Source organism: Balearica regulorum, chromosome 3, assembly GCF_011004875.1.
Source record: "Balearica regulorum gibbericeps isolate bBalReg1 chromosome 3, bBalReg1.pri, whole genome shotgun sequence".
Lineage (NCBI taxonomy): Eukaryota > Metazoa > Chordata > Aves > Gruiformes > Gruidae > Balearica > Balearica regulorum.
The window spans coordinates 91,835,198-91,905,679 of NC_046186.1; the positions used below are offsets into that span (position 1 = coordinate 91,835,198).

Here is a 70,482-nt window from a genome sequence, read left to right on the forward strand (position 1 = left end):
AATCGGTGCTGAATTCCTTACCAGATAGGCCAGAGATATACTAAAAATTTAGCTTATCACTAGTGGGGCTGTGCTGTCCCTGTTACAGCAAGGTCTGTGCTCCCTTATTGCTTTATTCAAAGTGTTTTGGTGGCGGTGTGCAGCCCACAGACCAGTCCACACGCTGGTCGTCTGTTGTGTTGGTAGGCATATCAGAATCCTTTTGTACGAAAGCCTGGATTGTATTTTCCCCAATGATCCAACTTTTTCTGAAAGAGGGAGTTGGTTGGATTGGAGGGGGAGCTTCAGCAGGAGATGACAGGGTTATTTTGGCAGAAAGATATTGCCAGAGAGATGGAGGTATCCCACAGGCTTCTTGAGCCTCAGCTGTCTCCAACAGGAGTATAATCCTGGTTTTCTTCTTTGGGGTTTAGCAGCCTTGCCCCTAAGTCCTCTCCACACAAAGAAAATGCTCAGAGTAGCTGCAGCATGCTCAGGGCCAGGTCTTCTAATGGCCTGATGGGATCTGGGGAGCACAAGAAATATGAGGTGCAAGGCCATTTGCATTTCACTCTGGAATTTTTCCATCTTCTCGCAGCTAGAATACATTCCCTGGAAAGCCCAACTAACATGCCCCTCCATTAGCCGCATGTTAATTATTACCAGCTATCTCAGAAACGGAAATCTTCACTCATTTTTCTTCTTAATCCCTATCTTCAGCAGAAAAGTCCTGTCTTCAGAGGGTGGCTGGCAGGAGGGGACAGGCCATTCCTTTGAGTTAGTACTCCCATATTTGGCTTCTTAGTAATACCATATCTGGCTTCTTAGTAATAACAACAACAACAACAACAATACCAATAAGTTAATTTTTAGCAATCTGTTTCTGCTGGGGTTATGACCATACTGTCAGAGGGTGCAGGTAATGGGATTGCGTTTCCACTGCCAGCTATATGAGTCATGCAAAGCGTGAGGTAACATTCAAGTTAATGACATTCCTGTTCGCACACCTGCCCAATGGCCTTCTGTAGCTCTTTGATGCTGCTGAGTTTTTCCTACAGTGGCGTTTGCAGGCAGAGGCTTCCTTGGGTTACTCTGTTTACATGGGCTTTATTTTCTTGCTGGCATCAGCTGCAAGAAGAGGCAGTCCTCATTGCTCCCCTCATCCAGGCTGAAATTTGTGCCCTGCTGAAATACATGGGTGAGGGATATTTAATCCTGTGTACCTTCGGGCACGGGACCAGGTGCCATCATGATCTTTTTCTGTATTTCACCTCCAGAATTTGAAGCAGCCAGAAAACTGTAACAGTCAGAAATGGGCCAGCTTGCAGCGAGGGCCAGCGTGACCAGCAGGGGGGAGTGTGGGCAACATGAAAATTTAGTAGCTTTGCTCTTCAGGGAAAAACCAACCAACAGACCAAACATGGTCCAAGGGTTTGAATGCTGGTGCGGAAGATGGGAGTCTGCTCTGGGTCCCTTCTCCACTCTGCCACAAACCTCGAGTATAACATGGGCAACTTGTTTGTCATGGGAGTTGCCTCACCTGCTCAAAAGTTGCCTTTAGCTGCCCAAAAATTTGCCTCTGACTCAAATCTGAGGCAATTGTATAGCTGTTCTCTATAGCTGAAGAGAGAGACATGGGCATCTTTCAGGGCATCTGTAGGATCTTTCTCCAGAGACATCTCTTGGGATTTAACAGTAGGAGCAGGACTGGAGGAGCGTGGAGACTTGGGTATCCTGGGACAGGAACGGAGCTGTGGGGTGCCAGGAGTGGCCTGTGAGAGTTTGAACCTTGTGGAAAGCTTGTGGAGGGAAGAAAATTACCTTGTGGAGGGAAGGTAATGAAGCAGACTGCTGCTTCTGGCTATAGAGATGAAGAAGGAAAAGAGGCTGTCAGGAAGGGAATCACTACTGGATGAGGAGAAACAGCACTGACTGACCAGCAGGAAGGCACAAATCCCTATTGCAACAAGAGCAAGCAATAACTATACACACAGAATCCATTGACTTTTATAACAGATTCAGAAACATAGGGCAGAAGGGATTACAGTGACCGTCTCATCTGATCTGTATAACACCTGACAAAGAATCTTCCTGAGTTCATCCGTGTTTGAATAAGGAGAAACATTAAAGCTCTTTTCTAGAAAATAACTGACTGAAAGATTTCCAGTTTTCAAAAAATCCACCAGAGCTTCTCATAATTTTCCTCCATTGTATTTTTGCCTCATTTCTAATCTCTAAGACTGCCTTGCATCATTTCCCCTCATTGGCTCTTTTAATATTTGTAACTGCTAAACCAGAGAAAACCGTTTGTTATTGCATTGCTATCTCCAGTGTAAGACTCTTGCATGCCATGACCAAATCACCCATGACCTTCTCTTTCATCCAACGAACATGCTGCGTCCTGGCAGCTCTACTCCATGGCATCTTTTCCAGTGCTGCAGTCATCCTTTGGCTCTTCTCAGCACCCTCCCAACCCCTCCCTGCCCATGCAGTGATCCCAGCAGCAGTTGTCTTCGTGCTAAAGGCTGGGATAATGCAACCTCCCTTTTCCTGTTTAATATTTCCTGTTTTGCAGCCCAGGATCTTGTTACCCTTGACACCGTATTTCACCCTGGCAGATACATCCATGACCTCCAAGTCCTCTCTGGATTTCTGGCTTGCTTGGGTAGAAATGCGCTTTTGGTAGAAGGTCTCCTGCTTTCTTCCACAGCTGTCAGTCACACAATTCTGCATTAAAGTGCATTGCGTTTGCATGAGCCCAGGCAATCTGTATTGTTCTACACCAAAGACATACCCTCTTCATTACTTAATAGTTCTATCTTTGTGCCATCTCCAGACTTCAATAGGAATAATTTAGTATATCTTTCTGAGTTGGATTTGAAGGAGCTGGGACAAAAGCATCACCTGCCAAATGGTGGCTCTTCATTTCCAGTATCACTCCCCTAGACCTACTAGTTAGCCACTTCTTAATCCATTTAATAAGATCCATGGTTATTTTGTATCATCCTGTGGCATGAACTAAAATGGCCCACAGAAGTCCAAGTAAATTATATCAACCCTGTTGCATCTCTCAAGCAAACTTGTAATCTCACCGATAAAAGCTGTCTTTATTCTAACTAGATCCATTTTCTACGTATCCGGGCTCACTGATTTGAATTACGCTATCCCCTTTAATTCATTCTTCCTAATTGAAAAGCTCAGGAATGGAGGCTCCACCAGCTCTCTGGGTATCTTGCTGGAGTGCCGCACAACCTTCTTTATTTACTCATTGTAATACTGGTACAATGCCACCTTGTTTCTAGGCCTATCAAACCTGTTTCCCAAAACTGATTGAAGCCCCTCAGAGTCTTTTTCTGCCAGCTCTTTTTAATGCTTTGCAGGGCTTTTTGGTGTGTTCAGTCTAAGGTGCTGCCTTCGGGTTTCTTACACTTCCGTTAAATTTTTAAAAAACTCTGTAGTCCCTCTTGGGAAGAGTATGTGTCATCACTGCCCAAAGACTACAACAGTCATATTTGTTGGCTGTCACTGTTCTCTGTATCATTATTGGATAATTATTTCACCACTATATCCATGTAGAAAAGGACTAGAATTGTTTAATCATATCCTTTGTTTTTACTCTGCTTAAAAAAGCTGTCTTACTGCCCTTAAATCTCCTGTCCACAAATATCTTCCTGTCCTTTTGCTCCCCCTATCAATTTGCTACATTAATTATTGCTACCAGCTTCTCTCTTCCTCCTCTCACATCTACGTACATACAAATTCATACAGAGAGACCAACATCTACATATTTAATTATTGCAACTGCTTTATTTTCCCTCCAAACCAGCCTTCTTTCTCAATTGCAATATGTCAGCACCAATAAAAATATTCAGTTTCCCAACTATTCCCTTTCTTCTGTTTGCATTTCCCTCCCAGCTCGTTTAGCTCAAAGCTGAATTGTTTTCAGCTCTGCAGACTGGCCCTTTTAAAACTCCAGGTTTGTACATTAGCAGTTTGGACTTTATTCTGTTTGCCCATAACAAATCACATTGAGTCATGCTCATTTGACTCTTAACTAATCAATAATTCATTTTTAGTTCTGTAGTTAGTAGTCTTACTCTAGTGCACAATACCAATAGGGAATGAGTTTCCACCAAAGGAAAGTGTTTTGGAAGGTCCACCCTGACCCCGCCTACCACACTCTGCCTCTGTTCTGCCTCCAGATGTGTTCTAGCTGGCCGTGGGATCACCTTCCACGTTAGCCGAGGCGCTACTAGAGCTGGGTCAGTGTAAAATATACACTAGGCACAAGTCTCCTGGGATGCAAGTGGCTGTTTTGCTCTTAATCATGCAGTGCTTTGGAGTCGGACATGCTTTGGTGCCTTCAGGACAGGAGCAGCCAGCAATAAACTGCCCTGGATAATTTTTTCCTGTTTGCCAGCAGGTGACTGTCCCCAAGGTGTCTGCAATGACAGAGCACAGGCATCTTCTGTAAGATTGGCCAGAGTTGCTGTGTTGGCTGGCTGTGTGCTTGGGTGCCCCCAGCTAACTGTTGTCCATCAGTGTGCAGAGACCTCCATGTGGCCCACGTCCTGATTCTCGTCTGGTTTCTCCTCCAGTGAGGAGATTGCTCGTAGATTGGGGACCTGCCTTAGTGGTGACCCCATGGGATACCTTCATTCTCCCACGTAACCAGATGATACCTACAGGTGGGATGCCAGGAGAGAAGTGCCAGCATGATCCTGCCAGTCCTTCCCCTGCCAGGATGAGCCACAGACCTGGGAGAGCAGGTAACTGACCCAATAGCCGCTCTCTGAAGCACACGTGCACATTGTTGGAGAAAAACGCAGCCGGCTCAGGCAACCTCAGCAGCTGCTTAATGAGTCTTGACTCATCCTAGTACACCAAACATTCGACCAGATGAAATCGGTGCTAGTGATGCAGCTCCTCCATTCCCACTGCTCAGTCCAGAACAAAATGAAAGGCAAGCGCTTTCAACCGAAACCTGGCATGAGCCCCCAGCCACTGACCTCAGCCCTCTGCAGCATAGGATCCTGTCCAGCAGTGAGGCCAGTCTGCACATGGTCTGCACCTGGGTCAAGGATGTATGTTAAGGAAGACAACTCCCTTGGCAACCACTTCATTCTCCGAGGTGGTAGCCCTTGGGCCTCTCAATGTCTCTAGTGCGTCAGGGGTGTGCTGTTATGTTGTGAACTGACGGGTTGTCCTCTTCCATGAAATCCTCCAGGCATGATCCCTCAGGTGAAGAGCTACAGACCTTCCACCAGCACCTCCTCTAGCAGCCTCTGCATCATCTCCTTGCCACACCGCCCGCTGCCTAGCCCAGCCTGGTGTGCCCAGATCCCTCCTCAGTCCTGGGCAGGGCAGGAACATGGGTACACGCACAGCAGATGTGTTCATCAGTGAAAGAACTGAAGTACAGAGCAAGGTATTTCTGTTCTGACAGTCACCACGTCAAAGACTGCAAAGCCACCTTCCTTTCAAACAGAAAAGACCAGCTAAATCACAGGCACACATGGTGCTTCAGCAGAGCTTTGCAGCTGGAGCCATTCGCCATCGCAGGGTCCATATGCTGAGTACCGCAAAGGATCAAAGCAAACTCCCCAAGTGAAATGCAGTGAAACATGCCAGTGTGCAAGGGGCAGAGTGAGCAGAAGTGTCAGAGACGGGACTGCTGGTCAGCAGAGCAGGGCTAGCTAGCCAGGCATGGCACTGCATGAAACACACTTATTCTTGCATTGAGTTTGCTGCCTGGCTTTGTTTGCTTAATTGTTTGTTTTCATAGATAGCACTGGGTTGTGCAATCATTTTCTTTGAAAATGGGATTCAGCTCATGTTATTTCACCTAACTGGGCTGATGTTGAGTGAAACAAAAGCTGATTTCCTGACAGCCCTGGTCCCCAGCCACTGACTTGTACTTGGGAAGTCGCTTCAGAGAGCAGTTGTCTTGTCCCAATGTCTGGTGTGTCCTGAGGCCCCAGCACAACACCGCGCATGGCAGCTGGGAGCCAACTCCCCAAAAACTAATGGCATGCAGGTCCAGCTATGGCATAAAGATACTTTGAATGGGCAGGAGGGGCTTTTTGCCATCTAAACTTCAGAGTTACAAGCATTAAAAGGTAAAGTGGCTTAAGCATTTAGTCCAGGTAGAGAAGGTGTTTTGGGGCTTTTGAAACTTTTAAGGGGTAAATGAAAAAGGAAGGTGGAAATAAATAGCATGCTGTTATTTCTAAAGGGTGAGGGAAGCTTTATTCCAACTCAGCCTGCTTCTCTTGTGTTTGCAAACTGGTTGGCTCTGGACATGGGCTATCCAGATATAAATGCATTGCTGTAAGAGTGGTTTATCGCTCACAATAACCTTTTTTCCTTTCACTCAGGGAAAACAAACTGCTAAGTACTTCATAGCAAGTTTTTTTGGACCTAGGATTGTGTATTTTCCTTTGCTAGGAAAGCATCTCGCTCTTTCTGAGTGCTGCTGCCTCACATTGTAATAGCAAGAGCATTGCCCTGTGCAGGTTTGGAGCACCAGCCTGATGGTCCTGTGCTGTCCTGCAACATAATACAGATGGATAAGATGTGAGTGGATAAGATGCTAGTCCACCCACAATGTAACTCTTGTGAAGTGTCCAGGAAGGGGATGGGGTAAACCTGCACTACATTTTTTGCTACCAGGATAGAGATAATATGTAAGATTCACTGATGATTTGCAAACTTGCATCCCTTCCTCTCTCCATCATCCTTTGGAAGAGTTAATATTACCCCTTGGGGAGAAAAATAACATATATGGGGAACACAGACAATATTGGAAAGCAACTTCTCTATCAAACTACAGATGTCAGAAGCTAAGCTCTTTGACCTATAGCTTAGTTCCAGAAAAACCACTTCTTTTTAGAGGAGCAGAAAAAATGCTGGAAATGATGAAACTCATCATATGTTTGAACTTTAATTTTGTTGATGGATGGCAATTGTATGAGTGGCTGCCCCTATGGTTTTTGTTTTAAATCATCTGAGCTTTTAATGTTGACCATTCTGTGAATTGGTGACATCAGAAAACCTATTACCCAATTCAGATTTTGCCAATCTTCTTCAAAAGTTTTATTTATGAATATCATATTTGTAAGAAAGGAGCATTTCTGGCATCTCAGGCATCTTAATCCTTGGCTATGTTTTGTCCTACTGGTGTAAATGAAGTTTTCTCAGAACTGACACTAGTGAAGTGTTGTCTCAAGCTGAAGCTGTTTGGACCAAAGTTCCTTCCTCCAAGATTTGCCCTGAGAACTTGGTTTCAAAATGCTGAGAGGAAAAAGGGATTTGGGAAATTATAATTAGCAAGGAGAAAGCTGATGAGCTTGGCCAAGGACGAGGAAGGCTCCCTCTCAAGAAATGCTGTACAGGCTGCATTTCAGTTCCAGAGCTGAGAAGTACTCCCCCAGGAGACTGAGCGCTGGAGAATTAAGGAACCTCCTAACAGCCTATTTGCCCTTGTTTTGATCTTTTATTAGTTGGAGTATTGCCCAGCCTTTTTTGAGGTGTGAAGGTGTGGCTCTGGGCAGACAGCCACCAAGGTATGTGGGCATCTGTGAAGTCCAGAGACAGAAGGAATTCAAGAAAAGTCCCCAGCTTTGAGCAACCCAATGTGCTCTTATGAAATTGCTCACTGAACTGTATTCAATATGTTCTGTGACAAAACTGAAATACTATCTTGTGTAAACTGTGATTCAAAAGAGTTATTGAATTTCCATTTATCCAAAACAATTTGTTGAAGTCTGTTATTTTTAAAAAATGCATGTTTTTGGAGTGGAGAGCCAGTGATTAATATACCTCTGAGATGGAAGCTTTACAATTGTAAAATGGTTTGTGGTTTACACATCAGATAATAATCTAGCATAAGTATGAAAATATTTAACTGGCATCCAGTTGTAGATTTGATTGGAGCATCCTTTGGTTGGAGTGGGTAGGATTTCCTGAAGGGATCAAGCCCCAGGTAATTCATGAGGGCGAGACTGGGATGATCACGAGTTACTTGTGGGAAAGGGGGTGGGAGGAGGAAATGGTGCCAAGAGATGTAGAGTCACCTGTGAGGAAGTGGTGTTTGGGGATGGGAAGGTTCCCTACCTCAGACCCTAATCGCTGGGGAAGAGGCACAGGGGTTGCTTTGGTGCATGTACATTTTGTGCCCCTCTAGTACCCTGGGATGGGGAACCACAAATGGCTGGCTGGTAGCTGCTCCCCAGCTTTTCACCCTAAGGAAGTTATAACTCCCAAATCTCCCCTTTTCATTGTAGAGGGGCTTTTGAGTCTCACCAAGCAGATCTGAGAGGCTGGCACCGAGCCTGTGCGGCAATAATCCCACGCTTTCTGAAGGGAGGCAGGAAGGGTTTCTCCCACCTTTGAAGGAGAAGGAGGTTTCTGGGTTTCTGCTGCAGCTTTTTCTTTCTAGGGGAGCACTGGTGAGTGAGTGGCCAGAGAAAAGACATGATTTGTGACAAGGTGTATCTGCGATCTTGCCCTGTGTCCCCAGCGTTCAATCTGATAGATCTGTGGGCAGGAGGGAGTTTTTCCTTGATCAGATAGACACCACCAGTTAGGGTTTGGTACCTTCTTCTTTGGCGTTGTCGACTTCTGATGGTCGTGTGGGGGCACGGGTGCAAACCACAGCCACTGCTGGGGCTTGGAGAGAGCCTTGCACTCTTCTCTCTTTCTGTGGCACATTATGTTTGTGCTATTTGGCCTTTGCTACAGCTCTGAAGTGCGGTGTGAGGTGCTGGGAGTGACTTTGCGGCCCATGGCACACGGAATAGATGCTTTGTGGGTTCCTCTGGACTGAAGTCCCATTTGCTTGTCTTTGCAGAGGACTGCACATGCTGACTGTCCAACTTCTGTGTCCCTCTGTTGCCGTACTCATTTGATGCATCATTGATGTGATTCTGATTTGACTGTTGTATAGGTTTATTTATTGTTTGAGTCAATATTGCTAACGGCTACTTGATTTGCAGGGGAGGGATAGGCATGCTTGAGTTTAGTTTTATTTTTGTTTGGTAGTTACCAAAATGCTGAAATCTGAGACCAAGTCATACTTCCTTCAGCAAGCAACATGTGTCCAGCACCTGGGACCAAATATCAAGTGATCAACCTCAAACAACAGAACAGCTTCTCTGAAATTAGCCTTCGGTTCTTAGACCCATAGCCATGAATAACACCCACTCCCTATGCTCAGATATGAGCTCCAGGACAAATGATAATAGATGAGCCCAAATTAATTCTCCCCTCCAGGAAATTATTTAATATGTAGGGCCACCCCATCAGATGCTTCTCTGGGGACTGTGATGTAAGTGTAAGGTGAAGTACTATCGCAATAACTGAGTGTGTATATTCCTACCAGCTCTATTAGCTGGGGACATATAAGTCAGGGTGAAGATGTCTGTACCCTCAGGCTGACATTAATGTGATTTCAGCAGGAAAAAAGCTGTTTCAGTCTCTTGATCTCTCTGTAGATATTAGAACAATCCTGCTGAGCGCTGGGGACCTGTCCCGTTACCTCCACTCACTTGTCACTGCCTCTGCTGCTTGCTGCAGAAGGATTATACAAAGATCCAGTGAGAGACAGGAAAGTATAGATGGAGAGAAGGAAAGGGGAGCAACTCCTGATAACCTGCTACAATTGTTGACTATGGGAGAAGAACCCAAAATCAACCCAGAAGGACAAACTTAGTGATGGTGCTGTGCCTACGTGAGCATTATTCTGTCTTTCCAGGAGCTGAAGATCTTTGGACAAACTCCTGAATGACAAGCAAGTGAAACTGCCGTTGGGTGGTGCATGGGCATCTCTAATACAAGCCTAGCGCGCTGCCCGTGCCCGCTGCATGTATTCTATTTATACCACAGCAGAGGGAGCGATGGCAAAGCATCTGAGGCACAACCTTTTGTTATACCTACAGCAGCTCTCCCCTGTTAGTGCAACCGACAAAAATAATCACAGTAATAAGGACTCTGTGGTTAATCGATTTGCTCTCTTGCGACCATGCTGCAGCCGACTCGGTCATAGCCTGGTTATCGCGTCTTCTGTCGCTGGGATTACCTACAGGGAAGGAAGCACCTGAAATACCTCAGGGCGTTTAGGATCCATTCACCTGGCTGCTTCTCTCAATAGCTCGCTCCATTCTGGCCTTTTTTCCATGTCTGTTAGAAGGCCAGATCAAGACGTTGATTTTTCTCGTGCTGCTCTCCCCGCTCAGCGTTGAGGGACTATGTTTGAAATCAGAGGGTGAGCTGTGTGTTAAGAAATAGCTCTGGCACTAAAAAGTTTTAAATTACTCTTTGTTTCCCTGACTTCTCTCCTAATTTAGATTATCCAAATCCAGATTCCCCCCAGACTTGCCCACAAGATGGAATTCTAAGAAAATATTATTTTGTTTTATTTGTTTTTTAACGTCCACATTTCTCACATTTCCTGTTCCAATTTCAAAGTGGGCCTGAGCTCCTCCACTAACATTGCTCTGGCTGTTATTTTGGGGATCTGAGAGAGGGGAGAAAAAATAAACAAAGTGTGCGGAATGTGTTTCTTGCATTTCCCCCTTGTCGGCCACAGGTTCTTTTAGGTGAGTGAGTCAGTAAAGAGTTACTGACATTCCTCTCTTTTCAGGTCAAATAGAGGGATTAGACGAAGGGTATTACTAACATGGGTCAAGGTATTAAAAAATGGATGCCTAAATTTAGGCTCCTAATTTTGTATTTTGAGACCCTAAATAAGGCCTTGATCTTGTGCCCTTTGAAGTTAATGCCAAAGCTTCCACTGAATTCAATCTGCAAGATGAAGTTCTAAATTATGGTCAGGTTCTTAAAAGTTCCCAGCATCTCACAGCTCCAAATAACTCATCACTCTGCCTCTTTGCAAATCACGTGTCTTCCCTTAAGTGCCTAAACATGGAGCTCGTGCTTTTAGGTATTCCATATTTAAAATCCTGCCTGTTGATGCTGTCTTTCTTTCTGTCTCAGGAGCCATTGACATGGGAAAGATAACAAGGCTAATAAAGAAGCGTAGCTGGGACACGCGTTGATTTGCTTTTTTGGTAAGTGGTGCTAAGCACGAACACTGCGGATTCTATAGCAATGTCAGTATTTATTACGGTGTAACGTTAACATGGAAGGCCAATGAATGTCCTTGCTGGCGCCAGAATTCAGGCAAGTACATGACCATTTGCACAAACTTCACATACACCGCTCTCCTGGTAACAGGATGTTGGCAGGTGGGAAGATCACAGGATCCAGATGAAACGTAAGATGAGATGAGCAATCCTGTAGTGGTAATTTTAGAAGCTGGGTTCTGTACATTATTTACAGTACATTGTAGCTTTAAGGGGATAAGGCTACCCCTTGCCTTACCTCGTGGATTTAATCTTTTCTGTGAGATTTCTGTGTGGGACTTTCAGGAGTGCAGCAGCCGGAGGGATTTCATGCATCCCGAAGAGTGTTAAAATTACAGGTTTTTTGCGGTAGAGCTATGTTCATTCATAAAACGCTCACCTAGCGGGAGGGGAAAAGGCACCTAGGATCTTCTACCAAATAAAGGAAAAAAAAGTACCAAGCGAGCTGCCTGCTTGCTGCAGATCTGAAGTGCAGAGGCCTGGCATGAGGAGGAAGCTGCTCACAGTGAACTGTGACAGAGTCGGAAGCAGTTCCTGCCTTTGGGAGCTTTAATTTGGCTTTACCTTCAGTTAGTGAAATATCCCCTCTTTCTTTCAGAGGGGTCTTGAAGTCTCCCTGTCTCTTGGAGGACATTTTTGGCAATTGCATTCTGAATATGAGAAGCTCCAGTTATTTTGGATGGGTATTTGTTTCTTCAGAAACCCTCTGTAACAATTAGCTAAATAAAAAAAAAGGAGAGAGCAAAGAAAAAAGGATTCTTTTGCAATATTTGAACAACACCCACCACTCCTCTGTAGAAACGTGATCCCTGAGGGGAAAGGGATTATATTCTCCTCCAGGCTTTTGACTAGGCTGGATTTCTCCCCTTGCCCAGAAGGAAGGCTGTGGGCACCAGGGGTGCGAGATGCAACCCCACAGCGGAGGAGCCGGACGGGAGCTGGAGTTGCTCTTTGCTCAGACAGACCTGTCACTCATCTCCCAGCCTTCCTCGGGATCAGTGTGACCCGGGTGACATCCCCACATACTGCACCAAGGGGTGACACAAAATCTTTAACAAATAAACAAAGGGAAGAACAGGTCTAAGATCTACCGAAAGGAAAGATTTTTTTTTTTGTTTCTTGTGTTTCCCTCAGCCAGCAGGTGCCTCTATAGAGCCAACGCTTTGCCTGTATCAGTGGGAGTCTGTGGCACAGCACTGGAATACCTGCTTTCTGATGATAATATGGCCTTTTCTTTCTTCCGCGTCTTTTCCCCTTCCCATTCCTCCAGCCGGTGGTGAGCCCCAGGAATCTATCAGCCTGGACTTCCACTCTGTCCGCCACCCAAGGTCCTTAGAGGATGGTGGCGGGAGAGAGATTTATATATGTTGACACAGGCGTATTGTTACTATATATCCCATATGGGGAAATTTTGCCTGTGACACAAGCAAAGGAGCTCAGTTGGGGAATGCCTGCGGTAACCCCAGTGAGATGAAGCTGCCTTTTTACCTTTCAAATACCTTCCCGGAAAGCAGGGTGGGGTTTGTCTGGCAAAACCTTCACCCCTTGAGTATGACACCCTTCTGCACACTGGGGCACCGCTCAGCTGGTGCAGGCAAGCCCCCTGAGCCAAGGGGGGCTGGCACTGGATAAATAAAATCCAACCAAGGATGACCTCCCCCTCCACCCCTTTAGCACATAGGTGCTAAGAAATCACTGCATCTGAAAAGCGAAGGCCTTGACGGGGAGGCGGAGGACGACCGTGATCTCCGTTTGTCCCCCGCTGCCCCCTCCCCCCAAATAGCTCCGCTGGACTTTGGAGCAATTCCCACGGGCAAGGTGAATTTTGACCCAAACATGCATCCATCGGCGAGGCAGAAATGGTGGAGGAAGCACGGCCCGTGGGGCAGCCGGCGGGAAGGCAGAGCAGGGAGGTTGGGGATGTAACGTGGGAGCCGCGGGGGGGCTGCGATCCCGAGTGGGGCGGGCGGGGAGGGCGGCGGCGGAGGGAGCGCGCACCCCTTTACCTCCATGGCCTTTTCGCCCAGGGCCGAGAGGGATGGGAGGGGAGGAGGGAGGGAGGGGAATGGCCGGGGAGGGTGGGACTTCGCCGGAGCGTCTCTCCCCGCGGCCGCGCCGAGCAGTTGCAGAGCGCTGGCGAGCGGGCGGTGGAGCGGGCGCTGCGCGGAGCCGCCGCTGGAGTGCGCGGAGCGAGACTGCCGCCGCGCCGGCGGGGGGACAGCGCGCCGCGGGAGCAGCCCTCCCCGGGCACCGGGACCTGCTGTTGGCTTGCCGCCTTGCCGCCTTGCTTTATCCTCTCGTTTAATTTATTTTTTCCCTACCTATACTGTGATCCGCTGGGATTTTTTTTTCCTCCCTTTCCTGCAGAGCCTCCCCCGCCCCAGTTCTCTCCCTCTCTAGCCAGTTTGGTGGTTTGTTGGGTTTTTTCTTTATATTGCTATTCTGATTTTTTTTAAAGCGGTGGACAGAGAGGGGGAGAGAGAGACAGGACAGGAGGGAAGCGCTCTGTTCGTCCCCTCCGCCACCATCACCCCGACTTGCGGAGAGGGGTCGGGCCGAGCGGCGGCGGGATCAGCCCTTTCCCCCCGGGGAGGCGACCCCGGCTCGGGGAGCCGCCGGAGGCAGCCGCCGCGAAGAGGGGGCGCAGGAAAAGAAATGCATTGAAACTTTCCGCGCAAACTTTGGCGTGAGTGCGCGAAACCGAGCGAGCGCGGCGGGGGTGCCTGCCTGCCGCGGCGCGGGGAGAGCGGCCGCAGACGGGCGCCGCTGTGGAGCTCGGACTGCCCGGCGGCGGGGGCCGGGCGGCGGCGGGGCGGCCGCGGAGCCTGCGCTCGGCCCGGCGGAGCGCCCACCGAAACCAGCAGCGGGGGCCGGCGGAGAGCCGGGCTTATGGAGGGGTGAAACCGGAGACCCCGAAGAGGAACCCCACTTCCCTCGGAGCCCCTCGCAGCGCCCGATCGGCGGCACCCCAGGAGGCGGCGGCGGCAGGCACGGAGGAGGCGCGGGCGAGAGCGCGGCGGGGCGGCGGCAGCGGGGCGGCGGCGAGGCGGAGCGCGGCGGGCCCCGCTCCGCGGCGTGCGCCGGCAACCATGAACTTTCTGCTCACTTGGATCCACTGGGGGCTGGCGGCGCTGCTCTATCTGCAGAGCGCGGAGGTAAGCGGTGGGGACGGGGACAGCGGCGGGACGGGGGCTTTGTGCCCCGCGAACTGGGGGGAGGGCGGCGGAAAAGACTTCCCCTCCACCCCTTTTTTTTCCTCCCCTCCATCCCTCTTGCCTCCCACCTGCTCGGTGCGGTGCCGCCGCGTTGCTGGCACCGGCTTCGGGTGGGTGCCTGCAGCGCACACACGTGTGTGCTAATGCTGCAGCGGGTGGGGGGAAAGCGCTGCCAGGCGCTTCGCAGGCCCCCGGAGCAGCCGGCATCGCCGTGCGGAGTGCCCGCGCACATGTGCGCGCATTGCACGCCCCCGGCGTGGGGCTCCCGGGGCGGCGGGGCCATGGGGTCCCGGCGGGGCCGGGGCCGGGGCCGGGGCCGGGCCCGGAGCGCTGCGCGGGGCAGGGAGGCAGCGCGCTGGCTTCTTGCATCAGCCTCGCCTCCCGTCCTCGGGTCTCCTGACATTGCAAAAGGGTGTTTCGGCGGTATTTGCCTTGGGTCCCAGCTCGGGTTCGTGCCACCGAGTGGAGTTCAAAATACCTGCTGGAAAAACAAATAGAGATCAAAGAGGACAAAATGGATCCTGAATTTCTTCCAGATTGATTTTTTTTTTTTCAAAATACATATCTCCTGCACCGAGATTACAAAACCATGCTTTTTTTCTATTCTCTTCCTCCTCAGTTACTTTTACTTTAGCCCCATTGTCATTCCTACGGGATTAAAACCCAACTCTTCCTCCTTTTCTTTCTCTTTTAATTTTATTTTATTTTAAGAAAAAAGAAAGCCAGCTTTCTGTGCAAACCTGTTGTATAAATCTGTTTTCTAAGGAGTCAAGAGGGCTGTGTTGCCAAGAGATATTAAGGGGTTTAGACAGAGTGCCCACGTGAAAGTGGCTGTTTGCTAGGTGGGCATGGATTATGTTTTAAAGGCTATAACAGGTTAGTTCTCTCCTGCCATTTGTCCTCGGCACTTGGAGAGAACGTGGGCCAGATCATCTCCCACAATTGTGAAAATAAGCGTCGCTTGCAAACTAATCAGTTATTCACATTGTTTGTTCAGCACCGATGCTGGAAGGTAACTCCCCAATTAGGAGCCATTTCAGCTGTAACTGAAGTCATGCAGGCACTGCACGCTTTGTTTCTAGCCTGTTATATCTCTACTTTCTCCAGTGACAGCCGCACATTAGGCTGTGCCCGATGGGAACCAAGGCACAGCTCGCAAGACTCGAGTGTGGCACAGAGCAGCTCCGTGCTGCCTGCCTGCCAGATTTGGCTCCTGGGACAATTCTTTCCGCTCTCCAAGAGTTTTTCCACCATCACCTAAAACGGGGTTTCTTTGCCTCCCAGCTCCTCAGCAAACTTGTACAGTAGCGTCTGTTTCCCGGCTGTAGGTTAGACAACTCTGTATCAGTGTCTAGTGATAATACCCTTTAACCCTCCCCTTGCTCCTTCTCCCCTCCCCTTCCTCTTCCCCAGAGGAGGAAACGGCAGATCAGGTAGAGTCCAGGTCTGTCTGTCCTCAGGAGTCGCATAAAAGCCTTGTGCTGCGTCTTCTCCTAGGCAGGAGGATGGTGCTGATTAGAAAAGAAAGAGAATAATGGTGGGGAAAAAAGTAGGGAAGAATTACGGGGTGTCAGTGGAGTTTGGGGGAAATGTTGTGGGGATAGACACACGAGAGATTGCGAGATGTTCAGATAGCTGGGTGATGCGGGCCATATAAGTGCTCAGGCAGATCAACGGTGAGGTCTGCCCCTTGGTTCTGTCCTTATTTGTCCGTTGATCGCCCGGGCACCACGGTGATGGGAACGTTAGAAATACCAGCAGATCTCACGTAGGCAGCTTGACGATGATTCTGGGCATGGCAGAAGGCATGACTCTTCACGCTGGGACTAGGGTTTTGTGCTTTGATGATAATATTTATCTGTACTGTTGATCTGGCTGCCGTGCTGAATAAAACCTATCTAGTTAGCCAGGCACGTTGGAGAGCATTAAATAAAAGCCCTGGCAGAGGCTGGGAAAGTGGGGTCCAGCGCGTGTCAGGCAGCTTTCTTGAAGGTGGAGGAGGGACGCAGGAATCGCGGTGCTCCTCTGGTGAAGGTGGTAGGGGGATGCCTCCTTACTGAAGGAGTTGTTACGGTTGCTCCTGCAGCCAGGCTGGGACGGTGGGAAATCATGTCATGGTCAGGGGTGGACTGCACTGATGCCACAGGTGTCTGCCTCCACTGGTGGCAATAGCCTTTCTGTGCAGGAGAGAGAGGAAAAGGTGGTTTTGCAGTGCCACCTTCCCAGCTGTTTGCCTGTGCTGAGCGGTGGTGACCAGTCCTCATGCCCCACGGGGTCAGAGATGTTGCGGTGTTGTCCCCTTCCAGTCCCCCCCTTTCCTAGAGAATGGGGTTGTTCCCCATCTTCCTTTGTCTGAGGGTCTCAGTGGCAGCCTGGTGGCTCGTCACCCCTGATGAGGGTCTGGGAACTCTTCCCTTCCCTCAACTGCCGAGGGACCTAGATACACCAGCTGTATTGCCATAGGGAACAGGCAGCGATCAGACACCGAGGTAGGGAGAGCGAGCTTGTGACTAGACTGCTAATGATCGCACACCCACCAGGCTCCCTGCCTTTGGTGTGCCTCTGCGCCAGGCCACGATGGGGAGCCACCAGAACCTGCTTCCCCAGCCCGGGATGCAGCAGGTCACCTTCCCCTGAGCCACTCCAGCCCATGTCCGAGGACAGGTTGGGAGGAGGAGCGCTCCTTTGGGAGCAGGGGAGAGGGAAGCCCGTGCTGACATCTCAGGGGGGCTCGCCGATTCCTGAGCAACCCCAAATCTGCTCTCCTGTCTGTCCTGCTCCGCATCAGAGGTGCCTCAGCTGTGCTGGCAGCTTGTGGGATTAGTGACCTCTATCTGTATGTACAATGGAGAAGGAGTGTAGTGAGTCCTGTCCCCCCGTTGCCCCCCTTAAGTAGAAACCGCTGAGAAGAATTTCTAGTGCCTAAGACGAAAAGTGCCTTAACTCCTGTCCCAGAGTCCCTCTCAAAGTGGATGGATTGTTTGTTCCAGTCCTAAACAGTTACAAAGCTCTTTTAATGAGGCTGCACAGATTAGGGGGAGGGGAAGGGAGAGAAAGAGTACTGGTGGTGGTGGTGGTGAGGGGGGTGATGGTTAGAGAGGAATGACTTGATTAACCTTTTCTCTCCCTTCAGAGGATAACTGGCTTTGGACAGGGATGGGGGAAGAAGGGGGACAGGGAAGGTGCAGACACACGGAGGTGTGAGGTGGGTTTACGTATTGGGGGGGGGTTGTACTCCACTGTGGGATGTGCATTTACTGTGACCTGCAAAGGGCACAGAAAGGAGCTTCCCCTTGCTCAGCCCCATTACCGGGGTCATTTACCCTCTCTCAAGCCCAAGGGTTGCTTCCACACCTCTGTGAAATGTTGAAAATCTATTGGAGGGAAATTGTGTTACAGAGCTGTTGGATAGTGCCACAAGCCAGCAGAGGAGAGTGTGACCTTCAGGCTCCCACCGAAGGGCACGCCGGGCCTGCTTGTCCCTTAGCAGGCTTTTGGTTCCCCATTGCCCTGTCTGATACATAGCAGCCTGGTGTAAAATGAGGCAAAAACCCTGCCTCACCTGCTGTTCTAGTGGACAGGCTTGAGGGCACCAGCCACAGGTGAAAGGCACTGCTTGAAAGGGCAGAAAAGTTTCTTGGTACAGCGAGCAGAGAGCATGTTACTGGTAGTTCTTGGAAACCTTTCAGGTTCCTGCAGAGAGCTCCCCTGGGGGTGCTCAGAAGTTCTCTGCAGGCTTCATACCGGTCTTGTTTCCTGTCTTCTGGGTGGGATAGCAACTCAGGTATAGGTGAGCGCTGGGAGAGTGTTCTGGCTCCTGCTCCAGTACGTCAGGGGCTGGCAAGGTGCTGGCCAGGTGCAGGTGAGCAGTGAAATTGTGTGGCTTGCTTCTGCTTCCCATCCCCTGTGCACAACCAATGTGTGCTTGCATGTGAGGAGGTGGTGGGTTTGGCAGCTGGCTGGGCAGCCTCACATAGAGAATAGGCACAATGACCCTCCAGGTGTCTCCGAGCTAATTTTGCTCCGTCGGTCACAGTTGTTCTGTGCGTGAACCAAAAATCCCTCTGCGAAAGGTCTTGGGGGCATTGTGACTTGGATAAACTGGCTTGGCTCATGATCCTCTTCTTCCTGTGCTACCACACAGATTGAGGCTTTTCCACCCTTGATACAGTTTTCTTTTGACCCATAGATGGTCAGGCGCTGAGTGGCTTTGAAAGGCCGCCGCAACCTCTGCTGCCTCCATTTTGTTTGTTGAGTTGCAGTGACCTTCACACTTCAGGAATGAAACTATTTCTAGGAACCTGCTTTTTAAACTGTTGTCACAGCACTGAGGTTGGGCACACAGCCCTCTCCTCCCCGGAGAAGAAACAGATCCACATATGGGGTGGCTCAGGTCTGGGCTGGTGAGTTATGCCCAGGTACAGAAAGACTTTGGTTAAAATGAGGAGGAGTTCGGTCAGGGGGACCTTAGACAAAGGAACTGTGCACAGACACAAAGGAACGGCTGGGACAGGGGCTTCTAGGGCTTTGCCGGCTCTCTTGCCCCCTCCTTTTAAAAGCTGACACTTAGGGTTGCTCGGCTGGTGCTGCCCTGTGCACGAGGTTGCCTAGAAGACTATAGGTAGCAGATTCCCGTTGTGAGCTTGAGGTGGACTTTGCGTGCTCAATTCAGTCCTGTCTTCGGCTATGAGATCAGAGGGCCTTTTTCTAAGCCTAAATGCAGTGTATTGCTGATGAAACAGTATTTTGTGTGTTATGCATTGCCAAGCTCTTTTTGTGCCTCTGCTGAAAGGCCGCAGGTTCTGGGATGGATGGCGTCACACAGGTGGCAGCATACCTCGGGGAAGTGAAGAAAGCCGGGCATTTTTTGATTTTGGTTCAGAACAGCAGGGGGAAACCTGACTTGGCGGAAAGTTACGTCAGAACTAAAACCCTCACGCAGAGCAGGAAGAGTAGAGTTTTTGTTTCACCTGGCATTAAAAGGACTTCCTTAGTAAAGCGGTGTGACGCTTCCCCATCCTGGTCTGGGGGTGGGTTACCTGTTGCTGCTCCTGCCTGCATCAGCAGTGTGGAAATGCCCCTGGTCTCAGCAGGACAGCAGGAGTGAAGACAGGGCTTGTGTCCTTTGTGGGTTTTGTCCCAGGGAAGCCGCGGGGATGGGAGCCACGCTGCCGCTGGCCCATACAGGGACTGGGGACCGGGCCCGTTAGGTGAAGGCACGTGTTGCCCTCCCTGCCAGAGGAGAGGAGGGAAACCTGGGCGATTTGGTGGCATTTGTCGGCAAAGCGGTGCTGTCACAGTTAATTGCCCTGACACCCGGCCAGATACCAACACCTCGGCGGCCACCGACAGACATCTGTGACATTGAGAGGGGAGCAATGCCCTTTTGCGCCTGGCTGCCCTTCTCCCTCCTCTGCCCTCCCTGCTCCCCTCCCGGGCCTGATTCACATTTATTGGGGGAAATGGAGGCCCCGGGGAGAAGAGCGGTGCTCAGCCCCACCGGTCCTGTCAGTGGCAGAAGGTCACCCCTGTTATTTTTCTCCCCCGGGCCCACATTTGCTCTCTGGTTTTGACCGTAATCACTGAAAGCGCCTCCCGAGGGACGCGTTTCTCCCTTTGGGGCCTCTCTTGGGTGCACCGCGCTGGAGGCCCGGCCGCCTCCTTCCCGGCTGCCCCTCTCGTCGGCCCGGGGCTGTCCAGCCCGCTCCGCCCGTGTCCCTCTCGGCTGCCCGGGGGACGGGGGTAACAAAAGGTCCCTCTGTGCCCGCCAGGCCGGCTGGAGGGGAAGGGCTCCGCCTCGGGGGGCGCCCCCTCCCGCCGGGGCCTCCCTCTGCCTCTTGCCCGGCGGGGCGCCGGCGGCGGGCCCGGGAGCCCTCCCGCGCCCCGGGACCGCGTAACGGCTCCGTGTTGTGACCGATTTTCTGTTATCTTTGCAGTTGTCGAAGGCTGCTCCTGCCCTGGGGGATGGGGAGAGGAAACCCAATGAAGGTAAGCGCTGGGCGGCTTCCCGGCGGGTGGGGGCGGCCGGGGGCTCGGGGAAAGGAGGCCCGAGCCCCGGGAGCCGCCGGCGGCCAACACCGCCACCTCCCGGGGAGCGGCGGCGGCGGGAGCGGGGGGCTGCCGGCGGGAGGCGCCGCCGCCATTAACCCCTTCGCGGCGGCGGCGTCGCCCCCCGCGCCCCCCCTGCGGGCCTGGGGCGGCCGTGGGGCCGGGCCGTGGTGGCCGTGGGGCCGGGCCCCAGGGCGGCAGCGGGGCCGGGGCGTGCAGCAGGGCCGGGCCAGCCCGCCGCTGGCTTCCCACAACTCTGAGGAGAACTGCGTGCGTGCGCTCGTGCACATACACACGCTCATTTTTTTATATATATATATATACACACACACACACACACACACACATGCGCGCGCACACAAAGAGCTGAGTAGCGGTGAACAGTTTGTTAGGGATTCGCCACAGTGCCGTAGGAAGGGATTTGTCATCTTCACCGCCTGCCTTTTCCCCAGTGGCCCTGGTAGTGCCCGGCTGGGTGGCCAGGGCTGATCCCCGAACAAAGGCTGAAGCAGCGCCCTGACTCTCCCCAGATGGCCAGGCGGCAGGTCTCCGGGGGGGAGAGAAGGAAGAAAGGACACCCCAGGATGATTTTCTGGAGTCGTGCCTCCTGACAGTCATGGTTATTCCTCAAGTCAGGATATTGCTAAGCACTGTATAGAGCCAGGCTTGAAAAACACCCTTTTACTCCAGTTTGAGCAACAGGCTTAGAGGGTTCAGGGGATGGCAGTGTGATCTGATAGATTCTGCTTAATTTGTTGCCGGTGGTTCAGTACGCGCAGGACCGTTGCTTGGTGAGGAGACATGGTGGTGCCTCTGCAGCCATTGTGATTTTGTGTCCCACTGGCTGACCAAAGGCCAGGCTGTGACAGTGTCCTCTGCCTCATGGGTTTGTGTGAGTAAATGTAGACCAGAAGAGCAGTCAGCCCCCAGGTTAGTCAGAGATGCCTCCTGCCAGTGCCCTGTCTGGTGGAGCCCTGTGCATTGGAGCAGGTTGGCTTTCTGTCTGCAGTCCTCAGTTCAGAAGTGGGGTAAAAGGGCTGTGGACTTTGGAGCCTTCAGGCTGAGGTGATCATCAGCTGCTTTACGACCATCCCGACTGTGTTTTCCCCCTACCTTTGTAGCAGAGCAGACCACTCACTGCATGGCAGGGTCTGAGGAAGGTCTTGCAGGGTCCCCACGGGTTGTGACCTCCAGCGTTATTCCAGCTGGAGGTCAGCAGAGGGCTCTAGCAGTGTGGGCCCAGATTGGCTCTTTTTTTTCTTTTGTCACACTATTTCAATTTCTGTAACTTTATTGGTGTGACAGTCTGCATGTGTGTCTTTGGGACACATGGCTGTCTTTGGGATAGGTGTTCATTTTGCATGGGCAAAATTTCTGCTTTGCTGGCGGGCTGCCGCCTGTTGTGCTTGACCCTTGCTCCTGCTGAAGTCAACAGAAGAAGCTTCAGTGATTCCAGAGGGATCAAGATGGAGCCTGCTGTGAGGCTTATTTTGGTAACCAGTCCTCTGCTGTTGGTAGAAAAGACCTAGTGTCCTCATCTGTGCCATTTGTTGTCTCTGACTACCTTCTTGGAGATGGGAAGAATCAAACAGAATTTAATTCCCTGTCACAAGAAGGCTGATGGGATCACGGGAGAAGTTGGTTTGGCAATGTGAGCCATGAGACTTTGGTGCTATTGCCTTGGTGCTATTTCTGGTTCTGCAATGCAGATATATCTGTGAGCTAGAAATCAGGACTCTTGGCATTACCTTCCTGGCTCTACTTCTGCTGTATGACCTTTGAGGTCCTCTCTCAGTACCTCAGTTTCTCTGTGAAGAGGAGACGACTGTGTGCCTCTGTTCCACAAGGACAGTCCTGCGGTTCCTTCCACGGAAGCTCTTGGGGTCTTTGGGGCTAGGGTGAAAGGTGATTTTGTGTCTTTGGCCATTTTGTGCTTGCTCTGAGATGTTGAGCTGTGACAGGTTTTTATTTGGGATGGACTTACTCTGGTTGGAGACTGTAATTTTAGCTTCAGCCCCTACCCTTTTGTGCTCAAGAGAGCCTTCCACATGTTTTGTGGCACGGGAAGTTGTAGGGAAGTCAGACAAACACTCTTTGTTTGTTCCACGAGAAAAGATTTTCTGGTATAAATAAAGGAAACCACCAGCACTTGTGGCTGCACTTTTATTTTTAAAAGAACAGTGTGTCTGTATTGCCACTAAGCCATTGACGGGGGGGAGGCAAAATGATCATATACTTGCTCCTTTTCTAGTCTAGCATGTTCCCACTTGACTGCTCCAAATTTGGACTTAATCCTGCCTGCTGTGGCTATGTCTGCCCTGAAGAGTTAATGTGGGCCCTGACTGGGTTTTAACCTTACTTCCCCCTCCGTTCACAAAGAAGAACGTCTGACTCAAATCTGGAGGTGTTTTGCAGGGTAGGGGTGTGGGTTAAATGCGGGATTAACTTTTAACGTGGGCTGAAGCCCAAATTGCAGGAAGGGAGCAGGCCAAGTGGTGTTAGTCCTTCAGTGACCTTCCTATGTTTCCCCATGAAAGACAGACCTTCTTCCGTCCCTGACACAACCAATGGAAAGGAAGCACAGACTGAATCAGCCTGACAAAGTGTGGAATATGACTCCTGGTACATAGGAGTAAGTGTAGGTACCGTAGCAGGGGCAGGGCTTTGCTGCGAGGATGACTGTACCTCAGTCATGCGCTCCGGTTTGGTTGCTAACTGTGCAGATGAACTATGGAGCATTGCACAGTCTCAGTGTGAGTGCTGTGTATCCAGTGAAATCAAGGCAACGTGCCTGTCGTGGCAGGATGTTCTGACTGGCAGCTGGAGAAAGATTCCCTGTTTCCTTTTCAGAGGCTGATTCAGATGTTGGAAAATCATCATACGTTAAAGTTAAGGCAAAAAACTCCCAAATTCTTTATGGGAAGGACTTGGTCCTGTCAGATCTCCCAGATCTCAAGCATAGTCATCAGGGTGCAGCTGTGAAGGTAAAGGCTCTGCAAAAGAAGTTGAATGTGCTGTTCTGTGGCCAACCTGTAGTCCAGATTCTCTGGTGTAATCCAGCTGCTTGCGCAGTGCAAACATTTAGAAAGTGTGGCAGACGTGAATCAGTTTCACCTCAGTTTTCTACTCTTGTTTTGGTTTCCGCCTCTTTATGCCCCAGACTACTGTCATGAGCAGCATTTGATCTGCACAGGTAACTGCCACTTTCCCTTCCTCTTTTCTTCCCGCCCTCCCCTTGACGTAGGTCTGTAAGCAATTTTACCCAGAACCGTGCCTTTACTGCCACAGTTCCCAGGTCCTTTCTGCTGGCACAGCGTGAATACTCAGCAGTGCAGTTCAGTGGCTGTCATTGTGCCTGCAGAATTTCCCGCATGTGAAATTGTTCAACTTGTTGGAACATAGGTGGTGACTAAGGTCACTCTGAAGGGGAACGAGAAGAAGGAGGTAGCTGCAGACAAGATAGGAGAACAGACAGGAGGCATAGTGCAGTTAGGGGAGGAGGGGAGAGGAAGGGAAGGGACAAGGAACAGAAACATGCTGTCTTCTAGATGAGGAATACCAACAAGCAGTCCATGCCTGCCAGGCTACATTTCTCTTTCACAAGTCACTTTCTCTTTTAATAGCTGCTCACGCTTTCTGACACTTCAGACTGCCTGGATGGAAGCTCCTGCCCTCTTGTACCCGCTCTCAGCACTGTGGCACTGTCAGCTCTGCATGACCTAGAATTAACTTTCAACAATTAACTGCGGGCTGTGAGCTTCAAGCCCTGCAGCTTTTGCATTTTTGTGGCAAAGTAACCTTTATGCCAGTTTGTCACAAGTTCAGAGCACTTTAGAAACGCTTACTGGAGACCATTTTTTTCCATGATGCAAGCAGTTTGTGCTTATCACTCAGACTTATCAACCTTGGTGCTGTAGGACTCTGCATACTGTACAGGTGGATCGTTATAGTGCATAACAGCATGGGGCAGGTACTATCTCTTTGTGCATACTCTTATCCTCTGCTCCATTTGAGACATCCTCCTTTGCCTGCATGCTGGTAGAGCTAGGAGGCCTGGAGGGCTCCAGGTATTCACTGTTTGCAGAACTGTACTAGCAGCTGGGTTTTGTGCGTGTGTACTTATCTATCCTATCTCTCATCTCTTTAAATCTCTCCAACCCTTGACCAAGCAGCAAAATGAAGCTTTGGCAAGAGACTGGGAAACATTGAGAAACGCTTGTGAAATCAGTGCAGATCGCAAGCAGTTAATGTTTGCTTCATTCAGAGAGGAGGCAGGGGATAATGGCAGATCCGCCCTGTTCCCCCTCCCACACTACCTCCTTGTGGTTCAGTAGCCAAGTATATGGTTTAGTTAATCCTGGGGGTGCTGTGGGCTTGCTTGGAACCTTTCAGTGGGTGGCCTGATTCCTTGGTCAGTGTGGAGACATGGAGGGTGTGACTTGTAGCAGGTGCTGTCATGGTTCTGAGGTGGCCTGTTGAGGTGGATGTTCTGCATCGGCAAAAGAGGTAGCTGACAGGAAGAGTGAAGATACGTGGGTGCATGGTTCAGAACCCTTTGCTTGTTCTCGGAAGTGTTTCTACGCCCAAGTCTGTAGAAAGGATGCCTCTGGCCTATCTCCTTGCTTTCTGAAACCCACTGGGGCATCCACTAGCTGTTTTGAAAGGGGGTAAAAGGCAAACCGGTGAAGAGCCTTAATCCAGAGCACAGATCATCTGCAGCAGCCTCAGGTGCTTTTTGGCTGAGCTAACATGCTTAGTGGCAGCATATCTGAGAGTATGGGGGATAGTGGGGAAGAGGTTTGGGGAGGAGGCACCTGTGGGATGCATCATGGTGCCAGGGAGGCAAATAGTGAGGCTCTCTTGACTATCTTGCCTCTGCCCTGAAGCAGTGGTAGGAAGAGATTGTCTCTTTCTCTTCCCCACTTGATTTGTCTGCGTGTGCGTGTGTGTGTATAGGACAGAGACAAAGGACTTAGGCCTGCAAGACTGTTAGTGAAGAGCCTAGGGTGGATGTGTTGCAATTGTCTGGCTCGTTTTAAGGGGCAAAGCACTAGACGTTCTTGAGCGAAGTTTGCATTAACTTATTACCTCCATTCCTCCTTTTAGTTATCAAATTCCTGGAAGTCTACGAGCGCAGCTTCTGCAGGACAATTGAGACCCTGGTGGACATTTTCCAGGAGTACCCTGATGAGGTGGAGTACATATTCAAGCCATCCTGTGTGCCTCTGATGAGATGTGCGGGTTGCTGCGGCGATGAGGGCCTAGAATGTGTCCCTGTGGATGTGTACAACGTCACGATGGAGGTGAGGGCCCAGCTTGCAAACTGGCATGCTTGGGTGGAGGAAGCCAGTCAGTCATCACAACCACTCCAAGTCCCAGCTCCCAGCTAATTCAGAGGAAGGGCAGCCTACCCCAGGGAACTGAAGATTGTCATACCAGGAGGGCTCACCTCTCTCCTGACCCTTGTGCCCAGCATTGCACCATGCAGGGTTAAAAGATGGGTTCCCCATCTCTTTTAAGGCTAAGAGGAGAATCTGTACAGTAGCTAGGGGCATGCAGAGGAACATTTCTCTGCAAAGGAACACTTCACGCTTAGAGATTGCAAAGGGGTATTTCTGATGCTGTTATCTCTGAGGCCCCAGCTCCTTGGGCCCTTGCTCCATCTTAACTCTGTGGTCCACACAGCTGTTGCTCTGAAGGCAGCTGAGTAGTGCAAAGGGGGAAAGCCTGTCAGTACTCTCTCCTGGAGGGCATGTGAGGTCAGCCTTTACCAACAGAGCAGGGGATTTGGGTCATTAGCTACATTGGCCCAGCAGGGGTGGAAAGGGGCTCTAAGAAACACACGGCTTCAGTGTCAAGTGGAAAAGCCTTTCTGCCTCCGGGCGTCCTCCTCCTTTGTTTGGAGGCTGCTGAATTCATTCCTTGGAAGAGACAGAGATGGCCCTGATAGCAAAGGCGGGGCACATGGGGGAGATGTGCTGTAGAGAGCTTTGTCACTACCCTTGTCTGCCAGCCTGGATCCCAGCTTGTGTCCACAATGGTGCTAGTGCCTACTACCCTTATCCCATAGCTCCCTCACCTACTTTTGTCCCTCAGCCTCTTGGATGGCCACTGTAAATATTGCCATTGCTTTTTGATATGAATGAGAGACATGCAGGACTATGTGATTACCAGCAGGCTCTTTTTACTTGTCATTTGAGCTGTCTTTGAACTTTGGCAGAGAATGTGTCTGTGCCCTTCCATGGTTCCCCATACTGCTTTTCCACTTGCAGGCTCCAGCCTGGGCCAGAGCCTACTAGCATGACATGGTTAGGGGTGGTTTTCTTCCTACCATTCCCTGCCGAATTACAGTTTTTGGCTGGTATGGCCACATGTCTGTAAAAGGTCAGAGGCACTTGAGCAAATCTCTGGTGCAGATGTTAGAGCTAGTGGTCTAGCCAGGTTCTGGGTGGAGAGACTGACAATACATGCATAGCTGCTAATATAACTTCCCTGGAGGCACCTCGGGCTGGGGGCTGGGCAATGTCTGGCTCAGTAGGGCTGTTTTAAGGACAGATCACCAGATTTATTTTCTGTGTTGAGTCACTGAGAAATTGAGATGTCAGCTGGGAAAAGAAGTGGTGGCTTAGGGAAAAGGAGTTGGATATGGAGCTTTTTCTTTGGGCCTTTGCATTAGACTGAAGCATGCCTCTACGTGAGAGCAGGCTGGATGCTCCGTTATGTCTCTCTAGCATCGACCAGGGATGGCTCAGTGAGAACCTTGCCATGGTGTTACGCCCTCTCCCATGCCTGTCTCCAAGGCAGTCCACCAGTGCTGGCACCTTGCATGCATGAGCAAATAGAGCTTTGGCACAAGCCTGCTGTTGCCGCTTGCTTGTGATCAAAGGCCTTCCCTGACTGGGAGAATGGGGCCTCAAAGCCAGCTCAAACTCTTGCCATGCTCTTCCCAGGAGCACCTGGGGTGCAAATGCTTTGCCGCGCAGCGGGCTGATTTGGAGCTGTGAGTATAAATAGTGAATGGGCAGTGACCCTCTCTGTTTCTTTCATTCCAGATCATGAGAATTAAACCCCATCAGAGTCAGCACATAGCGCACATGAGCTTCTTACAGCACAGTAAATGTGACTGCAGGTGAGAATGGAGCAGCACTGGTTCCTCTTGCAATAAACTTATTCTGAGCCTTTCCTTTTTTCTGCCATTGGGTTGGGACTGTTGTCCAGAGGCTTCTGCAGTCTCCTCAGTTGGTTTGCAGTGGGATGGCTGAGGCTGGGAAAAGAAGTCCTTTGCTGGCGAGGCTCCTCCATCTCTAGATGTCACAGGTGGACAATGCTAGCCTGCAACCTGGGGTCTTTTGGCACTGGCTGCCAGTGAGGTGCAACAGGAGAGCAAACACTTTGAGAAGGACCACTTAACCTGTGCCATGGGCATCCTGCAATGCCAGCTGTACATGTCCTTCCCTGGACTTGGTGGGAACTGGGGATAATGCTGGAAGTGTATGTGGTAAGCTCCCTTCTAATGAGGCCTTTGTTCTCTCTTCCCCCACAGACCAAAGAAAGATGTCAAAAACAAACAAGAAAAGTAAGTGACAAGCCTTTCCTCCTTTCTGTTTTGGTGGTTGGTTGGCATTTCCTCTCCCCACTGCCCCTTGCCCTTTTCTTTGGTTGGAGATACTCACTTTGAGAAGGTGTTTTTGGAAATGGCATATGGTAGTGCATGGGGCGACACTCTGAATCCGTTCCAGGTGGGCACAGAAACCCAGATCTGATGGTCCTTCCTTCATACCCCAGACCTGGAGCTTGCATGACCCACAGCCATGGCAGTCATTCCTAATGCTTTATCCTGAGTCAGGGAAGTCCTGTCGTGTGTGTCCTACCAGAATGGATTCAAGGTGCAGCCCCCATTCTCCCTTCCCTCTTCCTGGGGTGTTTCTGGTTACTGCAAATCGCTGCCTTTCTTTATTATTAATTTTTTTCTTGCTGCTTGAGTGAGTACTTGCTGGCTTCTTTCACAGCAGCTTGGGTAGGAACTCTGCTGGCTAGAAGGAGAGGTGGCAATAGAGGCCTGGTGGAGGCAGAACTGATGCCATGCAGGATGTGACGCTGGTTTTGATTGGGTGGGGGGCCAGGAGGGTGCAAAGGCAGGTGGATGTCATAGCCGGGTCTTGGTGGAGGCTTTCATGAGAGGTTTTTTTCAGTCTGATGGATTTGCTCTGGTGACCTGAAGGAGGTTAAGGCACAACCTTCCCTTTCCTTCCTCCCCAAATTAAAAAGGTTGTGGAAAGTAGAGAAATGAGCTCTTGTCCTGCAGTAGTCGCAGGGACGATCACAAAATGTGGAACTACATCGAAAAGAAAGAGTGACCTCTCTGGACGAGAGGGTCAGCTGGACTGCGCATGGCTGGGATAGTGACTGCCATTTAGAGGTGCGGAGTTGGAGAGGAAGGGGGTGAATATTGGGAGATGAGGCTGAAACAGAGACAGAGCAAGCAGGAGAGTGAGAGAACTTCTTTCACCCCTCTCCTGGTGGTCATATATTTCTAGCCGCCTTCCAGCCTCTCCTCTTCCCCCTGGAAATCTGCTCCTGGCTGCATTGAGCTGCGTGCAGCCAACACTCCTCTCTGTGCAGGGCCGTGTCGGGGATGGTCGGTCTGCGTGGCTCTGTGGTTTGAAGGTGTGCGAGAGTTGGGTCTGTGTGAACTCTGGTGAGGATGGAGTGTGGGTGAAGCAGCCAGCCCGGACTGCGTTGCATTCCCTTTCCTCTTCTAACAGCACCTTGCCTGCTCTTTGCTGGTTCTGCACTCCCTGGGGAAGGAAGGGAAGGGATGGGAGAGATTGGTGTGCTTTGATTTGTGCTGGATTGAAAGTCCTGTTATATTGGTGCCCCTCTCCTCCCTTCAGGTCGATTTTCCTCCCCTCACCGCCTCCCTGTGACTCCTGACATGTAGGGCGGAGGCTGGGAGCGAGCTGATGCTCTGACACTCGTTCCAGTGAGATGACTTGAACAGGGCCTGTGGTGCTTTCCCTTCTGTCCCCCCATGTCCCCTTGACAGCTCCCTCCCAAGGTGGGCTGCGCCAGGGAACAAGGGAGCCTTTGCTGAACTGCCACAGCGCTGGGGCTCACTTGCCTGACCAGCCCTGGTGCTTTGCCTAGGGCCTTCTCCTTGCATGTCTCTCCGTCCTGTGCTAACGCGGCTCAAGGAGCAATGCAGGCTCCAGCCTCCCTGCCTCCCCATGCTCTCACGGGCCTGTAGGGATTCACGGTAGTGCCCAGGCCTGCACGTCCTAGCCCCTGCCTGTCCCACCTCCTGCCCAAGAGTCGGGAGCAACTGGTGAATTTTTCGGAAGAGAATCAGTGCCTTGGCTCCATCCACTCGTCTGGCAGATCCATATGGAAGGCGAGAGGAGGAAGGGAAAGGAGGGAGGATTTGACAGCTGCTTGCTGGTTATCTCCTGGGTATCATAACTAGGTCAGGCCTCCCTCTTTCCCCTTCAGCACTCAGGATGGAGGCTGCTAGAGGGGATGTTAGCAGGCATCCAGCAAGGTCTCCTGGAGTCCTCGGAACCACACACAAGAGGTGGGGTGGGTGAGCAGAGCCTTGGAGCTGGATAGCCCTCTCCCACATGGCACTGCTGCATAGATCAGGTCTCTCCCATTGTCTGCAGGGTGCTGAGGCCAGGCCCCCTTTGCTCCCATCCCAAGGCAGGATTACGGCCAGCACTGCAGCAAGGCTGTTGGAGCTCGGCCGCACCCCCCTAGGCCCAGTGCCGGGCAGTGCATCAGGTCAGAGTGGTTTCCTTTTCAGAAGAGCCTCTCCGCTCAGGTTGTCTCTTGTCAGTCAGCGTGCGCCCGCGCTTGTCGCCTGGAATGGTTGTCTGCACTCACTGCGGTTGTGTGATGCTTTCACGAAGCTTTCTGTTCCTTCCCCCTCACCCTCTGTCCCTTTCCCACTGCCCCTCTCTGGAGGGGGCAGCTACCCCTGTGATCCACCTCTGCTGGCAGCAGCCATGCTGGAGGTGGGCTCTGCTGAGTCCCCTGGCATTGGCTTGGCTGTGGGCAGGCTGGTTGTGGTGCTGGCAGGAGCACAGGAGGGCCAGTGAATGTGTGTGCGAGGTGGAGATCTGTGCTTCGGCCCCAGGACTTGCCATCCAGTCCTGCCTCATGTGCTTCCCCCCTCCCAGCAAGGCACATGGCTGTATTTTTTTCCCCTCTTCTTCCTTGCGTTTTCTTCCGTTTTCTCTCTTATCTCTCCCTTTCTTTCCTTCTCTCTCTCTTTCTTTGTTTTTTTTTTTTGTTTTTCTTCCAGAAAATCAAAGCGAGGAAAGGGGAAGGGTCAAAAGAGAAAGCGCAAGAAAGGCCGGTACAAACCACCCAGCTTGTACGTTTGTGTCCTCTGCTTGTAGACTCTCTTCCCTCCCTCTCCCCAAACCAATCCGCCTGCTTGCTGCTCACTCAAATCTCACCCTCCCTCCCAGTCACTGGTGGGCTGCAGATCCTGCAGGGGCAGCACTGGTGGTGGCACTGCTCTGGCACTAAGGGTATTTCAGGGAAGGTGGCTTTAGCTTGCTTGGTTCTCTCTAATCATCAGTGGCGACCATTTTCCCAAGGCACAAGAGCGTGGGTGGGTGGGCGAGTGCCCCGCACCTCTTTTCCATGCCTTCCAGTTGCAACTCTGTCATCTGCTTTCCCCGACTCGTCTTGTGCCCTTGCTGCTACGACGACTGGCGACAGGCAGGCTGGCGTCTGCCATGCATGTGTGTGTGTGTGCGTGTATGCGCACGTGTGCGTGCGTGTCTGGTGGAGTCACAGGCGGAGAGGAGAGGTGGGACAGTGGGAAGCCGGAGAGGGGGTGCTGGGGAACTGGGGCAGTGGGCTCTCTCCATTTTTCTCTCTTTCTTTGCTGGATTTGGTGGCTTCTATCTCCCTGTCTCTTTGTCTCTTTCGCTCTGCCTCTGTCACAGTGGTTCATGGAATTCTGCATTGTAAATTCATGGCCCCTCCACAGGAGACTCCTGGGTGGCAAGGTTGGGATGGGGCTTACGGAAAGGAGGGCAGTGCCAGCTGCAGGGTTAAGCATGTGATGCTGGAGCCCAGCTGCTTTCCAGGGGAGGAGAGACCCTGTGTATTTAACTCGTTTAGCTGCTGGCCTCTTTCTACTCAAACAGCTCACTTTAGAGAACTCCTTTCATTGATACATCAGTAGCTGGTTGGGACCTCTCACCTTCCCATCCTTGCTTTCCCCTTCTTCCTCCCTCTGGCCTGTGCCGATGGATCCAATGCAGCATTTGTGAATACTGTGCAGAGAGCCTGTTTTCTTTCTCTTTATGCTAATGCAAGGGGGTGCTGTCCTGGGGCTGCCGGGGTGCTGCTGGAAAATCCATCAGCCTGCGACGCTCCAGTGGGCAGCATGGGGGCTGTGGGAGGGGGCAACGGGATTGCTTTGATGTTTAGGGTGTTGCATGTGTATTTTCTTTCTGCTGAAGCGCTGTAGCTTAGACATCTTTCCTTTTGCCTTTTTGCAGTCACTGTGAGCCTTGCTCAGAGAGGAGAAAGCACTTGTTTGTACAAGATCCCCAGACCTGTAAATGTTCCTGCAAATTCACAGACTCACGTTGCAAGTCGAGGCAGCTTGAGTTAAACGAGCGCACTTGCAGGTTTGTGTCCTGAAGGATGAAAGAGAAACACACAAAGAGAAAGAGAGTGAAGGAGAAAGAGGGGAGAGCTTGCTTCCTGCTGACTTCTGGCACCAGTGCTTTATGATTACTTCTTTTCTCTGTCCTACGTGGGCCAGAGGGCAGAGGGGCTAACTGAGATGAGGACAGAGTTTCCCTGTGTCAGAGGGCAGCTGTGCGTTTCAGATGTGCTGTGAGGACTTGGATGGGGACGGCTCCCAGAGACAGGGTGTTTGTATCTATGGTACCCTTTCTCGCAAAACAAGATAATGGACTTCATGTGGCTGAGGTAGCCAGAGGGAGGGTCTGTAGCCCTCTGTACATTATCTGTATGCAACTCTGAGCGTACTGTTGGACAAAGACAAATCCTTAGCTGACTGCGATTTGACCATCCCTGTCTTCCAAGCCCTTTTTATGTGGCTTGTGGACACTCTGCTGTGTGCAGAGTGAGGAGAGCCAGGCCAGGAGCCCCCACATTTTTTGCCTCTGTTTTTAAAAGCCAGGGAGAGCACCTTGTCCTCTTCCACTGTGCTGACAGTTCCCTGTCCATGTCTCAGCCAGAGTTGTGATTTGAGGGGCTGCAGTCAGGGCTGCAATGTGGGATACAGCAGGATTAAGTCTGTCTCTAGGTGAAGGCAGGCAGAGGTCTGTATTTCAGATGTGAGGTGGGAGATGCAAAGACGCTATGTGGTTAGTGTTTGTTCAGAGATCCATGCTGTGCATGTGTCATCTGAGTGCTCTGTGTCATGCACCATCTGTGGCACAGACATGTGCAGAAACTGATTCCTGGTTCTCACCTGAGTGCTTTGGTGAACTCAGTGGGGTCTCTTGGCTCGCACCAGCTGCGTGTGCATCTCTGGTGTGGGATCATCCTACCTATCCAGAGAGAGACATAGAAATGGGGTTGCTAATGAGCCTTTAACTGTGACTCTGAACTCAGGCCCCTTTCTCAGAGATGTAGGAGATTCCTCCTGTCAAGAGAGTATTACAGTGGCAGTGGCTGGATGGGAGAGAATAAGGGAGAGAGATCCAGGGTCCTCTGCGGCTACATCCTGAGAGAAGAGATGTCCTTCAGCCTCCATTTGTCTGCCTGGAATTGGCTTGGTGACTAAGGCTGATAAAAGTAGCAAGTGCTTCCTTTATGTGTGAAAATGCTTTGTGCATTTTCCATGCAAACCAGAGAGGCATTGGCACTGCCAGCGTGGTGGAAATGGCTCTGTATACAGAGGAATTTTCTGGGGTGCTGTAATTTCAGTGGGAAAGTAATTGATGGAGAGGCCAGAACAGAACAGCTTCTGGAGTTAAACTTCTCCCAGCGAGCATAACCCCTAAAGCGTGAGACCAGACCTAACTTTGGCCATCTCCCCCACTCATGTTCCCAAACCCCAGAATAACTGGAAATTACCTTACAGAGTTTGAACGGTGAGAAATAGTCACAAATACAAAGGGAAAACAAACAATACCTCAAAGAAGTCAGGATCGCAGAAGCGGTTTACTAGTTTCTTTTACTAGTCCCTCTCTGTGATGCGATAATTGGCACTAAGGAAAGTTTCTAGAGCTGGTGTGTTGGGAAGAAAGATAGGAAGGACTCATAGCAGTGGGTAGCTTATCTGTTCCCAGATAAAAAGCTGGTTAAGCTGAAGTTCTTCATGCTCTTTTTTGTAGAATTAGAATTGGGCCCTGCAGGGGAGGGTAAATTCTCATTTGTCCTGCTGCTTCTTCAGGCTGCTGCTGCTGTTCTCTGGTGCTAACCCCTGCTCGTGGCAGCTAGTGGAATGAGACGCACTTTCTTTTCACCTTCTTGCCTGCATGAGGCCTTGTTGTCTGCACTGCTTCTAACCCAAACAACAGGCTAGGTGGAGAGCTGAGGGAGTGTGTCTTTCTGCATGCATTGCTTAGCCTTGTTTTTCTGTGTGTTTGTGTGTATATATGTGCGCATGGTGTGAGAGAGTGCAAACAAGACACTCGGCTCATCTATGAGGAAGCTTCTGGTTCTGCTCCTAAATTTACCCCTGTACCAGTATCCTTCCTGCTGCCCCATCTAGGTGAGCCTGGGGGAATAGAATTCATTAACCTATTCATGGGTCGAGATTCTCAGCTGTTTTGCCCCATCTGCACAGCGCTTCACCCCACCAGTGACGTCACGCCATGTCTTAACACCATGTGCTCTTAAACACATTAGCCACCTCCCTTCCTTCCCTTCCCTGTCCTACTTGCACGCCCATCACAAACACTAACCCCTTCTCTCTTTTTTTCCTTCCCTCTCCTCTCTGACAGATGTGAAAAACCGAGACGGTGAGCAGCGGAAAAGAAGGGGGAACAGCCCTGTTTCTGGAGCCTGATTTCTCGCCTGGACAGAAAAAAAAGCAAAACAAAACACTAATCCAAATGAACCCTAAAAATGAAGGATCGGTAGAGCACAGCACTTTCAGTACGGACGATGGACTCCGGAAGGAACATTCCCCAAGGCACCCGCCGCACAGAATTCACCTTTGGGTTTTGAACTGTTTTATTTTATTTTTCTTTTCATGCTGCTAAATAACAGAGCCAGGAAGACTATAGGGGTGTATTTGATGGGTTTTCCCACGCATACATATATATGTGTGTATACATGCATATACATATATATATATGTATATATATTTTAACCACATCTATATATACATATATGTATATCTTAACCACACAACACACACATATATATTATATATATATATACTGATTATTTTTTTTAACATTGCTAATGTTATTGGTGTCTTCACTGGATAATACTCGACTGCTGTGGACACAAGCGGGCTACTTGGGGCATAAGAAACAAGCTAAGACTGGACTTGAGTAGAAGCGCTGGGTGTAAACTTCTTAACTCTTAACTGACTTGTGCGGCCTCCGCTGTTTCTCTGTAGAGTGTGCTGTACCACAAACCACCTTCTCCTTGCCTGGGACAGGGAGGAGAGGTGACAGAGAGGATGGGCAGGGAGTTCCAAAGAGCGGCATCCTAGGGTGCGATGGGTCAAAGGCCAAGGAAATGGCCGTCTGCGTGATCAAGGATTCCTCCTCCCCTCTCTTCCCCCAACCTTCGCCCTTACTCGTCTCATAACCTGCCTGCCTTGCTGGGACATGGGATGTCAGTGTACATTTTGCGTTGACTTTATTCGCTATAGAAACTTTGCCAGAGAGACGTGCTGGCTTAAGGATGGTGGGCAGCTGATGCGCGCTAACTTTCCATTCAAGGAAGTATCACAGGAGTCTAGATTTCCCGCCCTTGGTGGCTGCAAAAGGACACAAGGCCTACAGTGTGCTGAAGCAAGAATGGGGACCGGTGCATAGCCACACAGTTGTTCAGCACTGTCTGCTTTCTTCATGCACAGAGCTGCCACTCAAGAGCATCCAAGATGCTTACGGAACATTTCTGGAAAGGGATATTAATCAAAAGTATATACACAGTAGCGGGGTGTGTGTGTGTATGTGAATGTGTGCATTTGTGTCTGTGTGTATGTATGTTTGTGTTTTTCTCTCTTTTTTATATATATATATTTATTTTTATACATATATATATATAAAAAAATAATATATATGTACGCCAAGATTGAAGGAGGGAAGAAGAAAGCAACTTTTGCTGTCTTCAGTTTGCGTGCCCAGTGTGAATGACCCTTAAGAAGGTCAAGATTTTTTTTTTTAATGGTGTGCCCTTTTCCACATCTTGGGCTGGGGAGTCAAATGTGAAGGCAGCCGGAATCCCTAAGCCATGTCTGAGAATCTTGGCTATGTGTGTATCTGCAATATACGCTGTGGTGTATGTGAAACCCACCTTACACACGCGTGCGCACACACACCCCCCTGAAAGCGTGTTTGTACATCTATGTGGATATATATAATCTAGTTCTGTGATTAAAATTATTATTAATAATAATAATAATCAAAAAGGTACTCGGTCTGTGTCAGAATGCTGCCAAACATCATCTGCAATTGAATTTTCAACGCCTGATAATGTACAACACGGAAAGCTTCCAAAAAGACAAGACAGTCTAAAAACAGACTCACAACAAGCGACTACTAACCACTAGGAACTCCCCATCCGACTGGTGGCTTTCAGAAGGAGGAAAAACACACGGGTGGGTGCTTGCATCTGCAATGTATAATACTCATGCTGCATCATGCGCAAGACAGAGGCTTCCGATGGGGGGGGAGGGAAGAGAAAGTGTTTTATATACTTATTTAATATCCCTTTTTAAATTAGAAATTAAACAGATAATTTAATTAAAGAGTAGGGATTTTTCAGTATTCTTTGTTAATATTTAATTTCAACTATTTATAAGCCGTACCTCCTTTTTTTTTTTTTTTTTTTTTTTTTATTTGTACTGGTTGTGTATAAATTTAACCTTCCTGTTGTCCCGTCCCATCTCTCCCCAATTGTTGGCAGAGTCAGTAGCATGTTATGGGCAGTTATTTAATTAATTTCTCTAACACCTACCCCTACACATTCCTATTGAGACAAGGGTTAGATATACATCTACATACTATATATATATTTGGCTATGTGTTTGTATATATATATATATGTTTATGTATATGTGTGATTCGGATTAAATAGACACTACGATTTTTTTATATATGTAAAAAGAAGAAACAGGAAAATAGAAAATTCTACATCTTGAATCTCTCTCCTTTTTAATTTTAATATTTGTTATCATTTTATTTATTGGTGCTACTGTTTATCTGTAATAATTGCGGGGAAAAAAGATATTAACACTACATATTGTGTCTAGTGAATTTTTTCAAGATATTCCTTAGTACATATTTATTTTTAAACAAATTACAGATATATCTTAAAAAAACCGACGACGACGACGACAAACAAACTTTTTTTTGTATTAAAGAATTTAATTCTGACCTTGATTTCCTTTGCCTTCTCCTTCTGCCTTGCATCCTGGTTTTCTTCCATTGTATAGCAGACCCTCCAGCATTGCGTCTGGAGGCTACAGGGCACCAGCAACCTGCCAGTCGGACTCTCGGATTTGGGCCCAGAGCCTCCAAAAGCATCTAGGTACCTAAAGCCCATTAAGGCGAATGGGAGGTAGCCACCGAAATACTTGTGTGGAACTCAGCCCGAGTTCCCCGCTCGGTGAGAAGAGGGTGGTCTGATGGGCAGGAATGAGGGGGCAGGATTCCTGGGTTCCTTCCTAGCCTCCGATGCCGAGGAGTGCGGTGATGTTCCCGACCCTGCCTCTGCCCTGTCGGGAGCCGAGCCCTGGGCACTGTGCAGGCACGAGTAGAAGCGATCTCGGTGGAGCTTACAATCTTAAGATGAAAGTGATGCTCTGAGCCCGCCCTTCACTGGTTGTGGACTCGGTGTTTGCAGTTGGAGCGGCATGTAACCTGCTGCCAGTGATGGCTCAGCAAGACCTCCCTCACCATCCTGGCTGATGTTGAGCAAAGAACTGTTCAGCTCTGACCGTGCTCATCGCTTTATGAGGGATCTTGATACCATTGCATCTTTTGTGATGTGCTTTGGGGTCTTTGGGAGGAAAAGCTCTTTGGAAGCAGTGTCCTTTCCTCATCAGCCGTGGAGGTGAGCGTATCACGTGTTTGTCAGTCATCTGGCCACGCTGGAAAGGAGCATACAGGATGTTCCTGGATGTCTGGGAGGCGACTCACCTGGGTTAATACAGACCACTGAGTTCATGGCTGCCTCGGTCCTGCTCTTGTGAAGATAAAGGATCTGGCTTTTATTTAGGGCCGACTTAGGTAGCTCAAGTGGATCTGCAGTCACAGCCTCTGCAGAGGGCAGAGTGAAGGAAAGAGGACGAGTACTTGAGGAGGCTCCAGTTCGTCTTGCTCAGTTACATCTTGTGGAGTGCAGTGGTGAGGTGAGAAGGTTAGTGGATGCTGCTGTGTGAGGAACCCAACGACTTGCTTCCCTTACATACTCACCACTGGCTTTTGGTTTGTGAGGATTTATGGGCTGTTTCGCAGATGGCTGTGCAAGGTGACAAAGACAGCAAGCCTATCTTCGGTAGACCTGCATTGTCTCTGTGTGACCTGGTGACCTGGGAAATGTTTACAACTCATCAAATCGAAAAGATTGAAACCGTCACGTCAGTGCTGCTCCCATGGACTGAGCTGCAAAGACCTCTCTGGATGTGAAATCTCAGCACAAGGGAACTCAAGTTTCCCAGATGGATGAGGCAGCAGGTCCCTACTGTCAGTCACAATGCATCAAACCCTGCCTGCCGATGGCAAGCGGGGCTTGCTGCTCCCAGTGCCTGCAGAAGAGCATGCTGCACCCCTCTCTTTTCCTACCTCTGAGGGCTCAGGAGATGCAGGACATCTGCAGAGCCAGATGACCTGGTAGCCACCTACTCATGAGGCAGCAGCTGCACCTGGCTGGATGGCACGTTTCAGGTGGGACAACTCTACCCACTCAAAGGATTTGCTTGCGTGTGGCTGTAGCAGAGCCGAGGCAGCTGCAAACCACTGCGGCAAGAACCTGCCCAAGCCAGCTCTGAATGAGGTACCTGAGGCCCTGGACACAGTCCAGCCCATCTCCTTTATCATCTGGGGTGGATGTGGCTGGGCTGTCACCTCTCATGAGGACAACAATTGCAGCTTGATGTCGGAGGGGAGCTCAGCCTTGCTGGGGAGGCTGCGTGCAGGTGAGCACCCCGCTCCTGGAGGAGCTGGGACCGAGGAGCATGGCTGTCCCTCACCCTGCCCAGCCTGAGCCTGTGTCTCACACCTGGCTCACGTGTGCCCCGTCCCAAGGTGAGGCGGGGATGTGTGGAGTAAAGCCAAGTTTGCAGGCTGGCGCTCTCATCTCAGCGTGCAGCCTTTCACCCTGTGCATGAGAACTTTCCCTCAAAGGCTTCTGGTCATGGCCACGTTTTGGTGGCTGGCTAATTAAAATGCTATCTTCAGGCAGCTGGCTGGTGCTTTCCTCATGCCTGCTTCATTTATTCCGTGGCATTCAAAGAGTGGAGGCACCTCAAGATGGAGAAAAGGGTGCCCTGGGCAGACACGACAGAAATCCCCACCAGCAATGGGAAAAGGGTGCTTTCGGTTGGAAACTCCTTCCATCTTTTTCATTTGGCACCTGCTAGCTGGTTTAACCCCTTGTTGCTATCCGTGTTATGCTGCTGATTGGGTCTGTAAGTAAGTCAGCCGGGCTCTGCTTGGGCTCTGCCAACACCTGCAGCACCTCTATTAGAAATGCCTGTAAAGCTTCTGTCCTCCAGCATGGTCACATGGAACACCTTGGAAACCCAAAAGAAATCCATCCCACAGGCCACATCCTCCACTGTCTGCTGGCGGGAGCTTTGGTAGTAAGAAAGAGATGTGTATTTTTATTCCAGACCATGCGGCGAGCATGTGGGCAGCTTCTCTGTGCTTGGGATGCCTGAAATTTAAGGCTAATCCTGATCGTTCAGCACAAGGTCTGCAGTCCCGGTCTGCACAGGCACTATGCTTAATCCCAGCACCCCATTTGGGACTGGGCCAGCGCGGCCCTGGCAGCACCGTGCCACACCACAGGCAGCTGCTGGCCTCTGCTGTGCCCCACAGCACCTGACGTCCCACAGCACAACGAGGCCGCTGAGCTGCCGGCCATCCCAGAGGGACCAGGCACTCATGCCTGGATCTCCAGCCAAGTTTCCCCTATCTCATAGGAGGTGATGAGCTGTGGATAAGAGCGGGGAGGTGATATCCTCCGCGTCAGTGGTGACGGAGGGTGCAAAAGGAATGTGAAGAGCACCTGACCACAGCTTTGGGGAAGGCTTTCCCTTTGGTTCGGGGAGCTGGGAGGACCCTGGGGGCTTTGCACCATGGAGGGTACAAGGGTCAAGTCCCCCACTCAAATGTCAGTGGTTTGCTGGCTGCATTCATCATGGAGGGGATCCCAAGGTATCTCCCAGAGGTGCAGCTTACTGTCTCTGTGAGGAGGTTACAGGCTTTTGCAGGCGAATTTGGCAATGGGCTTGTTGGGCACGTGCCACTCGTTTACCTCCTGAGGCCAAAAAAGCCTTTCCATAAGGGTTTATTTTGATGTGCTGCCTGAGCCACATCTATACATCTGCGCTGAGGGACTCATCAAGAAAGAACTGCACTTCTGTGCTATATCTGTATGTTGTCGTACAGGGCTAATCTTGCTGGTTTGTGCTCTTTATTTTTACCTCACTCTTTCAGATGCTCCAGACACATTTTTTTGGTCTAAACACCCCCCCCCCCCCCAATGCCTCCCTAATCTGGGAGTGCCCAAGCATCTCCTCAGGCATCGAGGGCTGCCTGCTGCAACCTCTGCTGTAGGCTGCTACATGCCTTTAGCACCCAGGTACCTCTGCTGCCCACCCCACGCTGCCCGTCTCCTGGCCAAGCCCGGTGCACACAGCAGGAGGACGACATTGTGCTGCAAGCCTGATACCGGCATGGCAAGGGTTCAGCTATGGGTTACTTCGACACCTCCTTTGCCAGCTATTCTGGGAGCTGTTGGTGCGCTCTGTGCTTGGAGCGTGTCGCGTGGTGGGACCCAGGCTGGGAAAGGCATCTGGCTTTGCTGAGCACCCTGCCAGGATTGCCGATGAGTGGCAATTCCGGCTCAGCACTCCCCAGGGAGGCCCGTATTACCCCAAAATAATCTGGGATGCGGGTCAGGGTGTCTTGTTCCCAACCTGTGTGGTGCCTTGGAGGTGAGAAGCTTTGGCTGTGGATGGCAATACCTCCGAATCTTGGTTGAACGGGTCTGTGGCAAAGGGAGGGTGTGTCTCACGCAAGCCCTTGGGCCTTCTGTGGGCAGCCCTGTTCAATGGGAGCATTAGCTTAGCAAAAGGGGGAGAGACCTAACCCCTTAGCTGCAAGCCCTATGGACAGCTCAGGAGAGATGGCACAAGATGATTACAACGATCAGCTTAAGCAAATAATCCAGTTCCATCGCTTCTTCAGAGATTTTAAGGCCAGAAGTGTGACCTGCCTGAACCAACCACAGCCCTTCTCCTTCGTCTTGCCCATAACTCCTCCCTGAGCCGTGGTCTACACTTTGCAAAGGCATCCAAGCTGCCATCTCACTGCGTGGTCTTCCTGTCCTTCTCACCCACAGGGAACCTGCTGGCACTGGAGGCAGCCTGTGCCATGAACATGTTGATACCTGGGGAGTATGTGTTTGTGTCATTGGCCTCTTCTCCGGGAGCTGGGCTCCCACTGGCACCCCTCCCTGCCCATCCTGCCTGTGCTCGGTTATGACCCCAGGAGTGCAGAAGCAAAACCTCCAACAGAGCTTTATGATGGACTCATTCCTTTCAAAGAAACCTCTTATTTGGCTGCTCAGAGGCCAGTGCAGGTACTAACTTATGAAGAAGTAACTTGCTATCAATCACCTCCACTATTTTTTGGGGGGGGTTTCAGCTTGAATTGGCTCATTCGTCTGTCAAGTCCCCTTCCTTATGTTGGGCAGCTTGCCGGAATGTTCATGCCTTCTTTTTTTTGCATTGCAAGGACCTCACATCCAGGAGAAGCAGCCTGGAGGCTCCTGAGAAGATCACGTTTCATCTAAGGTGTTGTTGCTCCTGGAGAATAAGGAGCCAACTCCTACTTATTTTGATTTATCTCACCATTGGAAGTGCAGCGGATGGGGGGGGGGGGGGCAGTCAACAGTACTGGATCTGATTGTTTCCAGTCTCCATAAGCACCATAAATTATGAGTCATAGGATCATCCTGAGTTATTCGGTGACTAATCTGAGGCTGGTCTTGAGGCTCAGGGCCAACTTCTTGCTTGCGGTATTGGCTTGCCAGAGCTTTGTGTTGTGAATGTACAGTGCAGACCTAGTCAATACACGGCACCTAGGAGAACTGGCTGAGCTGCCGGAGGTGGTGTTGATGAGTCAGGGAGTGGCACTGCCCTCTGCACCAGTACCCCACTGAGGTGGCTGGATGTACAGTGCAAGAGGCTGTGACATTCGTGAGTCACTTTGTGGGACTGAGTGTGACCCACGCCCCTGCTGAATCGTTGGGACCGGTCATGGACTCAGGGACATTCCAACAGGAACAATTTCTGGGTTTAGGTTGTCTTGTCAACCAGTCGCAAATGTGCTGCTGTTCTGAACATGCCTATCTCTGTGCAGGTTGTACCCCGCAGCCTAACATAATGCACTGCCTGGACTCTGTTCTGCTCTTTAGCTTCTGTTTCGTCTGCCTTAATTTCACCCTGTTGCTCTAAGTTTGCAGATTTGTCAGTAGATGTGCTCCCTTCCTCTCTAACGTAGACCCTTCAGATGCTTGTGGAGTCTCATCACATCTCCTCTGTGGACGTTTCATGGCCAGCGACCTATAATGGTTCTTCAAAGTCCCTGGCATCAGTTCATCGAGCTCTGCCCTCGATCATTCCTGTTCCTCATCTCCTGATACCTTTCATATATAACAATATACTCCTTTTCCCTCAAAAGGCGTCTGCTGCTGAACATGGTCAAAGGTGGAGCACTCCAGAACCATAGAAGAGGAAACACGCAGCTAGCTCTGGACATATTCCCTTGTGTCCCTCTCTGGATGCATGTCTCCATGGTTGCTCTTTCTCAGCCTCTTCTGGCAGTTCTGCTTTCCAGGGTGTCCCCTCCCACCACAAAGTAGCTTTGCCCCAGATACATTACCTTATCTTTTCCCAAGTTAAATCTCATTTTGTTTCCTGCTCATTTCTAATCTCTCTAAATCCTTTTGGAGGATTTCTCAGTTTGCACTGGAATTCACAGTCACTTCTGCTGGAGATGCCAGCTTGAGGACTTCATGGGGGAACCTTCTTGGTGCTGCTGAGTCAGGAGGGTGCTGGGGCTCCCAGTGATGGGGTGGGGGTGGTGGTGCCCAACAGCGTGGGCGCAGGTGCGGCCCTGCACGTAGCTGTGTTCAATCATCTGGTGAGCTGTATTTCTCCCTCACCATCAGATAGGAATTGGCTAGCGCAGCTGGAGGAACCGTGGGAGTCAGCGGGTCCTGGTCTGTAAAGCAGAGCAGAGGTGTGGAAAGTGAGGGAGCTGGGTTCAGTTCCCAGCTGGGCTGCCAATACTCGGCTTTCCCTCCCTGCCTTGATTTCTCCATGCATAAGACAAATCCCATCTTCCTCTTTTGGGACCCTTGACAGACGACCAAGTGCCATTCGCTGCTTATTATTTTATTGCCAGTTACCAGAAGCTTCCCATGTTGCTGAAATTGTCAGGGATTTGTGTGTACTTTTCCCAACAGCTGGTAAGTCACTGTCCCCTCACCACCCAGTCCCAGCTGCAGTCATGTCTCCCTGCTCCTCTCCATCATTTGAGAGAGAACCTCAACAGGTATTTTCGTACCGATAGCACCTCCTTCCATCTGCTCTTTGGGAAGGGGACAGGAGCATATGGGGTACAGGGGTGGAGATGAGGGGAAACAGCAAGGCACAGCTCAGGAGGGGCTTTGCTGGCTGGGGGAGGTAGGGGAAAATGCAAGGCCAATGAGGGCAGAAGGTAAGGATGCCCTGTGAGGTAGGAGGATGAGGAGGAATAGGCTGACTGTGTCTCAGGAGTGGGGTGGGGCAGGCCTGAGATTATCTGGCAGCCCTGGGCACAGGGAACCCTCCCAGTTACGAAACCTCCTGCACTCCCATGGACACATCTCTTGCTAGTGTGAATTGCTTTGAGTGCTGGAAAACTCATGGCTAGGGTTTGCAGGAGTGCCTGAGCTGCCAGCTTCACCAGCGCCTGGGGAGCCTTCCCTGGGCAGCCCCTCAGCCTCCCCATGCCATGGAGAGTGCTGCTGCAGAAAGGGTGCTGGTGAGATACTGCATGGCTGCCTCCATGGCTATCGACTCCCTGGAGTGTCCCCTTTCTGTGGGGTGACCATGCCGGTGAAGAGGCAGCTGCTAGAGCCCAGGGTAGCCAACGCTGAGAATCTTGTGCTACTTAGACCAACATACGACCAGTGTGATGTGCAAGGCTATCTGCTTTTAGTCAAACCAAAAAGCTTTCAATCCTTCATACTCGTGAAAAAATAAAATCCAACATGACTGAAGTATACTCCAAAAGCTCAGAAGGCAAATGGCCCCAGATTGCGTTAGTAGAGTTCAGCTGGATGGGTGATTTGCCAGCAATGACTTTCCTTCCTAGCCTTAAATCCTGCCAGTGAGTCCCCTCGGGCACGCTTCAGACTCTGCTCTTCAGGCTCTCACCATATCCCTTTACATCCAGGTTCCACCCTATTTTTAATCCACTCCCCATCTTCTGGTGTTGTCAATCTCAGACCTTTCCTAAGCCTGGAAGAGGACTGTATATATGTGAATATATATTGACTCCTTGCTGTGAATATTTTTTACAGTCTCTCTCCTGGTTTTAAGTCACTTGAGCCCTGTTTGCCTTTTGGGTTGCAGACACACACACGACCCAGGCATCCAATCAGAGGTATCCACAGCAACTGCTAAATATTTTTTTCCAGAGAGGACCTTCAAGACCTGTTGGTGAAGAGGTGAAGTTTTGGCTGTCCTGTGCCAGGGTACGTCACCTTGCACCTATCCGGGGGCCATTTCAGAGGGCTGTTGCACTGCTTCACTCCGAAGTATCTTTACATCCCTTTCAGGCTCCTCAGACATCTGAGCACCATGAGCCAAACCCATTAGCTCCTCATCCTCAGTGTCCTGGGATCATTCAGCGGCCATCAGAGAACTGGCACCCTGTGGCTTCCTCACTGGAGGCTCTGCTCCGAGCAGCGAGTTTTCACTTTTTCTTTAATCACATCACCAATTTTAATGCCCAGCAAGAACTTTGACCCTTATCTAGGGATTAGTTGTTATCCTTAAGATCTTTCTGCGGCAGGCCTTATAAAAGAACTCCAGCTTTGGAGAATGCGGGCAAATCATGTCCACCGGGTTAATTTCCTTTATTAGCTGACTACCTCGTTTTTCCGTGCACAGCCCTGGGATATTGTCTCCTCGCTCCGGGAGAAGGGCCATTCCCATCAGCTCACGGGAAGTTCACTGCTGAGATCCTTGTTACCACCAAGGCACCCTTGGCAAGAAGGGGAAATCTTGGCATTGGTGAAATTAAGGGAAAAAAGTTACTTTCCCTCACTGGGCTCTTTCACATCCTGCCCCAGCAAAATTAGGCAGTGATGGAGGGCTGCCAGACGGACCCTGTAAAGAGGCAAAAGGTTTTAAATAGGGGGTGTAGATGCAGCTAGGGTTAAGCAGAGGTAGCAAAACCCATTCAGCTGGTTAGCGAGTTGTCTTCATGAAAAGAAATGTGAGCATCTGTCTCTTTCCTTGTATCTATATCACAGCCTATTTCAAATATAATCCTGTTTACTGAGTAGGATTTTATTAAGGGGGATTATTTATCCTTATTTATTAAGGATTTTATAAAAGGGGATTTTTGTTCTGGTTATTGACTGTTATTTTGCATGTGTCTGCAAGGTACTCAGATACGGCAAAACTGGCAGCACAGTGGTTTTTGCTCTAAGTAATTAGAGGCAGGATTCACAGGTATATTCTGGCTGCTTTCAGCCTTTCCCGTGACAGAAAGCAGCTGCACACCCAGCATTAGCCAATCTGCTAATAGGCTGTGTCACAAGACACAGCATCACCATGTCTCACAAAGCAACTGCATTGTCCTCTCTAAGCTTATTGTGTGAAATATCACGGGAACACCACCAAATCATGTCCTGCAGACTGTTCCAGACATCCACGGCCCAGCTCCCTGACCCAGATTGGGGTCCTTGGGGGAGGAGAGGAGGTACCTCGCTTTTGCTATGCTGGGAGCACAGGAGGTCCGTGTGCTTGTTCGGCATCTCCACACAGACCTGCCTGTATGCACGGACTCCGATGCATCCAGAGGCTCCTCATTTTCTCGTTCAGACAATAAGTGCGTGGAACATGTTAGTGACAAAAATCGGTTTGTGGGTACCTCTGAAACAGGTCCTTGGCTCTCGCAGCCCAGGCGGCCGGGCAGACCGAGCCCTGCACCAGAAAAGAGTGGATCCTTTGAATCCAGGGTGCTAGCTAGTACCGGATGACTGGTCTCTAACTCGCTGAGGGTGAGGGGCTGTGGATAAAGGTTGAAGGCAGAGTAATGACGGGAAACCTGCTTGGGGGCTACTACAGAGAATGAAGGGAGTTTTGGATAGGATCTTCTAGCCAAGATGAACCAAAATTGCGGCCTCTATGGAAGATTTTTTGCCAAACCCTGTGTTTTGGCTTGGCGTAAAAGAAACTGGCTAAAAGTTACAGGGTTGTGCAGCACAGGTGATCCTGTACCTTGGTGCTGTGCCAGAGCTGCGACTCCTGTGTCCTCTTCCCAGCCCTGTGCCTCACTTGCTAATTAGGGCAATGTCAATCACTACTCCAGTCTCTGCCTCAGTTTCCTCATCTGTTAGTGGCGATAACAGTACCGTGGTGATAACAAGATTGGGCTACCCTGGGGGATGATCCGTTAGTGAATTAATAGCGAGGAGTTAAAGATGGATTAATTGGTAGCCTCTGTCGGGTGCTCAGAGATTCCACGATAGCAGGCAGCGAGAGGACAGCAGTAGTTTTGTGTGCTGCTCAAAGCATGACTTTTGCTTACGTTGCAGCCTGTCTCTGAGTCTTCGCTCCTCTCTGCGTGGCTCCAAAGGAAAGTCACGCCTTGACTAAGACAAACGCTCATCAGTCACGTAATGTTATTTCCAGGTGTGCAACAGTCTGTGTGGGCAGGATGGAGTAGCTTCCCAGATGCAACTGTCTTCCCCTGAAGCAACATGTAAAGACATAATGCAGGGGTAACATCCTCTAGGAAACCCCCACATGTTGCATGTGATGATAGAGAAAAGGGAAAAAACTAGGAGGAAAAGAGAAAAGTGGGATGTTGCTTGTAGCATACTAGTGCTGTAGTGTTTTAAGCATAAACTGGTAAAAGCTAGGGAGCACGGCTCTGGAGGAGAGAAACCTGGAAAGTACAAAGCATCACACAAAACCTGCTGGGAGGATAAGCTCAAGGACTAAAGAAATGTCTGCTGAGAGCTGGATTTGGCCTCTACCTCCATAATATGAACTGTGAGTCTGGGGTATGACAACTGCTTACTAGATTTCAAGTTTTTTCAGTCTCGGAACCTCTGCCCCTCTTCCAGGGGTGTTTCAGAGCTCTTCAGAGAAGTCAGATGTGTAGGTCTCTGCAGGACACCCAGCAAAAAGTGCCCTACTTTGTCACTTGTCCAGATCACTAAGACATAGTTGCCAGATCTGTGACCATTTCCAGAGCACAGGCAGAAGTTCAGCCTTGGTGGATCATTTCACCTCTCTGCACCTCAATTTCCTTCTCTGTGAAACAGGGATATTAAAACCAACATCCTCCTAAACAGCAGCTGGGTGCCCAGAGGCTGGCAGGGCCATGGGGCAGGAGCAAGGGGCAGGGGCAGAGCTGGGGGGGGACCACGTGTAGGTCTGAGGGAGACCCCAGAGGACCAGGGCTCCTCATGGGTAGGGGATGGTGCTTCCAGCGCAGCCGAGTGCAGGCAATGGGAAGAAAGCGGATGCTCAGCGCTGGCACGTCTGGTCTCCGCCCATTTGCACAAGCTGCGCTGTGTGTTGCACAGGTCGCCCTGGGGAGCTCCGCTTGTAACCCCCTCCCCTGTGCACAGCAGGTCCCTGAGGCAGCTGGGCACCCACCTGGCAAGCCCCGTCCCCGTGGCTTCTGCCTCCAAAGATGGAGCCTCTCTCCCCTGAGAATGAAGCAATGTGGCAACGCTCTCAGACCTTGGCTTGTAACAGCAGTAACCTCCGAGCTGCTGACTGTTGCTCAGCAATAAACACCACTCGTGCTATTAATAAACACTATCTGTCAGCCTTGGTATTTTTAATGCCGGGACACGGTGCCCTGGCATGCGGAGCCACTCAGAGACTGAAGGCCGGATTCAGAGACGAGTCTAAACTGGCCTAAGGCGCTGCATCGTGCAGCCCTGCAGCCTGTGCCTGTTGCGAGGTGGAAGGTCTCTGCTCTCCTTGGTGTATTAGACAGGTTCCAAGTTCCTCCCCACAAGGGATTTCCTTTCCCGCCCATTGCAATCCCAAGACACTGAGACTCAGACAGGCTCTACCCGCTCTCGTAGCCTGGGATAGATCTAACAGGATCTCTGGACCCGTGTGAGTCAGTGAAAATACTTCAGCTTTTTCCCCATGATGTGCCAGTACGTTTAGCTGAATCAGCAAAGGAATGCTGCCTACTAACACAGTGTCTTTGGACTCACAGGAGGTTTCAAGCACCAGACAGAGACGTGCTCCCCTGTGCTCAGAGGTCGTTGAGAAAGTCCTGATGGGATCTATGCCTCTGAACGGGGTGCCTGGATCCTGCCCGCTATGTGTGACTCCTCTGCCGACAGCCTGGAAGAAAAATAGGAAGCAAAAGGAAAAGGAAGTGTGTATGGGAGCTGGTCATGTTGTACTGAAGCTCCCGGCTGCTTCCACCTGGCTGGGGTGTGAGCCATCCCTGCATTGAGCTGGTGTGTTCTCTGCTCGGGTTAATCTATGCCCAGGCGGGGCCAAAGGGGGCTGGTGTGATGCTGCGATGGGGGTCTGTGTGGGAGAGGGTCCGGGGCAGTGGGAAAGAGCTGGTTTCACCTGCAGCCTCAGCATTTGGCCCTGGAAGTGCAGCTCGGGTGGCGGGTGGGTGGCTCCTCCCATGCTCAGGGGCAGGGAGTGGGGCTGTGGGCGCTGGCAAGCCGGGGTGGGGTGCGAGTGATGTCAGAGGGGAGCAGCGTGGCCTCGGCGCTGGCTGCTGCTGGGGTGCACGCTGGGCTGCCGGACTGGCTGGGGCTGCACCCTGGGGGTGCTTCGCCCTTCGCTGCTGTGAGCGTGGCAAGGGTGGCTGCGGAGGGTTTTGGAGGGGCGGGAGAGAAGAACGGCGGAGCAAACAGTGAGCTGGCCGAGCAAACAGCCGCCAAAGTGAAACAATCAGGTCCCGTTCTGGTAAAGCTCAGCAAATACTGTGTAAGACCTGCTGCTGGCAGTGGTGCTTGTGCTAGTCATTAGGCATAGCACTATCAGAGGGCAGACACAGAGCAACCTAGGGAGGCAGGGAGAGGCTATGCAAGAGAAAGCTCTGGCCAGCATGACTCAACACTCATTAGCAGTGGCACGCCTACGAGAAGCCCATTAAAACTGAAAGGAAGAAGCTCAAGCACCTTATTTCTTCTGTTTGCTGTAAACCATCTCTTTTCCCATGTGCACATCTCAGTGTCTGCAGTGATGGCAGCAGAGAGAGAAGCGCTGCGTGTCGTAATCCCTGGTTCTTGGAGCTGCACAGCATTTCTGGAGAATTAGTCCCTGGCCTGAAGAGCTTCCAGCATCACTGGAAGCAAGCCATCATAGTGGAGTGCACATAGCCAGGGGAAAGGGAGGTGGGAGAACAAAGCAACAGAGATAATTCCTTATCCCGTCACTTTAACCCCCTTTAAATTCCCCCCAAGCCTGGCCCCAGGCCCCCTGGCTCTGCCCCTCTCTCCTGCCCCATGGTCCCCACCAGCCCAGCCCCAGGCCCCCACCAGCTCTCTCCAGCCTAATGGACTTGTCAGTGATGTGATCCAAAGCTCGTTTTTCAACCACTGCCGAGGACTCCGGTTTCTTCAGAACCATTCACCCTCATGTCTGCAACCTCTTACAAAGGCTGAAGTAGCTGAAGGACGGCGCTGCCCTTGTGTGCTGTGTACAGCCCTGTGCTGGGCTGACAGTGTCCGTAGCACAGTTGTAGATCTGCACCTGGGAGATGCCCTCAGGTTTTAGGGTGAAGCTGTGCTTTCTGAACACCATCCACCTGCCAACTTTCCCTTGCCTGCTGGCTGGTTTTTTGGACATGCCCTTGAAGAAACCACCAAACTAGAGTGAGAGGGGACTTCTATGTGTCTAGGTATAAATATCCTGACCTGGAGCGTGGGGAGTAGAGACAAGCAGAAAGCATGTCTGCAGCACACCTCCCTGACACTGGTGTCCCTTGCTGATACATCACTGGAAAAATGGCTTCATTTTTCTGCTCCCATTAAAGACACCAAAACATAGGTTTACCCTGAAGTGCTTAGTATACAGCTCTAGGACTGGCCTTGGAGTAAAACTCCCTTAAGTCACTTCTCCATTAGTGTTTTACAAGGAGATAGCTAAATCCAGTTATCCCTTGGGTATGTCTTCATTGCGTTCCAGAGGTGGGATTGCAGCTCGGTAAACACACCCTAACAAGTTTGGGTTTTAATCTGAATTGTAGCCTAGTTTTCTGCTTGTTAGCATGGGCACCAGTAGCAGTATGTCACCGAGATGTCCGGATTGCAGACCCCTCCTAGACCTAGCTTGGTTGTCTGCTGCTGCTCATGCTCTCCTCAGCTAGATCAAAGCTGGCTCAAGGACGTCTCCCCAGTCCACCCTCATGATTTTGGATTGCTTTTTGGGCACTTTACATCACTGTCAAACTCCCACCACAGCCCCCAGTCCAGAGCCACCACGAGTGCTCCCCTTCTGCCCTGCGGCTCACCATACGTGTCTGAGCTCTCGGTCTTGCTGGTTTGGACCCAGGTGTGTAGCTCTCTTGCAGTTTGGAAGAAGGGATATCTCTGCAATGGCCCGGGCTCCAGGAGGTGTGCTGTGTGCTGCAGCGGGGACGGATGGTGCCAGCCGTCTGTGCCAAGGGTGCCTTTGCTGTTCTAGACAATTATCTGGCGCAAAGAAGACTGGCCATCCTGCCCCATCCTTCCTCCCTGTGCCCCTCTCTCCTACAAGTCTTCAGGAGGTGTCTGCTCTCTCAGAAACACCATCCTAGGCCCACTGTCTTTTATCTGATTTGGATTAGGTTTCTTTCTGCTTTTCTCTTCCCTCTGTTGACACACAGAAGAGTGATACCCCCACAGGGGAGGGTCCGGACAGGCTCCAAATGATGTCAGCTTTGATTTATTATTGTTTAATATCATGTTGCTTACTGTTGCCATTGCATGGAGTTAACTCCGTTTGGGAAAGACTGCTCTTCTTTAGACAGGACAGATGGTCTGAAAATTAATTTTTTCCCTTGCCTTCCTAAATATCCAAAGCAGGCTGTTCTGTCATCAGAGCTTTGCTTAGGCAAGATCTTTCCTCAGCAGAAGTGGCGGGGGAGAAGGTGGGGATAAGAGGAAGAGCAAGAAGGGGATGAGTGCGCTCTACCACAGTTGAGGTTTCTCAGTTTGTCTCCTCGTCTCCCCTCCACAGAGCCTCCTTCCACTCCTGCCAGTTTCCCAGTGGTCTAATTCAGAGTTGCATCTGGGATGGGGCCAGTGCCAGATACTGCAGGGAAGAGGGGCAGGAAACAGGGCTGCAGGTAATTATGAAACAACCTGCTCAGATGTGTCATTTTGTCTCAATCCCCATCAGTCTGGGCTGGCTTGTATCTTGGAGCAAGAGGGTTTAGATCTCTTACTTTTTTATTCTGTCTCATGTAGCTCTGGATATTCTTTTTTATCCATTGAAACATCTGATCCTTTCGTGCTTCCTGCAAAGCTCTTGGCCTCCCTGATGACAATGATTTCCATCTGTGCTCTCCCTCAGATCATTTCCAGGCTCCTTTTGGTAAGCGTGTGGGTTCGTGGGGATCTGAGCTCCTGTTTTGTGAATGAGCTCAAGGGCTTGCTGGGACGACTGCTTGAGCTCTTGCTGCCTTGCAAGCTCCACAAAGCTTGGTGCCATGTCCTGCAATTGGCAAGACTGTGTGGGTCCTGGTCGGTATAGATGGGTCCTGGCCAGTCTTGTTGTGTTTCTTGCCAGGGTCATGAGACAAGCTGTTGGGCTGTTTGGGAGGAGGAGAGGAAGGGAAGATACCCAGAACCCACATGCTCAAGCCAGCTCCAGTTTCATTCTTAGCAGGGATGCTACCTGACACACACTTTACTTCTTGTATGATGTCCACCACGTGGATGAAGAATGCTACATTTGTTGGCATTACTACTTTTAGTATGCAGCTCTCAAACGCATAGACCTATATCGTCTCAAAATATTCGCTTATTTTGTTTGGCCTGAATCCTAGAGGACATAACTGTGGGTTTCCGAATATTTAAGGCCAATGTGTTATTTATAAGCCGTGTCGGAAACATCCTGAGCATGTGGATTTTTAGTGAGGAGAGTCTGGGTTTGGTATGTCCGCACACCTCGGGTTTGCCATTCTGCAATGCTGTCTGTGGTGATTGCATTTGAGGTTAGCAATGTCTGTAACTGCGCTAGTCTCATCACATTCTCTTCTTATTGTCTTCAAATCTACTGGCAAACAGCAATGAATTAATAAGGCGGGTAGCGAAGGACTGAGGAAGACCTTGTATGCTTTTGGATCCCTTGCAGTGCTCCTAGCAGCCATCGCACCTCTCCTCTCTACTCTCCTTTGGCTCCCTCACAGAGCCCTTACCCTTTTTTTCTGAGATGGTGACCACCGTCCTTGGCGTAGCACCCCAACCTGCAACCACCTCCCCGGGGGGGAGCAGGAGACAGAGAACTAAGCCTCCTCCTCTCCATACTGCTCCGTCCACCCATCCCTCATGGTGTTTACACAGAGCTCATCTCCGTGCTGGCTGCCCACAGTGTCCCTCCTCAGCAGCCTTTCCTCCGAGATACACGATCCCTGCAGCGCAAATGCCCGGCAATTAGCCGAGAGCCAGAGCGGCTCCTGGGGCCCACGTTTTCCTTCTGCAGCAGCAATTAGGCTGCTCCGAGGCTGTCTTCAGTAGGCTGATGTTATCTCCACCATGACGCAGGCGAGCAGCCCTTGTAATAACCATGCCAGGGTCACTCTCTCCCCGCTGCCTGTGTGCCTCTACCTGTGAGATAGGCTGAGCTCCAGGACTCTTCCAGCTATCTTCAGCCATGGGCACCAAAGCTTGAGAAAGCTTCTCTGCTCTGTGCTTGAGGCAAGCCTGCAAGTCTTTTTGGAGGGGAGATGGATGCCACAGCTCCTACGAAAGCCACGCTTTGCTTGGCATATTGAGGCCAAGGAGCTGTTCTGACTGGGGACTGCTTCTCTGGGGGGGGGGGCCTTGGCTTTCTGACCAAACCACAGAAGGTCTGAGATTTTGCTGCCCACTAATTGAGACAAGATAAAAGTTTGCGTCAGGGACGCCTGCTCCTGCTGACACCATCATATCCAGCGGGTCTGCTTTGCTCGGGTGTTAATTGTGTCTAGGAGTGCTCCCAGCCACCCCGTGTAACTGCCCAGGGAGAGGCGATCTCTACCCCGGAAAGCTTTTACCTAATTAGACAAGACAGATAGGGAGGGAGACAGAAAGAAGGAAGTGGCAAAATGGCTTGCCCAGGGCCACGTGTTGGGTGAGTCGCAGCAGCAGGACGTGAAGAAAGGTCTCGTGGTGCTGGTGCCACAGGTACACATTGCCTTCACGGCAGGGCTCTGGTACAGCATGGTACCGGGACCCATCCCGGGGCCAGGCACCCTCCAGACTCCCATGGGCTGCAGGAGGGCGCTTTCCTCTCCTGGCACAGACCACAGCTTGGCAGGGAAAGCCTGGCCTGGCTGGGGGTGTGGGTGGGAGGATGGGGAGGGGAGCACTGGCCAACCGGCAGCCCCCAGGAGCAGACAGAGGGTTTGGGGCACTGTCTGCAGTGGGTGGTGACAGCTGGGCAAATGAGGGGTATGTGATCCTGGAGATAGGGGCAGGCAGGTGTCGTGGCTGATGCCAGTGATAAACATGCACATCCATGGGAGTGATGCGGTGTGCCATTCTCGGGTACTTGCGGGTGGATTCCCCTTGCCCAGAGAGATCGCGGCATTGACCACTAAGCGCGAGGCCACCTCTCTGAGGATGTAGTGTCTGATGCTGCATCAGTCACCGGAGAGAGAAGACCACAGGTCAGGCTCTGCACAGGGCACCGGTCTCATTGTACTCTGTCCCCGACTAATGTGGAATTTGCCATGGGACAAGGGGGCTGGACTGACACCAAAACCACCTCCATGATACCTGCCTTGCCTTGAGTGTGGCTCCAAAGTAAAATTAAACCAGACATACTACCTACACTTCTCTGTATGCTGTTGGACACATCCTTCCAGGTCAGCAAGACCCCTCAGCCCTGCCTTGATCTTTCACTGACCGAAGCTCTACCCCGTATCATCAATTTTTGCTGCAGACTTGAGTGGTTTGAGTGACAGGACACACAAAGAGACCAGCCCAGGCCAAGGCCCTTCTTGCTGAGCTGGTTGTTTTCTGCTACCCGTGATTATTTGGGGTACATCAGGATCTTTAGTTATATATCCTGGCAGAACACTTTATATCTTATGGTGATTGCAAGTTCTTTAAACATCAAGCCAAGGTCTTGCAAAGGAGGTGAAGGGCAGGGGTGAAAGAAAATGGCCCTGAACTGTGGAAGAAAGATCCTTATTTCAGCTGTTTCAGCAGACAGAGTTTCCTCTAGACACCAACAACCATTTGGGAGCTGCTTATGGCTCCCCAGAGCCCTGAAGCATGAATAGGAGAGGAGGTAAGTTAGTAATGATGTGTTTCCAGTGAGCTGGGAGACCATGAAGCTATTGGGCTTCAGGTTCAGCCTGGTCTGCAAGCCATTTCAGTGTATCCATGCTCACACGTTATTGCCCACAGGATTACATTAGTGGGACTGGTTTTGCCCCATTCAGCTATTTCTGATGTTGGGGATCACCTGGCATTTTGCTCACAGGCTTTATTCGTTGAGGAAAGTCACCTGGGTCAAGCAATGAGGTGTTTCACCTTTCTCCCTGAGTAGTTGAGCCAGTCCCATGCAATTAAGCAGCTTAGCTAAAGGCAACAGAAGCCATTATCGCTGGGCTCCTCTGCTCTGCTTGAACTCTGTTATCCATGCTAAAAATGTCAGAGAAAGAAAACATTTCCTTCTCTCCCCGGCGTCTCCCTGGCGCTGGCTGAGTGGCAGGTGCATATCTGAGATACCTGTATGTGCATCTATCTGATCACCCTCTCTCCCCACTTCAGGCTGTCTAATTTGAGGTGGGATGGGAGTCGGTCTCATGAGAGAGCAAGAACACCTGGCCAGGTGTGACTCTCATCCCTCTTTGGTTTGGCAGCCTTTCAGCCTCTCAGGGAGACAGCTCATCTCAGCTGCTGAGGCCACCATGCAAAACTCTCCACCTGCCCCTTAGGAAACAACAAGGGTTGAGGAGAAGCCCTCCTCTGAGTGCCTCTGTGCTTCTCCATCCTTCTCCACTGCACCTGCACTGGGCCTGCACCAGAGGAGAGGGAATGCCTGTGGAAGGCATGTAAAACAGCCCACTTTTGGGGTAATCCCATGACTTTTTATCTGAGCCTGTACATGACTTTTTATCTGAGCAGGTACTACAGGGTTGGGAGGGGTCTTGCAGATAGACATAAATATTGCAAGAGTTATTTTCTTCTGGTTATGAATGTTCATGCTGCGGTCCCACTCCCCTTTATCTGGGCAAAAATGTGTAACAATCAAAGAAAAAACCACACACACACACATACATGTATGTACATACATACATGTGCGATGCACAGAACTGATCCCCGTACATAGCCCCAAACACAACCGATGCTTGAGGACAGGGTGTATTCACTCCTGTCCAAAACCACAGACCATCTCTTCCTTCACAGCTGGTCCCTGTTGATTTCCTACCTATTTACCCAGATGTCACTAAGCACTGTTCTGTTACTCAGACACATTTCCTGGTCATAACTCGTTGTGGGTTTTCACATTCAGATGCTATTATCACCCATTCATGTATTAATAAAGACAATTAAAGGCCTGTTTTAAGAAAGAAACCTCTTTCCAGTGAAGGTGCCTCTAATCCATCTTGCTGGTTAGAAAGTCCTCAGTGTCTGTTGGCACAATAGCCGTGTTATGGCCCGATGGCTGCTTCCAGCCAAATAGCCCAAGAAGGTGTCCCAAGCTCTCCAGGTAGCTCTGAAAGGGATGTGGGCGCTTCCATAGCACTTCAAACACCACTTTTGATACTGGCTGTGAAGTGGTCCTGCAGGAGATGTTGGTGTATATCATAACAGCTGGAACATGTGCTGCTTAGGACAGGACGGCAGAGCTGGGGAGTCAGCGCATGGAGTGCAGAGTCTGAACCCAGGTGAGAAAGAGTAGGGAGATCTCTGGAGGTAAACTAATCCAGCTTGTACTGGATGCTGAAGCACATAACCTGCAACTACATGGACTACTGTGGACATAACTGAACTGTGCGGAGAGACGTCTCTCCTCCTTTTAGGAGACGCAAGTCTCATACTATCACTCTGCCTGGGAGAAGATCAGAACGAACTGGCTTGGCTCCAAGGTGGGCAGCCACGCAGGATTAGGTAGGAATATGAGCTTTAATCCTTATGAAAGACCTCTGATTAGAATTGAAGATCTCAGCCCCTTTCCTTGAACAGATTGCATAGGATTTAAGATTGAAGCTGCAGAAATGAGCAAAAGAATTTGCTGCCAAATGGAGAAAGCTCCTCTGGGCTTGGAGGAGAACTTTCTGGTGAGCTAGATAACCATCTTCAGGAGCAAAGGACCATCAGAAGTCTTCCCACCTTCTGTCTTACACATGAGGGCACATCTTCAAAGCTGCTTTCTCTGGCTATGATATCTGGTGAGCAAAATAAACCACTTGCATTACATGTATACTTCTGCCTGTGGGAGAGGAATGAGGAAAGGAGTCGCATAGGGCAGACATTAGTCAGACTGCCTCAGGTGCTACTAGAACGTCTTCAGATACCACCACGATATGCTTGTGTAAGGAAGGGAGAAACTCTGAGTTTGGGTTAGTGTGGGCTGGGGGCCAAGGCCACTGGCGTGGAGTCTGACATTTGGGTAAGAGTCACCAAAGTGTCAGAAGTGGGAGAAATGTCTGGTCCTATAAAAATGACACATGGACAGGGGTAGAGAAAGGAAGTCATCTTCTTGTGAAGTGGTGTCAGGAGAGGGCTTCGTTTTTCACTTTAGGAGGTGGTACGTCACCCTGGGATGGGCGATGATGGACTCATTTCTGAAGCTGCTTGTCCCCGTGTTCCTGCAGACACAAATATTCCCCCCGATGCTTTTACAACACAGAGAGGAAAGTGACTTCATGGCATTCCTTTTCTGACTGTTTCTCTGGCATGTGCTTTCTAAACATAGATCTAAAAATCAGAAAGCACCAGGAGAATTACGGGTTTCTACACCCTATTGTGCTTTATAATAATTATAATTATTGTAAATACGGCCCAGACACTGTAATTTTCTGCTCTCCATTGGGTCTTTCTTTTTCATTTTCTTCTTCTTTTTATGACTGTTTTCTAAGAAAGTTTTCATATGTCACCTTATAGATGGGAAATGGCAGAGTCAGCTCTTAAAATAAAAGGAGAGGAGTGGCTTGGGGGGGATGGAGAGAGGGATGAGAAGGGAGTGAGGAGAGAGAAATGTCATATAGTCTGTGGTGAGGGCACCAGTGGGGACAATCAGGAGATCTGGTGCTATACCTAATCTAATGCTGACCTGCTGCGTGATTATAGGCTCCATCTTTGTACCTATTTTCGGTTGTGGGGGCCTTCTTTTATCTCATTGCTTCACTCAGCTACTGTCTGATCTTAAGTTTAGAGGTGCTGAGTACCTCTCCCACACAATGTCTGGTTGAAGTTATTGTAAGAAGATATAGTATAGATATTTGAATAGGTGGAGTTTTTGTGGCATTGTTCAGGTACAGTCAGGAAAACCTGGTTTACAGTATGGATAGATGTACGATATTGTATAGACTCTGGTCCTATGCCCTATGAGCATCCAGGGCAGAGATGTGGCTGAGATGTGTCTTCCTGCCTGGGAAACTTGGTTTTATTGCTGTGGACATTAAGGCATGGGATAGAGTGGAGAGAGAGACTGAGAATCAGGTATATCCAGGTTGTGTCCCACCAGAAAATCAGAATGTGGCTAGGATATGGACTTAGACAGGTATAGTGGAAAATACTCCTATCCCTCAGACAACAGACACAGCTAATGCCACCTGGAGCTTTGCACAGGAGTGGTGAGGAAAGGAAAGATGCAATGAACAGCACCAGGGGAAACAAAAGACAAAATATCCAGACAGCTTGGAGTCAGGCAAGAGAGTTTACACTGAATTCAGACATTGAACTTAAGGAAGAATTAGAAAGAAAATGGAAAAAGGTAGGATAAGGATGGATAAGACCTGGTGAAAGACATGGGGGATATAGTGTGATGAATAGTAGAAAACCAGCAAAAATAGCTATGTGATGTAGAGCATAGGAAAGCAGAAAACAGGCAAAAGCAAAGTTACCTGGAATGAGAATCACTAATTTTAAATAAGGAGCTGAGTTGAAACATCATCACCAGAAACCCAGCAGAGATTCAGATTGAACTGCGCTTAATTTATCCAACTTTTGCTCAAACAGGATAGTTGAGTAGTCTCTCACTGAGAACTCAGGCTTCTTCCTCTCCTCAGGAGTCTCCCCTGGAGACTTCCAAAGCAAACCAAAGAGCAGAGCACTGCTCTCTACCACACCACCAGGGGAACCTTGGTTTTATATAATTTTAAAGCAAATGGAGAAGTCTTTCTGGGTGACTTTCTACAAAGAGTATAGGGTTTACAGAGTGGACTAGAGGCTTGAGAGATGTAGGTATTGTTCTGCCAATAAAAAGAAAAGTAGTTTAGAGACTGCAGCTGGTGATGTGACTCAAGGATTTTGGTTTCTAATTCCAGGCTTGGGAAGTGACTGACTGTAGCCTGGAAGTGAAAAGTGGGTTAATGGAGTTTAATTCCTGCCTTTCCCACTGTTCTATAGCAACCTACTGAATCACTTTTCGTACAGCAACACCTATTAATTGCCTCACAGAGGGTTTCCCTGATGCTGAAGTTGCTGTTTGCAAAGCACCCAGAAATCTGCTGGTGAAAGATGATTTGGAGGAACAATGATTATCCCTTTACCTTATGGGGCAAGAACTTCTTACAAGGAGGTTTGTGTATTTGCCTACGGCCATCTATAAATACAGTGCTATTGTAGGCAATGCAATAGGCTGAGCAGAGCCCTGTGCATTAAAAGGAGCAGTTGCCATAGTATTTTGAAATAACTCAAATCCTCTGCTATCTGCATTTCTTACAAATACCACAGATTCCTTACGTTTGTGCCTCCACCATTCCAAGCTGTTGCTTTGACTTGCTAATAGGTCTATGTTGTAAAAAAAACCATGTGTGCTGCTGCTTCTTCTTCTTGTTCTTGTTCTTCTTCTTGTTCTTCTTCTTGTTCTTCTTCTTGTTCTTTTTTTTTTTTTTACGGGGCTAACACTCAGATGTTACTTCATGCTCAGCAAGACAGCAAGAACATGGAGTCTTCTGGATTCGAGAAGGAAAGGTCTGCAGGGATCTTGGAGGGAAAACTGTCAGCCACGTATTCATGAAAAGGGGGTGATCTGGTTGGATTCAAGAATGTACTACAAGCTAGATGCTTATCTGGTGTCAATTGACAGTTTCATTGAATTAATTGGAGCTATGCTGATTTATAACTACTGAGGATTTGGCCAAGTCTATATAAACAACTCTAATTAAGCCCCTTTCAAGGCAACAAGAATTAGTACCAACAGATAAATCTCGATGAGCTATAGGTCTTTGCCAATTGTCTTCCAAACTTTGTTCTTTCTTGTCACTGTAAAGAGCGTATGGAGCTTTCCTGACCCAGGTTCAGCCAGCTCACTTTCCACCTCTCAGCTTTGCTGATGCAACTCCTCTAGCCTGTGCTGAGTCACTGATCACAATTAAAAACAAACAGCAAACCTAAAGAGATGAGCAGCGCCACAAGCAACTGCATCAGGTGGGAGCCAATGTATGTAGCTAGGTTCATGTGGTAAATTCTAGCTTGACCCATGGAGAAATTTATAGCAATGGAGAGGGATCACCAAGACTTGCACTCTCAAGTTGAGCTTGGCTGACTTTCTGAGCAATACACTTTATCTTACTCAGCAATCGCCAAGACTTGAGTAAGAGAGGACTGGCAGAAATTCCATGGCTGGTACTGAGCAGGTATTAAGCAGAAAGCTGAACTAAAAGTGCCCAAGGATCCCTGTGAGTATGCAGAGGTAAGGACTTAGCCACTCAGACAGCAACTGTTGTTTGTGGGCTCGCATCACCTTACCCACAGACCTGCTCGTGGTGTAGCAGCAACGCTCAGCAGCTGTTTCCCCAGCAGCGGGTGGAGGATGGCCGATATGTTACCCACCACGCTTCATCGCAAGATTGCCGGAGGGCTGTGTGGCACCTGCTGCTCTTCTTCGGGCCCTGGGAATTGCTTTTGCAAGACTGAATGTGGGCTCCAGGGCTGAGTATGTTGCTTAGAGGACTCAAAAAGGGGAGAGCGTGAGGATCTCCAGAGTAGGCAGCTGGCAGTTTAATTTCAGCATGGGTAGGTACAAAGTAATAGAACATGAAAGATCAATTTAAACTACTTATGTAACACGACAGGCCCTAAATTAATTATTTCTTACTCAGGAAAACATCAGGGTCCTTTTCAGGCTCGAGCAATAGTGATCCCAATAGCTAGCTAGTACTGAAAAGGTTGTATTATAATACTTCCCTATGAACTGAAATTATGTCTACATTTGAAACGATGTGCTCAGATTTTGTCACTTTTCTGAAAGACATATCAGAAATAGAAGTTATCTAAAGATAGATGATGCAAATTAGTAGAAGACCTAGAAGGATTTCACAAAGAAAAGATTAGGACCATCAATTTAGTGAGAGGGATGTGACATGGGAATGAAAAGAACAATGGCAGGGAGAAGACACATGAGACCCTGCTATTTATCCTTTATTAAAATACCAGAGTGAGAAAGAAAAAAGCTCATGACTTAAAATACTGCACCTGAAACACTAATAAAGGAACACACTGCGTTACGCAGTATGCAACCTGTGGAGTTCACTGTTTGAAAATACAACCGGGGCCAAGAGCTTGGGAAGCCATTACTCTCACATTTTCCATATAGGAGCAATAAAAATATCATCCACCCCTACACCAGCTGGGATAAAAACCTACATGGGATATAAATCTTCATCTTGCCTGACAATAATTGCTGTGAGCTAGACGAGGAAGCCTATTGCATAACTGTCCACTACAAGGTTTTTACTACCTCCCATGAAGCGTGTGGTGCTGGCTGCTAGCGGAGGTGAGCTGCTGGGAGGGACACTACCATTTTTGCCCTGCCATCCCTCCCCTCTCCACGCACACCCTTTCATCTGGAGCAGGTCTTTTAGCTGTGCCGGGCACCTCTGCAGCAGTGACGCGTCCATGGGTCAGACCACCCTCCTTGTCCTCCTTCAGGAGCAAGGGCTGTATTTGGTGTGCCTGGCGCTGTTTGGTGAGCTGGCTGACATGAGACGTGCCTCTGGCCTTGGGAGATGTGAAAGCTGGTAGTCATTCACCCAGCTCCCTGCGGGAGCAAACTCCCGGGTTAGGAGTCAGCAGCAGGGAAGGCACTCGTCTGCTGCAGACATTGGCATTCCCCTCGAGACAGATTTTTGGGTGAATCACTGCCGCTGTGAGTGGCAGGGATCAGAAAGCATGAAGCAGTTCCCTCACGCAGCCAGCGTCCAGACCATGAATTGCTTTGGAGAGGAGGGCTGAAAGTATGGATTTGGCCCAAAATTTGGTACTGAGCTGCTGCAGAGAACCAAAGGGTCTCGTGTTTGAAGCCAATGCCCATAAATAAATGGGGGCAGTCATTTCCGGAAAGGCTGCATCAAAATGTGAACCCAATGGGAAAGAGGTGTTATCTCCTTGCCAAAAGATGCTTTATTACTATTCATCTGCGGCACGGTTAGGTGCCAGCCAAGAATGGGACTCTGCTGCTTCAGGCAATGTTCATACAGAGCAGCAGATACGAATCTAACAGATGTGGCTATTTCAATGTCTAGAAGCGATGAGGAGCCAGGGGAACACCAAGGCTGCGGGTTGTCTTAACATGCCCAAAAAATAGGGCCAATGATTTAAGTTCTTCTTAGCCCTTAGTTCTTCTTCGATTTTCAGGGCAAGACCCTCAAATTTTCCATGGGGAGAGAAATTCTGAAAGGTGTTTGCGAGTCAAATCAGTCATTTTCAAAATTTTCTTACAAAAAGGATTCTGATAGATTTTCCAGTTTGGGATTTTGGGTTTTGCATTTTGTATTTAATTCATATTCTGGAATTTCAAAGCATCAGTTAGAAATCCTAATTCATGTCCTTTTCACATTTTACCATGATTACTGACTGTTTTAGGATAAAGTTTTAGTGCATAATATGGCAAGAGATTTGAAGCCTTCCATTCTTTTATTTTTAAACACAACTAAAGGCAGCTGTTATATAGTACTAATTAAAAAATCTTATCTTTCTCTACAGATCAAAGTGACTTTTGTTTGTTTTGTAATGAAACAGTCTGACAAAAAGTCAAACACAAAAAGTGTCGAACTGCTTCATTACAAAACAAACAGGAGACACTTTGATCTGTGAAAAAAGATACAGTGTTTTAATTAGTACTAAATAACAGCTGTCCATCATGATTTAAGAAAGGAAATAAAACTCCAATATTTCAAGTCTCTCATATGGTGATGTGAATGCTGGGGAGCTCTCATAAAGTTAAAAAGCATTACAATGAAAATTGGCATAAAATTTTGAAATGTATAAATTTATGAAAATGCATTTCTGAAGCCAGAACAAAGAAGATGCCCATACTGAGATATTTTGACAGGGGAAATTTTCATTGACATCAATATCTGTTTATTAAAATCAATGCATTTAATCAAAACATCTTCTAGGATGAAAAGCTGTGTTTAAAAACATTCCAGCCTGCTCTGCCTGCAGATACTGGTTTCAGCTGTGGCCCCGCTGGGTGGGGTATGGAGGGAAACAACATAATGCAGACGCAGCTTCACCAACATGTTGCTGGCACCTCCGCAACCAGGTGTGATGCAGATGCAGTGCTCCAAGCACATATCACCTGGGTAAGTCATTCTGGATTTATAGCTGGGCCCTTGAAACCTCTCTTCACCGCACCATGATGCCACACGCGTTCGTGGAGGTGTTGGGGGCAAGGCAGGTGAGCTTGGATCTTGCAGGTAGCGCTGGCTGTTGGGAGGCAGCGACTGATCCCAGCCTTCTCTGCAAGGAATGAGGCGCCGTCTCGGTGCAGTCCTGCTGAGTTTTTCCACGTTCCTGGGCCAGGGCAAGTGTTTTGAAGCTGGCCGTGTCAAATATTGCCAAGAGTAATGCAAGTCTGCTCTTAGAAAAACAATGGTTATCTGTTAGTAAGTATTTCCACTGATTCTCCCCGGGTCTGCGTGTTGTGCAAACCTGGTGAAGGGAAACTGCTGTCCCAGGGAGCTACGCTAGTGGAGGGAGCATAAACCACAGAAGAACCTGATTCCTGCTAATGAGGCCAGGGTGATGGATGACCAGGCAGTGGGTGAGCATGTCAGAGGGTCAATCAATGCTCTGAGCCACGGAGTTCATTTTTGCTCTTCCCTTCCACCTTGCTGTTAACAGCCAGTGAATTTCCTGGAGGAACCCCATGGAAAGGGTCCTCAAAACAGCGTCCTGTGATCTCAAGGGCAAGCAAACATCAGTCTCAGTCCAATTCTTGGAGTCAACTCTGCCCCTTGTTCCCGGATCATTGAGAGCTGCTGGTCTATGCTGCTTGCTTTTCACAGCCTCCTGTTTATCTCACCTTTGGTCCTGCTCTGTGTTTACAGTTAAGCTGTTCATTCAAGTGCCATATAGTTTGTCAGGATTTGCTGAGGGAGCAAAGGTCTTCGAGCAGAAGACGACACCGGAGGAAAAACAGCCTCTGGCTGCCACACTTGTCCACGACTTGCTTCAGAGAGGTTGCTCAAGACGAGCTGGCAGCTAATATGTACAAAAAAAGATAGCAGTAGCAGTATGTCGGCAAAATTTGGAGGCCTCTGAGACTCCCCTTTGTTATTGTTTTTAGTTGATTTCTCAGTGCCTTTATGATGATGGTGATGATGCAGTCATTGCTGATTTTACTCCTAGTATTTTATCAGTAATGTTTTTATGGTTGCACTAAATTCTGAAATATGGATGGGGTGACTGCTTCTGCTGCCTCACCCCAGCCCTTCACATTTACAGTCTCCCATATTAGTGTTATAGCTGTGGTAGATAAAATAATATAAATAAATAAACTGTTGTGGGGAGAAAGTATGCCTTTTACTTGGACCAAATCACAGTTAGGAAAAAAGACAAGCTTTCAGGCACCTAAAGGCAGATTTCCACTCACCCACTCATATCCTAGAGTAACAAAAAGCATCAAGATTTAGCATTTTAGCTCTTCAAAGAAGAAAACCTTGGTAGGCTGGGCCTTTTTGACAGGATCCTTGATATCTGTGTGAGGTAGGCACAGGCCTCCAATGCTGTAAGAATTCCTCAGTCATTGCTGCAACTGAAATACCATGAAATTATTTCGGATACAAGAAAGTCAAGGCTGTGAGTGAAAGGCAATAACCTGTTGCTTAAGAGGTAAACAGAAGCGGGAGCCACTAGAGGAGAACACTAACTTAGGCAGGGGCTAAGACCAATCTGCATATTAAAAGACAGCAAAAATATTGTATGAATGTGGAAACCAGGTGATTGTTTATACAATGTCAAAGGAACTCTTGAAATAATATTTACGAAGGATCAGGAGAGGAAAATGCAGCTATTTATCCAGGAAACCATACTAAATAAAACTGGAAATGGCAACAATGCCGGGGTCAAGACCAGGCATGGGCGTCATGTTTCAACCACTTCTCTCAGGCTGGCAGTGACGTGAAGGAAAGGTGGCCATGCAGGTGGCTCGGGCCTTGGGTTGTGACTCCCGTGGCGCGAGCAGGTCTGAAGAAGCGAGCTCCTATGCAGGTTAAGAGCTAGTCCCCCTGCTAGGCAGTGTGATGTAAACATGGAGGATTAGAGCCAAGAGGCTGAGGTGAGGAGATGGCTGGGGGAACTGAAGGAATAAACACGCTGGAGGTGGCATTATGCATTTTGCTGTATTTTCCAGCTTGGGAGTCTGAGGAATCACAGCTGGGGTTGCGGGATTGGCTCTAAGTGAAAGCTATCCCTGTCCAGAAGGACCACCTCCATCCCACGTACGGCCAAGGAGTACCTACCACAGATACTGTCCTCCCTGCATCCCTTCTGTCTGGGTCTGTCATTTTGGTGACCCAAGGATTCTTTTATTTCCCATAGCCCATATTCGTGTCCCAAAATCACCGCCCCTTTCCCCGCTAACCATTCCCTCCCCAGGCTCACCAGGGGAGGTCAATCACCTCTCCAGGCATTAGTCAGCTTCCTTGGCAGTCTTCCCCGGGGAGGGGACCCAGTATCTTTATGCAGCCCACATGCTCTGTGGCTGTGCCACCCCTGCATAAGCAGTGAGTGGCACCTCCTGAAGCTGCCTCTGAGCCACCCATTCGCTGGCAAGCTGCATGACATTTCCACAAAGACCCTTCTTTGCTTTTCCCCTCAAGATGATCCCAAAGATGAAATAATCCAACACACACAACTCCATGTTGTGGTGGAGCGGGTGCTGCTGGGGTTGCAGAGAGGGAGCAGCATTGGTCTCACCAGGGTCACTTCAGCCAGTTTTTCTATCTGCTTACTATGGGTAGAAACCTTTCCTTTTCCAAGCATGTGTTGAGAGGTGAGCCAGGCCTGGTGAGCCAACCATCACAAATGTCTGTTAGGGGTCCGTGGCATCGTGCCACGTAACTCAGGTTGGCAGTATGAATACACGTGTGTGCAAGTACTGCCCTCAAATCCCAAAGAAACCCTTTGTCCCTATGCTCTGGAAACAGCGCAGGGCATGCCCTACTCGTTATGCCTTTCCTCCAGGATGCTAAGCTGCCTGTCCCTGTGGAGCCATGTCTTGAGATGTCCTCATTCTCCATGCTGTGGTCAAGGAGTGAGGAGACCACAGTCATCTCTGCCTGGAGCTCAGCCTTGGCTTGTGACTCATGGCCTTGGAGGGTGCACACATATCACATAGCTGCACAAGGACTATGGCCTGGTCCTATGCTCTACCATGGAGGCCTGCATCCTGTGTTGCTCTGTTTTATATGTCTACATGTGTTCTGGTAGATGGGTCCCCAAAGGGGTGCGTCAGCCCTTCGTGGGAGAGAAGCACAAGTTTTGAGGGGTCATGACCTCCTGCAAGGCACACCAGGAAATCTGGGGACAAGACATCTCACACCTTTTTCTTTCTTAACACAAGGTCACCTCTAGACGAGATTATGGGCCTGTGGCCTGAGTGGAACTTCCCACCTACTGGTTCCCCAACTTAATTGAGAATTAGTTTTCAGTCACTTCCCCTCAGCAGCCACTCTGAGAAGCTCTGGTCCATGAAAACAAAGCACTTGCCTTGGCCTCATGCTAAAGCTGAACATGCCAAGCAGATAGCCAGTCGGCCGTTTCTTCCCATCACTCCGGTGGGAGTGCTTTGATCGTGTCCTCTGAGTGAGGACAGCTGGGCTGTAAATCAGGGTCCCTGCTGCTCTGAACTCTTTCCTTCACCCGGCACCATAGAGCGAAGAGACATGTTTTTCCTCTCCATGCAGGGGTGAGCCAGGGTGAAACCTAGGCCTGGCAACTGGGCCAATAGACCTCTCTGTGCCATTCACTTGTTGCTTTTGCAGGAATTTTCCACCTTAAAACCCAGTCTCTCTTCTCCTCTTCTAGGCAAACAATATAGGCAAGAGGTCAGCTTTCCTGTGTAAAGAACAGCCACATAACACTTAGATGATAAGCTGAAAAAGTGCCAGATTTCTTTTTATAGCTTCTTTATTGCTCCCTATATGTGTATATAGAATGAGGAGAGCTGTGATTTGCATGGTAACCTTAAGGCTGCTCTGTGAAGGAGTACGAGAATTGCAGAATAGACCGAGATCATTTTAAGGCAAATGGGTAATAAAAAATAAACAATGGGTAGCTACTGAAGCATGCATGCTGCCTCTTCCATCTTAAAAGGGCACGAAAGTAATGCATGTGAGGGCAAGGACAGTGAATTAGGAGGGAAATTCAAAGGAGGCTCAATACTGCTTCTGGTGGTTACCCAACCTCTAGCCAAAAGTCCACTTCTGCAATCACTTTTCCAGTGAGCTCACGACCTCTGTTAAACATGCCATGAACCTGGAGGGGTTGTGGTCAGTAACTGGGCTCTGAAACAGTCTTCTACTCCAGGCAAATACCCGTCCGCTTTTAAGATGGAATTCAATATATTTCTGAAATGTAGTGCCTGCGAGAACTGAGGACCAGGCTGGGTGAGCCAGGCAACCCGTACAATCTCACATTCCTCATCTGGAGACAGGTAGGGGATGTGTACAATTCTTGTACAGATCAGGACTACAGTCTACTTTATGCTGGACTTTTCTCTCCCCCCCCCCGCCCCCCGCTGTCACTCTCTATCACCCTCCTCATTTGAAGTTCCCAGGTCTCTCTTTTCAGTTCCAGAGGGGTTTTGTCCGGCAGACAAAACATTAATTAGAGGCTGTGTTGATACTATCACACTCATTTTGTGTCCTTGCAGATGCCAAGGGAGTGAAACAACCTCCCTGGCTGCGAAGTCCCCAGAGGGCTGCCGATCCCCTCTCCACATTCCACCTGCTGCAGGAAAACACCACGGCATTAGAAAGACACCCATAACCTTTGTATGCATTTGTGTGTCCTTGCTTCTACAAAAGCACCATGCTCCACAACTTCTCTACGCAGGTGTGCAGGCCATGTGTTTGTATCCAGGCCCAGAGAAGCTCAGAGCCTAGGCTAGGAAGATAGGGCTTCCCTGGTGCCTGTGGAGGGACTTTTCATCTCTTGTATCACGCTTTCTGGCATCAGCATTAAATCCTGATGGCAGCCCTCAAGAAAATGAGGCTGGCTATTGGACCAGAGTAATTTCATTTACTACTATGTAGGTGGTAGTAGGCCAACTGGCTCATTGCTTTGTTCACGGTGCTGCCCCTGCAGTGTGTTCATCTGCTGACCCTGGTGAGCGGATGCTAAAGTTGCCATGAAACCTACCTACCTTTCTTTGGGCCTCACTCCCAAGTTCATTGACAGACAAGGAAAGGACTAGGTCTAGTGAGCACTTGGCATTGAGGTTTGCTTTACCCTCTGGGTCTCCAAGGGCTGCACAGATGCATTAGGAATTTTTCTTCTTGTGACCTGCCTTACTGAAAGATGGGTGAAGGGAGCAATTCTCTGGGTCCTTCCTGCTGCGAACACTGGCTTTTCTGGTCACTGCTGTCAGATGCAATACCCACTCATGATGCTCTGAAGGATGGTTTGAAGCAGCTGAGTGTGTTTGAAGCACTGAGGAGCAGTTTAGCTTGTGGTTCTTGCATTAAGGTGCTGGAGATGTAGATTTCAGAGTCTTTTGGGCAATTTGAAAATCTCAGTCCTGAAATTTAGACTGAAGATGGAATGAAAAGGCAACACACAGGACGTACAAGGAAGTCACCACTTCCTCCCAGGCAGCAGTTTCCCACAGACAAACAGGACACGTCTGCCATGCGGAAAAATGACAACAGTAAACTCTGCCCATGCCCGTTGGCCAGCACTGTGTTTTGAAGAGGCAGGAAAACCCGTCACGCTGGTGCAGCTGCCCGATGAGAGCAGGTGATTAGAGCACAACAGGCAGCCCTGCAAAACCACGAGGCTGATGCCAGAATCCTGCAGTTGCTGCGGACCATGGCTGAGTCATGTGCAGGGTCCAGAGACTTCCCTTGTGGTGCAGAAAATGAGCAAGGCTTTCCTCTAAGTGCTTCATTCTTCCTGGTGCAAATTGCTGTTGTGACCTCCAGGTGTGGGCGCATCAATTATAAAACCTCACAAATTAATGCCTGACCCTTCTTACAAAGTACCAGCAGAGGGAACACACAGGAAACATCCTGAGCCATGAAAGAAACTCAAAGTCACTCAACCAAGCAAAACCCAGGCAGAGTAGGTAGACCTAACAGCATGCACTGGAGATGGCAACTGCGCTGCACCATGCCCCAAGGCGAGAGTGTCCAAAAGTGTGCACAATTCTTAGGGCACCTGCGGGGCTTGCACGCACTCCCTTTGAAGACAGTGCATCTCTCTTTCTGCAGCTACTCAATGTTACGTCATTACTTGATCTCAAGGGGTTGCTAATGAGCTTTGGACATGCTCTATTCTTGAAAATGGCCCAGTGGGACATCCCAGCTACAACATGTGCTGCTTGGGCGGGAGACAAACGGATGGAGCTCGGAACCAGAATTTGGGATGCAAGTGCAGCACTGAGCACACAACAGCCCTGTCAGTTTGCAGCACTGGGGACATGAAGCCACATAAGTACAACACAGCTGAGTGCAAAGGCCAGACTTTTCTTTCTTCTCCGCTGACATGAAACAAATGTGTATTCCAGAATTTTGTGTGAGCAACTCCTAGTCTTGCCTAAAGAAAAAATAGAATTAGTTTTGTTTTGAAAGATGTACATAGTCAGGAATAAGCTGTGCTCAGGACTCATCTCTGAAGAATTTTATCACACTCGTAACAACATCACTTTTGAGAACTTTCCAATAGGACATTGGGCGATGTGGCTCTGCCTGAAGGCTGCAGGACAAGGGCATCACTGTGCAGATGAGACCATTCTCCTTGTGTGTGGATTCGTGTACCAAACAGAAAACCACACTGCTACGTAGAGGGAATTCTCAAAAACCGTGTACTTCCCAAATCCAACCCAGGGCTTTGTGTTTCCCTGAGAATTATTTGACAAATGTGTCTTGTATGAGAAGTATTTGACAAATGTGAGTCTTACAGCTTTCAGGATCTCAGGGTGAAACCATGCTGAGCCACCTTCTTCCAGAGCACAGAGTCAGGAAGTAGAGGTCCCCATGCTGATCTGGACACCACCTGTAAGCAGCTGGTGATCTTCACTGTAGGGATGCAGGAGACCTGGGTACATTTCTCAGGGGATCCGCATGCCACTTTACTGGCTGCTGCCATACACGTTATGCAGCCAGCTGCTGCTTGCTGATACAGGGCACCCACATCACCTCAGTCACTGACTCAGGCCCACTTTAAGTGATAGGCGAGGAGTATGGTGTGTCTTTCTAAGTTGGGGTGATTCCTTCTGGCAGCCAATGCAACAGAGGGATGGCTCACTGTGACAGATATTTATTCCCCAGGTGTGGCTCCCTGAACACCACCTCTGCCAAGGCAGGTCACAGGGCTGTGCAGGGTTTCCAGGCAGAGTCCATAGGGCATGAGTGCACACACGTGGAGCTCCTCGCATGTTCTCAGTGGTGCTGTGGGCATGCCAGTGAAAGCAGGGGCACAAGTTCCTCTGCTCAGCTGCTGACACCATGCCAGTGGGGGCCAGGGTCCCCCAGTGGTGGTGGTGCCGCCCATGGGGTGCTGTGGACATTTTGTTATCCCCTGAATGTAACAGGCTGCCCTAACGCTTGGGGATATTCTCGATGATGAAGTCACAGGGCCACATGTGA

General features: G+C 49.8%; 1 protein-coding gene across 9 annotated transcripts; it reads left to right on the forward strand.

The window, feature by feature from the left end:
- The first annotated feature begins 13,822 nt into the window (after positions 1 to 13,822).
- On the forward strand, positions 13,823 to 36,942 carry VEGFA (vascular endothelial growth factor A). 9 transcript variants are annotated; one of them, XM_075748960.1, is made up of 9 exons: positions 13,823 to 14,278; positions 20,275 to 20,326; positions 25,493 to 25,689; positions 27,439 to 27,515; positions 27,930 to 27,962; positions 28,126 to 28,272; positions 30,687 to 30,758; positions 31,903 to 32,034; positions 34,330 to 36,942. In XM_075748960.1, the coding sequence occupies exons 1-9, from the start codon at positions 14,213 to 14,215 to the stop codon at positions 34,349 to 34,351; spliced, it is 798 nt and encodes a 265-aa protein (XP_075605075.1). In that variant the 5' UTR covers positions 13,823 to 14,212; the 3' UTR covers positions 34,352 to 36,942. The 9 variants fall into 9 exon arrangements, 8 of the variants coding, with proteins under 8 accessions (XP_075605075.1, XP_075605071.1, XP_075605070.1 ...); XM_075748956.1 differs by lacking the exon at positions 31,903 to 32,034 and having other exon boundaries at positions 14,060 to 14,278; XM_075748955.1 differs by lacking the exon at positions 30,687 to 30,758 and having other exon boundaries at positions 14,060 to 14,278.
- Positions 36,943 to 70,482: the final 33,540 nt, after the last annotated feature.

What these genes read in the sequence shown, in the direction of transcription:
- VEGFA (XM_075748960.1), top strand. Translation starts at nt 14,213, where the DNA reads ATGAACTTTCTGCTCACTTGGATCCACTGGGGGCTGGCGGCGCTGCTC. An exon ending in CACAGTAAATGTGACTGCAG is followed by an intron (nt 27,516 to 27,929) that starts GTGAGAATGGAG and finishes CTTCCCCCACAG; the next exon opens with ACCAAAGAAAGATGTCAAAA. An exon ending in TTAAACGAGCGCACTTGCAG is followed by an intron (nt 32,035 to 34,329) that starts GTTTGTGTCCTG and finishes CCTCTCTGACAG; the next exon opens with ATGTGAAAAACCGAGACGGT.